This window comes from Mchenga conophoros, linkage group LG22 (genome assembly GCF_057382185.1).
Source record: "Mchenga conophoros isolate Kocher_MC1m ecotype Shallow Benthic linkage group LG22, M_conophoros_male_GT1.1, whole genome shotgun sequence".
NCBI lineage: Eukaryota > Metazoa > Chordata > Actinopteri > Cichliformes > Cichlidae > Mchenga > Mchenga conophoros.
Window position 1 is genome coordinate 1,552,328 of NC_140546.1, and position 60,948 is coordinate 1,613,275.

Consider the following 60,948-nt stretch of genomic DNA (forward strand, 5'->3'; position numbering starts at 1 on the left):
TCCAACAACAACTACAGCTGCTCCAACAACAACCACAGCTCCTCCAACAACAACCACAGCTGCCGCGACAACAACTACAACTGCTCCAACAACAACTACAGCTGCTCCAACAACAACCACAGCTCCTCCAACAACAACCACAGTTGCAGCGACAAAAACTACAACTGCTCCAACAACAACCACAGTTGCTCCAACAACAACCACAACTGCTCCAACAACAACTACAGCTGCTCCAACAACAACCACAGCTCCTCCAACAACAACCACAGCTGCCGCGACAACAACCACAGCTCCTCCAACAACAACCACAACTGCAGCGACAACAACTACAGCTGCTCCAACAACAACCACAGTTGCAGCGACAACAACCACAGCTGCTCCAACAACAACCACAACTGCAGCGACAACAACTACAGCTGCTCCAACAACAACCACAGCTCCTCCAACAACAACCACAGCTGCCGCGACAACAACTACAACTGCTCCAACAACAACCACAGCTGCTCCAACAACAACCACAGCTGCAGCGACAACAACCACAGCTGCTCCAACAACAACCACCGTTGCTCCAACAACAACCACAGTTGCTCCAACAACAACCACAACTGCAGCGACAACAACCACAGCTGCTCCAACAACAACCACAGTTGCAGCGACAACAACCACAGTTGCAGCGACAACAACCACAGCTGCTCCAACAACAACCACAGTTGCAGCGACAACAACCACAGCTGCTCCAACAACAACCACAACTGCAGCGACAACAACTACAGCTGCTCCAACAACAACCACAGTTGCAGCGACAACAACTACAGCTCCTCCAACAACAACCACAGCTGCTCCAACAACAACCACAGTTGCAGCGACAACAACCACAGCTGCTCCAACAACAACCACAACTGCAGCGACAACAACTACAGCTGCTCCAACAACAACCACAGTTGCAGCGACAACAACTACAACTGCTCCAACAACAACTACAGCTGCTCCAACAACAACCACAGCTCCTCCAACAACAACCACAGCTCCTCCAACAACAACCACAGTTGCAGCGACAACAACTACAGCTGCTCCAACAACAACCACAACTGCTGCTCCAACAACCACAACTGCAGTTCCAACAACAACAACTACAGCTGCTCCAACAACAACCACAGTTGCAGCGACAACAACCACAGTTGCAGCGACAACAACTACAGCTGCTCCAACAACAACCACAGTTGCAGCGACAACAACCACAACTGCAGCGACAACAACCACAGCTGCTCCAACAACAACCACAGTTGCAGCGACAACAACCACAGCTGCTCCAACAACAACCACAACTGCAGCGACAACAACCACAGCTGCTCCAACAACAACCACAACTGCAGCGACAACAACTACAGCTGCTCCAACAACAACCACAGCTGCTCCAACAACAACCACAACTGCAGCGACAACAACTACAGCTGCTCCAACAACAACCACAGTTGCAGCGACAACAACTACATCTGCCCCAACAACAACCACAACTGCTGCTCCAACAACCACAACTGCAGTTCCAACAACAACAACTACAGCTGCTCCAACAACAACCATAACTGCTCCAACAACAACCACAATTGAGGCCACAACAACCACAGCTTCGCCAACAACAACCACAACTGTCTCCCCAACAACTACCACAATTGCACCCACAACAAACACAGCTGCTCCAACACCAACCACAGCTTCCCCAACAACAACCACAACTGCTGCCCAAACAACAACCACTACAGCTGCCCCAACAACAACCACCACAGCCGCCCCAACAACAACCACCACAGCCGCTCCAACAACAACCACAACTGCTGCTCCAACAACCACAACTGCAGCTGCCCCAACAACAACCACAACTGCTGCGCGAACAACTACAACGCCTCCAACAACAACCACAGCTTCTCCAACAACAACCACAGTTGCAGCGACAACAACCACAGCTGCTCCAACAACAACCACAACTGCAGCGACAACAACTACAGCTGCTCCAACAACAACCACAGTTGCAGCGACAACAACCACAGCTGCCCCAACAACAACTACAGCTGCTCCAACAACAACCACAGCTGCCGCGACAACAACTACAACTGCTCCAACAACAACCACAGCTGCTCCAACAACAACCACAACTGCTGCTCCAACAACAACCACAGTTGCAGCGACAACAACTACAACTGCTCCAACAACAACCACACCTGCTCCAACAACAACCACAACTGCAGCGACAACAACTACAGCTGCTCCAACAACAACCACAGTTGCTCCAACAACAACCACAGTTGCAGCGACAACAACTACAACTGCTCCGACAACAACTACAGCTGCTCCAACAACAACCACAGCTCCTCCAACAACAACCACAGTTGCAGCGACAACAACTACAACTGCTCCAACAACAACCACAGCTTCTCCAACAACAACCACAGTTGCAGCGACAACAACCACAGCTGCTCCAACAACAACCACAACTGCAGCGACAACAACTACAGCTGCTCCAACAACAACCACAGTTGCAGCGACAACAACCACAGCTGCCCCAACAACAACTACAGCTGCCCCAACAACAACAACAACTGCCGCCCCAACAACAACCACAACTGCCGCCCCATCAACAACCACAACAGCTGCCCCAACAACAACAACAACTACAGCTGCACAAACAACAACCACAACTGCTGCTCCAACAACCACAGCTGCTCCAACAACAACTACAGCTGCTCCAACAACAACCACAGCTGCTCCAACAACTACCACAACTGCACCCACAACAACCACAGCTGCTCCAACAACAACTACAACTGCTCCAACAACAACCACAATTGAGGCCACAACAACCACAGCTTCGCCAACAACAACCACAACTGTCTCCCCAACAACTACCACAATTGCACCCACAACAAACACAGCTGCTCCAACACCAACCACAGCTTCCCCAACAACAACCACAACTGCTGCCCAAACAACAACCACTACAGCTGCCCCAACAACAACCACCACAGCCGCCCCAACAACAACCACCACAGCCGCTCCAACAACAACCACAACTGCTGCTCCAACAACCACAACTGCAGCTGCCCCAACAACAACCACAACTGCTGCGCGAACAACTACAACGCCAGGCCCAACAACAACCACAACAGCCGCCCCAACAACAACAACAACTGTTGCCCCAACAACAACAACTACAGCTGCCCCAACAACAACCACAACAGCCATCCCAACAACAACAACTACAGCTGCCCCAACAACAACCACAACAGCCACCCCAACAACAACAAGTACAGCTGCCCCAACAACAACCACAACTGCTGCGCCAACAACAACAACTACAGCTGTGGTGACAACAACCTCAACCACAACTACAACAGATGCCCCAACAACAACCACAGCTGCTCCAACAGCAACCTCAACTACCCCAACAACAACCACAGCCAGTACAACTACTTCTATAACTACCCCTACAACAACCTCAAGTATCCCAACAACAAGTACAACCACTACAAAAACCTCAGCAACTACCCCAACAACAAGCACAACTACCCCAACAACTACAACCACTACAACGACATCAGCAACGACCCCAACAACAACCTCAACTACCCCAACAACAAGCACAACTACCCCAACAACTACAACCACTACAACGACATCAGCAACGACCCCAACAACAACCTCAACTACCCCAACAACAAGTACAACCACGACAAAAACCTCAGCAACTACCCCAACAACAAGCACAACTACCCCAACAACTACAACCACTACAACGACATCAGCAACTACCCCAACAACAACCACAACCACAGCAACTACAACAACATCAACAACTACCCCTACAACAACCTCAAGTATCCCAACCACAAGTACAACTACTACAAAAACCTCAGCAACTACCCCAACAACAAGCACAACTACCCCAACAACTACAACCACTACAACGACATCAGCAACGACCCCAACAACAACCTCAACTTCCCCAACAACAAGTACAACCACTACAACAACCTCAGCAACCACCCCAACAACAACCTCAACTACCCCAACAACAAGTACAACCACCAGAACAACCTCAGCAACCACCCCAACAACAACCTCAACTACCCCAACAACAAGTACAACCACCAGAACAACCTCAGCAACCACCCCAACAACAACCCCAACAACAACCAGAACTACTGCAAGAACCACTTCCTCTGCCATGGTGAACAACATCAGCTTCCTTACATTAGTTCTGGTTCTGATGTCACATGTACTCAGCTCATATTTGTAACATTTTTAAGTTCACATCCTGAAAATGAAGTAATAAACCAAAGTACATGTGAAGTTTTGAAATTATTAAGTAACCAGGTTGTAAAGCATATTTGAATTCTTATTTATTGTAGTTTTAGGGGGGGGTTCAGATCAGACATGTTTGATGTTTTCTTCCCTGAGATATTGTTTGTATGTGTATCATCCAAGCGTGTGATCAGGGGACTAATATTAACAATATTGTGATGTCTACAATCTCAACACTGATCTTATCATTGCACTTTTCAAAACTATCATAAATAAAGTCTCTTTGGATTGATTAATGAGTGTCCCCTGACTGTTTTATGATGAGAATGGTTTCTCTTAATAATACTTTTTCTACAAACCTGTTCACAGTCACAGCGTAAAATGTAGCAGCAGAAAAATGTCACAGAGCATGTGTGAAACAGCACTGCAACAGTCAGTGTTGTTGGCTGTTTCAGGAGGACAAAAGCAGAGAGACACTTGCATTCAAGCTGTGTCTGCACACACCTTTAACCAGGACAATATCTACCATTACTTCACCTGCACATATTTATATGAATGCTGATGTTATCTCATGTCGCTGGCTTATAAAACATCACACTTGCTTTCACTGTGATGGACAGCTTACAAGTAACAAGTTCTATTAAATTATGATGTAACTTCATATGTCTAAGACTTTAGACTGCAGTGTATATGTGGTACCAAAAGCTCAGTTGATCAAACAGTTTGTCTTCACTACAGCTTCATGCAGCTCTCAGACACAGCTGCTCCAACCGCAGCTGCTCCAACTACAGCTACTGTAACTACAACCACCTCTGCTGCAAAATGAGCTTCATCTCAGTAGCTGTGTCGCCAATGTCACATGTACCTCATTAAGATTATTAATGTTGTCCAGCTCACATCCTGTAAGTGCAGCGATTAAAAACTGAAGGACGTGAAAATGTGAAATGTTTAAATGAACTGAGTTATGTTAGTTTCAGGGACTGGGTGTGTGCAGGGAGGTGAGGACCCAAATGCAAGACTCACAACACGTGTAGATAAACTCAAAACACAGCTTTATTAACAGAAAGGCAAAGGGCGATACAAAACTACACTGGGGAGAACTAAAACTAACTCACCAGGAGGCACAGGGAAATCACAGGGAAATACGCACAAAACTGAAGGATGACGCGACACGAAACAGAGGGAGATTATCACATAAATACACAGAAGGTAATAAGGGACATGGGAATACACAGGGAGCACAGATGAGGACAATTACGCATAAAAAGACAGGGAGGACACAGAACTGAAAATACTCAGAGATATATGAACACAGGTACACAGAGGAAGATAAGGAGCAAAGACATGGGGATATCTAACAACCAAAAGCCAAACATGACAACCTCGGGACCAGGACTAAACTAACAAGGTGGACTCAAATCATAATACAAAATGACAAAACACAAGAAACTGAGACCGCTGGGTCATAAGACCCAGGATTGTGACAGTAAGTGTGTGATCCTGACTGAGAGATCGATAGACAAGTTCATTCAGGTACATTTGACCTTCATCTGCGATGTCTTCTTGAGAAGATATGAACAAAAGTTCCCTTATAAATGTTTAATGTTATTTGGTTAGGAGTGGCATTAATGTGGCAGACCCTTACTCTGAATGGAGCTAGAAAGGTAGGCAGATGGTGGAGTAGCTTCAGGGAACTGAGCCAGTATGTTCCAGGTTAGAGTGCATGCATATACTGCCAGTCTGGGTGTGTCTCCCCAACCAACTAGAGGTGGATGACATAGCTTGACAGGGAGGGGTCCAGATAAGAGGCACAACCCAGACTGGTTTTTCCAAATACAGGTGCAGTGGTTTCATTCAGACCAGAAGCTGCATGTTCTTAAACTCAGGTACACATATAGCTCTTAATGCAGTCCAGTAAACCTGAAATATAAAGTCACCCCCTTTGTGGCTGATAAATCCGTTTTTCTTTCTTTGGATTCACTTCAATGATTTTTTTGTTCAGCTGTCACACAGTTATCAATCAATCAATCAATCAATCTTTATTTATAAAGCACTTTTCATACAAAAAAAAAATGTAGCACAAAGTGCTTTACATAGTTAAAAGCAGCCCACCCCACCCTCCAACTCACTCCCCACACTCTCATTAACATAAATGATGTGAATACACACATATCCCCCCCCCCCCCCCCCCCCCCCCCCACACACACACACACACACACGCGCACACTTAAAGAGTAAAAATTGGGCTGGGCTCGCATGAGCCAAGTGAGGAAACACTATAACAGGGAGCCGTCTGCACCGGGAGTTATGTAACGTCTCAACATGAAGGTTAGCATAGCTGTGCTGCTCCTCACATATAACGGCCCAACTCACTTTTCTCTGCTGTTTTTTTTCCAATAAGTGTGTGGATGTATTTCTCACACCTCAGTAAACTGGGATGCATCGTACTTATTTTCACATTATTTAATGTGAATGAAAGGATTCCAGCCATTCTTAGATTCTGTTTTCCTTTCTTTTTTGTTTTCATGCAGAGGAACTCAGAGTATGACTTGGCAGATATACTGTATTGTAAATGTGATGTATTATACATACATACTTATAGAGAGAAACTCCCAAACTAGCAGGTGTGTCATTTCCTCTATTGTGCTCTCCTTTGTTAACTGTCAGTCCCTACAATGTGAGTGGAAATGCATCAAATGTTTGCCTTTATTCAACAGTCAGCTTTGCTCTCTGGAACCAGCCTGGGTTGATTTCATTATGAAGTCATCAGATAGGATGGTTTCATAAGGAAGGATTATGTAACCATGCAGAAATCAGCCAGATTTTTAAAAAGACACTCTTTTCTGAGTAAATAGATGCATTTTAATGTGGATACAGAGAAACATGTTCAACTCAGTGTCTTGTATGCAGTGTCTTACCGCTCCTCAGTCACATGACAGCCTGTCGTTGGCTCTGATGTGCAGTACAAACACACAGGCATTGCTCTGTATCATTGTTGTGCTGGTCTTCACATTCTGTGCTCCAGACAGCTCACTGTTCTCACACAAACCTTCAATATGCAGCAGGAGAGTAATCCTTTCACTCTGACCACAGTCAAAGGACATTTTGGTTTTCCCAGCTTTAAAACGAAACCTGAGTCCTCATCCATATCAGATCATAACTCATTTGAGAGCCTGCATAAATGATATCTGTCTCATTTAATCCTGACTCTCTTTGACATGATGAGCTCTGAAACCTGACGGAAACTCTTCCAATAAGCCATTCCTCTGCAGATGATCTGTCAGCTGTTTGACAACTTCTCCTTCAAGGATTTGATTTCCGTTTCCATTTCCTTGATTTGAAAGGAAGGTTGGAGATGGCTCTTTACCTTCTGCCATCTTGAAGGCCTCTGGTACATTACTGATAAATACAGGCAGTATAACAGTGTTTCCTGAAAACCCTCTCCTGTCTGATCATTTCCTGATAACATTTACATTTATAATAATTGATTACACAGCAGTGGAGAGTAGACTTGATCACAGTAGATGTCTTTCTGAAAGCGCTGTAACTAAGTTTAAGAATATAATCCACCCACTGTTATCATCTTCAATGCCCTGTGCCAACACAGAGCAGAGCAGCTACCTGAACGCTACTCTAACAGAGGTCGATCATCTTGTTAATAATTTTACTTCTTAATCTACTCATAGTCATCTCCAACACGTTCTCACTCCCAAAGCGTAACATTTTACGCTAGCTGGCAAATCGTCTGTATATTACACTTCCAGGCACCCGACACGTCCCTATATGATGAGATCAGAAAAATGAGGAAACATGAGAACCGTTTGGAATGAATCTACACGTGTATATTTGTTTTACTTAAATCGCTTTGGAAACACTATTTAACATTATTAAAGTGCTGGTTGAGGTTAGGGATAAGGTTATGGTTAGGGCTGGAATACATGGCTGGAACAAGTATTACCGTGGGAGCGTCATTCTACTGGATTTCATGCATAACCCGGCGTGTAGCATAAGAATGCAAACGGTCACTTTTCGCTTTCCTTAGGAACGCCGCGGGACGTGACAAATCAGTATATTATGCCTCGGGAGTGCGAACGGGCTGTAATCCCACAGATGTAACATTATCTACAGCTACTTTCAGTTACATTGATATTCATTTAGAGTCTTTTTCTCCAACTGATCTTTCTGAGTTAACTTCAATAACTACTTCCTCCAAACCATCAACGTGTCTTTTAGACCCCATTCCTACAATACTGCTCAAGACTTACGCTGCTGGGGGATTGTAAGACTACGAACATGAAATTATCCCTTTTTTATTTTCATTAATTGTTTTTTTTATGTACAAACATTTATGTACAAACAAAGACTAATTGTCTTTTGCCATGTGACAAATATGGCACTTTACTGGAAAGCTTTCTTTTTTAAATCATAGAACCAGCCAGTCCTAAGACATTTTTTGATATCTCTATCTGAAACTACAAATCCTGGTTAATTTCACGCATTCATCCCCAACACTACAGTGTGGGTCACATAACTGCCGTATTGACTGACTGAGGTTCAGTAAGGTTCAGTCAACATAAGTTACTTTTACATGAAATGTTTTGTAGGAAGTCTTTGCTAAATATTGCGCAGAGATGTTTAAGATAAGATAACAGATAAGATAACCTTTGTTAGTCCCACGCGTGGGAAATTTGTTTGTTTGATTCATTGCGTGCAGCAGCTGCTGACATCAGTGATCAGAACCAGGAACATGTTTAACAAAAGCATGTCGATTCTTTTTTATTCTCCTGGTAAATACCAACAAGCTGACTGACAGCACAGTCTATTACAGTCTGATGATGTATTTAAGCAGCAACACACCCAATGCAGAGAAATATTCTATACTTTAGGGTGGTGACTGTCTTCATTCACTCTTTTGTTTTGATTGTTCGAGTATCTCTTTATAGCTCCAAGAAATCAAAGTTGTTTGTTATGGTGATTTTCATAATGAAAACATCTATTATGAATGTGTTGTTTATTGTGAGGGTGATTCTGTAGGACTTCAGTGCTTCGTGGTTGCCTGCTTGGTCACTCTGAAGGTCATTGTCGTCACTCTCTATGGTCTCTATTGATTCTTGGTTGGTAAATTAAACCCATTTAGGTATATCAAATTGAGTCCATCTGAGTTACAGTTGAAGTTAAAATCCTGCCATGAACACTGAAGGAGAGCCTGTCACCGAAGTTTAAATATATTTTTAAAAACTGTGGCTAGGCCTCCACCCTTCCCTGAAAGTCGCAGTGAGCTGAAACAGTCGAGAGGAAGGAATTCAGAGAAGGAAGAGAGCTCACCAGAGCGAATCCAGGTTTCTGTCAGGAACAGAACAGGTGCAGGGTAAGGAAAAAGGATAAAGGATAAAAATTGTATTTATCAGCGATCTTGTGTTGAGCAATGCCAACAAATGCAATTTGACAGCTTTTGTGCTGAATTTAGTGTAACGTATGTTCTGAAGAAACTTAAGCTTTAACATTTGTATTTCATTTCTCTAATAATTGTGTTACGTGTGTGTCTATTGCAACTATGTTGGTTAGACAGAAGTTCTAACATGAGTCACTGAAGAGTACCACAATTTTTCAGGATGTAAGTAATTGCAAATTGCAGTTATTGTTGTTGAGTTTATGATTAATTTGAATGCTGAAATAAGTGATAGATCAGAGACTATAAACCTGTTTCTAAATACAGGTCAGGTCTTTTAGTGAGCTTTGAGCTCCACGAGAAAAGACCAGTGATTCCAATTGATGGCGAGCCTCCCAGTGTGATTTCCAGGATCCAGATCTACACAACAAGTCAGACGGCCAATGGTTTATCTGGTTTCTGGTAGGATTCCACCAGTCACCCCGACTGGCAACAGTGAACAGACAAAAAGACTATAAAAACACTAAGTGTGAAACTTCACTGGACCTTTTTGCTGACTGACAGATCCTTACAGATCATTCCCTCATCCGATCTGTGCTTTGACTTGACTGACCCTCTATAAACTCTGAGGAACCAACTGAACTATAAGGTTGCAACCTAACAAATACTTTCAAAGGGACAATTTCAATTATTAAGGACAATGCATTTTATATCTGTTTTTATTTTAAGGGCCCTAGTTGTTGTTTTTTTGCTGTGAAACTGTTACTGTTGAAAGTCACAGTGAACTGAAATTTCTGTGTATTCTGATTAATCGCATATAAAAATATAAAAATTAAAGTTAAAAATAAAATACCTGTACAACAAAATACACAATACACAATATAGAAATATATGAAGAAATATAAGAAACAATAAGAGCAGCTGTACGAGTAATAAATGGTATGAAGAAACATAATGTGCAGGGTTGTGTAATCCACATGTGTAAGTGTCTTGTGCAGTGCTATGGTGCAGGAGTAAAAGTTCCTGAGCATATATGTGTATATATATAAAAAACACCCAGCACGCCCCTGCGGGCGGTTTATCCTTCAAACTCGGTTCCTCTACCAGAGGCCTGGGAGCTTGAGGGTCCTGCGCAGTATCTTAGCTGTTCCCAAGACTGCGCTCTTCTGGACAGAGATCTACGATGGTGTTCCCGGGATCTGCTGGAGCCACTCGCCTAGCTTGGGAGTCACCGCACCTAGTGCTCCGATTACCACGGGGACCACCGTTACCTTAACCCTCCACATCCTTTCGAGCTCTTCTCTGAGCCCTTGGTATTTCTCCAGCTTCTCGTGTTCCTTCTTCCTGATATTGCTGTCATTCGGAACCGCTACATCGATCACTACGGCCAACAACAACCACAACCACAGCCAGTACAACAACATCTACAACTACCCCTACAACAACCTCAAGTATCCCAACAACAAGTACAACCACTACAAAAACCTCAGCAACTACCCCAACAACAAGCACAACTACCCCAACAACTACAACCACTACAACGACATCAGCAACGACCCCAACAACAAGTACAACCACCAGAACAACCTCAGCAACCACCCCAACAACAACCCCAACAACAACCAGAACTACTGCAAGAACCACTTCCTCTGCCATGGTGAACAACATCAGCTTCCTTACATTAGTTCTGGTTCTGATGTCACATGTACTCAGCTCATATTTGTAACATTTTTAAGTTCACATCCTGAAAATGAAGTAATAAACCAAAGTACATGTGAAGTTTTGAAATTATTAAGTAACCAGGTTGTAAAGCATATTTGAATTCTTATTTATTGTAGTTTTAGGGGGGGGGTTCAGATCAGACATGTTTGATGTTTTCCTCCCTGAGATGTTGTTTGTATGTGTATCATCCAAGCGTGTGATCAGGGGACTAATATTAACAATATTGTGATGTCTACAATCTCAACACTGATCTTATCATTGCACTTTTCAAAACTATCATAAATAAAGTCTCTTTGGATTGATTAATGAGTGTCCCCTGACTGTTTTATGATGAGAATGGTTTCTCTTAATAATACTTTTTCTACAAACCTGTTCACAGTCACAGCGGTAAAATGTAGCAGCAGAAAAATGTCACAGAGCATGTGTGAAACAGCACTGCAACAGTCAGTGTTGTTGGCTGTTTCAGGAGGACAAAAGCAGAGAGACACTTGCATTCAAGCTGTGTCTGCACACACCTTTAACCAGGACAATATCTACCATTACTTCACCTGCACATATTTATATGAATGCTGATGTTATCTCATGTCGCTGGCTTATAAAACATCACACTTGCTTTCACTGTGATGGACAGCTTACAAGTAACAAGTTCTATTAAATTATGATGTAACTTCATATGTCTAAGACTTTAGACTGCAGTGTATATGTGGTACCAAAAGCTCAGTTGATCAAACAGTTTCTCTTCACTACAGCTTCATGCAGCTCTCAGACACAGCTGCTCCAACCGCAGCTGCTCCAACTACAGCTACTGTAACTATAACCACCTCTGCTGCAAAATGAGCTTCATCTCAGTAGCTGTGTCGCCAATGTCACATGTACCTCATTAAGATTATTAATGTTGTCCAGCTCACATCCTGTAAGTGCAGCGATTAAAAACTGAAGGACGTGAAAATGTGAAATGTTTAAATGAACTGAGTTATGTTAGTTTCAGGGACTGGGTGTGTGCAGGGAGGTGAGGACCCAAATGCAAGACTCACAACACGTGTAGATAAACTCAAAACACAGCTTTATTAACAGAAAGGCAAAGGGCGATACAAAACTACACTGGGGAGAACTAAAACTAACTCACCAGGAGGCACAGGGAAATCACAGGGAAATACGCACAAAACTGAAGGATGACGCGACACGAAACAGAGGGAGATTATCACATAAATACACAGAAGGTAATAAGGGACATGGGAATACACAGGGAGCACAGATGAGGACAATTACGCATAAAAAGACAGGGAGGACACAGAACTGAAAATACTCAGAGATATATGAACACAGGTACACAGAGGAAGATAAGGAGCAAAGACATGGGGATATCTAACAACCAAAAGCCAAACATGACAACCTCGGGACCAGGACTAAACTAACAAGGTGGACTCAAATCATAATACAAAATGACAAAACACAAGAAACTGAGACCGCTGGGTCATAAGACCCAGGATTGTGACAGTAAGTGTGTGATCCTGACTGAGAGATCGATAGACAAGTTCATTCAGGTACATTTGACCTTCATCTGCGATGTCTTCTTGAGAAGATATGAACAAAAGTTCCCTTATAAATGTTTAATGTTATTTGGTTAGGAGTGGCATTAATGTGGCAGACCCTTACTCTGAATGGAGCTAGAAAGGTAGGCAGATGGTGGAGTAGCTTCAGGGAACTGAGCCAGTATGTTCCAGGTTAGAGTGCATACATATACTGCCAGTCTGGGTGTGTCTCCCCAACCAACTAGAGGTGGATGACATAGCTTGACAGGGAGGGGTCCAGATAAGAGGCACAACCCAGACTGGTTTTTCCAAATACAGGTGCAGTGGTTTCATTCAGACCAGAAGCTGCATGTTCTTAAACTCAGGTACACATATAGCTCTTAATGCAGTCCAGTAAACCTGAAATATAAAGTCACCCCCTTTGTGGCTGATAAATCCGTTTTTCTTTCTTTGGATTCACTTCAATGATTTTTTTGTTCAGCTGTCACACAGTTATCAATCAATCAATCAATCAGTCAATCTTTATTTATAAAGCACTTTTCATACAAAAAAAAAATGTAGCACAAAGTGCTTTACATAGTTAAAAGCAGCCCACCCCACCCTCCAACTCACTCCCCACACTCTCATTAACATAAATGATGTGAATACACACATATCCCCCCCCCCCCCCCCCCACACACACACACACACACACGCGCACACTTAAAGAGTAAAAATTGGGCTGGGCTCGCATGAGCCAAGTGAGGAAACACTATAACAGGGAGCCGTCTGCACCGGGAGTTATGTAACGTCTCAACATGAAGGTTAGCATAGCTGTGCTGCTCCTCACATATAACGGCCCAACTCACTTTTCTCTGCTGTTTTTTTTCCAATAAGTGTGTGGATGTATTTCTCACACCTCAGTAAACTGGGATGCATCGTACTTATTTTCACATTATTTAATGTGAATGAAAGGATTCCAGCCATTCTTAGATTCTGTTTTCCTTTCTTTTTTGTTTTCATGCAGAGGAACTCAGAGTATGACTTGGCAGATATACTGTATTGTAAATGTGATGTATTATACATACATACTTATAGAGAGAAACTCCCAAACTAGCAGGTGTGTCATTTCCTCTATTGTGCTCTCCTTTGTTAACTGTCAGTCCCTACAATGTGAGTGGAAATGCATCAAATGTTTGCCTTTATTCAACAGTCAGCTTTGCTCTCTGGAACCAGCCTGGGTTGATTTCATTATGAAGTCATCAGATAGGATGGTTTCATAAGGAAGGATTATGTAACCATGCAGAAATCAGCCAGATTTTTAAAAAGACACTCTTTTCTGAGTAAATAGATGCATTTTAATGTGGATACAGAGAAACATGTTCAACTCAGTGTCTTGTATGCAGTGTCTTACCGCTCCTCAGTCACATGACAGCCTGTCGTTGGCTCTGATGTGCAGTACAAACACACAGGCATTGCTCTGTATCATTGTTGTGCTGGTCTTCACATTCTGTGCTCCAGACAGCTCACTGTTCTCACACAAACCTTCAATATGCAGCAGGAGAGTAATCCTTTCACTCTGACCACAGTCAAAGGACATTTTGGTTTTCCCAGCTTTAAAACGAAACCTGAGTCCTCATCCATATCAGATCATAACTCATTTGAGAGCCTGCATAAATGATATCTGTCTCATTTAATCCTGACTCTCTTTGACATGATGACCTCTGAAACCTGACGGAAACTCTTCCAATAAGCCATTCCTCTGCAGATGATCTGTCAGCTGTTTGACAACTTCTCCTTCAAGGATTTGATTTCCGTTTCCGTTTCCTTGATTTGAAAGGAAGGTTGGAGATGGCTCTTTACCTTCTGCCATCTTGAAGGCCTCTGGTACATTACTGATAAATACAGGCAGTATAACAGTGTTTCCTGAAAACCCTCTCCTGTCTGATCATTTCCTGATAACATTTACATTTATAATAATTGATTACACAGCAGTGGAGAGTAGACTTGATCACAGTAGATGTCTTTCTGAAAGCGCTGTAACTAAGTTTAAGAATATAATCCACCCACTGTTATCATCTTCAATGCCCTGTGCCAACACAGAGCAGAGCAGCTACCTGAACGCTGCTCCAACAGAGGTCGATCATCTTGTTAATAATTTTACTTCTTAATCTACTCATAGTCATCTCCAACACGTTCTCACTCCCAAAGCGTAACATTTTACGCTAGCTGGCAAATCGTCTGTATATTACACTTCCAGGCACCCGACACGTCCCTATATGATGAGATCAGAAAAATGAGGAAACATGAGAACCGTTTGGAATGAATCTACACGTGTATATTTGTTTTACTTAAATCGCTTTGGAAACACTATTTAACATTATTAAAGTGCTGGTTGAGGTTAGGGATAAGGTTATGGTTAGGGCTGGAATACATGGCTGGAACAAGTATTACCGTGGGAGCGTCATTCTACTGGATTTCATGCATAACCCGGCGTGTAGCATAAGAATGCAAACGGTCACTTTTCGCTTTCCTTAGGAACGCCGCGGGACGTGACAAATCAGTATATTATGCCTCGGGAGTGCGAACGGGCTGTAATCCCACAGATGTAACATTATCTACAGCTACTTTCAGTTACATTGATATTCATTTAGAGTCTTTTTCTCCAACTGATCTTTCTGAGTTAACTTCAATAACTACTTCCTCCAAACCATCAACGTGTCTTTTAGACCCCATTCCTACAATACTGCTCAAGACTTACGCTGCTGGGGGATTGTAAGACTACGAACATGAAATTATCCCTTTTTTATTTTCATTAATTGTTTTTTTTATGTACAAACATTTATGTACAAACAAAGACTAATTGTCTTTTGCCATGTGACAAATATGGCACTTTACTGGAAAGCTTTCTTTTTTAAATCATAGAACCAGCCAGTCCTAAGACATTTTTTGATATCTCTATCTGAAACTACAAATCCTGGTTAATTTCACGCATTCATCCCCAACACTACAGTGTGGGTCACATAACTGCCGTATTGACTGACTGAGGTTCAGTAAGGTTCAGTCAACATAAGTTACTTTTACATGAAATGTTTTGTAGGAAGTCTTTGCTAAATATTGCGCAGAGATGTTTAAGATAAGATAACAGATAAGATAACCTTTGTTAGTCCCACGCGTGGGAAATTTGTTTGTTTGATTCATTGCGTGCAGCAGCTGCTGACATCAGTGATCAGAACCAGGAACATGTTTAACAAAAGCATGTCGATTCTTTTTTATTCTCCTGGTAAACAAGCTGACTGACAGCACAGTCTATTACAGTCTGATGATGTATTTAAGCAGCAACACACCCAATGCAGAGAAATATTCTATACTTTAGGGTGGTGACTGTCTTCATTCACTCTTTTGTTTTGATTGTTCGAGTATCTCTTTATAGCTCCAAGAAATCAAAGTTGTTTGTTATGGTGATTTTCATAATGAAAACATCTATTATGAATGTGTTGTTTATTGTGAGGGTGATTCTGTAGGACTTCAGTGCTTCGTGGTTGCCTGCTTGGTCACTCTGAAGGTCATTGTCGTCACTCTCTATGGTCTCTATTGATTCTTGGTTGTCCTCGTCTGGTCCGTTTTAGTTCTTTGTGATTTTTGTATTATTGTACTTGGTGTGAGTTTCTAGTTTCGATCCCTTGCCCTTCATGTTTCTCTATGTCCCCTCTGTTCTGTGTAAGTCTGTGTCTGCATGTTTGAGTTCCCCTCTGTGTCTCTCGGTTCTTAGAGTCCTCTGCCTTATGGTTTATGTCTCTGTGTTTCTTAGTTGCTGTCTCCACTGTGTCAAGTTCGCGTCTCTGTGTGATCCTTCCTGTTTTACTTTGAAGGTCCGTGTCTTATGTGAATGTGTCCTGCTTTGCTTGTCTCGTCAGTTCTAATTTCCCCCAGCTGTGCTCTCCTTCTGTGTCTCATTCTCCTCGTTACTTCCCAGTGTATTTAGTCCCTGTGTTTCTCTGAGTCAGTGTTGCGTCGTACCCTCAACAAGCTGTGTGTGTTTTGCCTCCGTGTTGCCAGTGTTTTGTTTCCAGTTCCAGTTCAGTGTTTTGTGCTTAAGTTTTTTAGTCCACCAGCGTTTTTGTTTGTCTTTTGGTGAGTTTAGTTAGTAAGAGGTTTTCCAGCATTAAAGCTGCGCTTTAAGTTGAATTTCTGTGTCTGAGTCCTGCATTTTGGATCCACCACTCCTGCTTGCCCACCTGCCACACAGCCAACCATGACAGAAGGAGAGCCTGTCGCCGAAGTTTAAATATATTTTTAAAAACTGTGGCTAGGCCTCCACCCTTCCCTGAAAGTCGCGGTGAGCTGAAACAGTCGAGAGGAAGGAATTCAGAGAAGGAAGAGAGCTCACCAGAGCGAATCCAGGTTTCTGTCAGGAACAGAACAGGTGCAGGGTAAGGAAAAAGGATAAAGGATAAAAATTGTATTTATCAGCGATCTTGTGTTGAGCAATGCCAACAAATGCAATTTGACAGCTTTTGTGCTGAATTTAGTGTAACGTATGTTCTGAAGAAACTTAAGCTTTAACATTTGTATTTCATTTCTCTAATAATTGTGTTACGTGTGTGTCTATTGCAACTATGTTGGTTAGACAGAAGTTCTAACATGAGTCACTGAAGAGTACCACAATTTTTCAGGATGTAAGTAATTGCAAATTGCAGTTATTGTTGTTGAGTTTATGATTAATTTGAATGCTGAAATAAGTGATAGATCAGAGACTATAAACCTGTTTCTAAATACAGGTCAGGTCTTTTAGTGAGCTTTGAGCTCCACGAGAAAAGACCAGTGATTCCAATTGATGGCGAGCCTCCCAGTGTGATTTCCAGGATCCAGATCTACACAACAAGTCAGACGGCCAATGGTTTATCTGGTTTCTGGTAGGATTCCACCAGTCACCCCGACTGGCAACAGTGAACAGACAAAAAGACTATAAAAACACTAAGTGTGAAACTTCACTGGACCTTTTTGCTGACTGACAGATCCTTACAGATCATTCCCTCATCCGATCTGTGCTTTGACTTGACTGACCCTCTATAAACTCTGAGGAACCAACTGAACTATAAGGTTGCAACCTAACAAATACTTTCAAAGGGACAATTTCAATTATTAAGGACAATGCATTTTATATCTGTTTTTATTTTAAGGGCCCTAGTTGTTGTTTTTTTTGCTGTGAAACTGTTACTGTTGAAAGTCACAGTGAACTGAAATTTCTGTGTATTCTGATTAATCGCATATAAAAATATAAAAATTAAAGTTAAAAATAAAATACCTGTACAACAAAATACACAATACACAATATAGAAATATATGAAGAAATATAAGAAACAATAAGAGCAGCTGTACGAGTAATAAATGGTATGAAGAAACATAATGTGCAGGGTTGTGTAATCCACATGTGTAAGTGTCTTGTGCAGTGCAAATATGCTTAAAGTGATTTATTTAAGCGACTTGTGATAAAGTGATCCGATTAGATGACCACGCAGTGTAGTTGTGCAGCAGCTACTGGTGTAAACAAATGTCCAGAATGTCCAGTGTGTGTGTAAGAACCACATGTGTGGGTCAGTGCTGTGTGGTGGTGTGATTGAGAGACCGTATCGCCTGCGGGAAGAAGCTCCTCCTCAGTCTCTCTGTGTTGGTCTTCAGGGAGCGGAATCGCTTTCCTGACCTCAACAGAGAGAACAGTCTGTTGTTGGGATGGCTGAGGTCCTTCACGATCTTCCTGGCCTTGGTCCAGCACCGCCTGCTGTAGATTGAGTGCAGGTCAGGGAACTCGGAGCGGATGGTGCGCTCAGCTGACCGCACAACCCTCTGTAGAGCTCGTCTGTCCTGCATGGTGCTGTTCCCGAACCAGGTTGAGATGTTTCCCGCCAGGATGCTCTCTATGGTGCAGGAGTAAAAGTTCCTGAGCATATATGTGTATATATATATAAAAAACACCCAGCACGCCCCTGCGGGCGGTTTATCCTTCAAACTCGGGTCCTCTACCAGAGGCCTGGGAGCTTGAGGGTCCTGCGCAGTATCTTAGCTGTTCCCAAGACTGCGCTCTTCTGGACAGAGATCTCCGATGGTGTTCCCGGGATCTGCTGGAGCCACTCGCCTAGCTTGGGAGTCACCGCACCTAGTGCTCCGATTACCACGGGGACCACCGTTACCTTCACCCTCCACATCCTCTCGAGCTCTTCTCTGAGCCCTTGGTATTTCTCCAGCTTCTCGTGTTCCTTCTTCCTGATATTGCTGTCATTCGGAACCGCTACATCGATCACTACGGCCGTCTTCTTCTGTTTGTCTACCACCACTATGTCCGGTTGGTTAGCCACCACCATTTTGTCCGTCTGTATCTGGAAGTCCCACAGGATCTTAGCTCGGTCATTCTCCACCACCCTTGGGGGCATCTCCCATTTTGACCTCGGGACTTCCAGATTATACTCGGCACAGATGTTCCTGTACACTATGCCGGCCACTTGGTTATGGCATTCCATGTATGCCTTGCCTGCTAGCATCTTGCACCCTGCTGTTATGTGCTGGATTGTCTCTGGGGCATCTTTACACAGCCTGCACCTGGGGTCTTGCCTGGTGTGATAGACCCCAGCCTCTATGGATCTTGTGCTCAGAGCTTGTTCTTCTGCTGCCATGATTAGTGCCTCTGTGCTGTCTTTCAGTCCAGCTTTGTCCAGCCACTGGTAGGATTTCTGGATATCAGCCACCTCCTCTATCTGCCGGTGGTACATACCGTTCAGGGGCCTGTCCTTCCATGATGGTTCCTCGTCTCCCTCCTCTTTCTTGGGTTTCTGCTGCCTGAGGTATTCACTGAGCACTCGGTCAGTTGGGGCCATCTTCCCAATGTATTCTTGGATGTTCGTTGTCTCATCCTGGACTGTGGTGCTGACACTCACCAGTCCCCGGCCCCCTTCCTTCCACTTAGCGTACAGCCTCAGGGTGCTGGACTTGGGGTGAAACCCTCCATGCATGGTAAGGAGCTTTCTTGTCTTTATGTCAGTGGCTTCTATCTCCTCCTTTGGCCAGCCTATTACCCCAGCAGGGTACCTGATCACGGGCAGGGCGTACGTGTTGATGGCCCGGATCTTGTTCTTACCATTCAGCTGACTCCTCAGGACTTGCCTGACCCTCTGCAGGTACTTGGTGGCTGCAGCTTTTCTAGCGGCCTCTTCATGGTTCCCATTCGCCTGCGGGATCCCCAGGTACTTGTAACTGTCCTCTATGTCTGCAATGTTGCCTTCTGGTAGTTCAATCCCCTCAGTTCTGAGGGGAACATAGGCCTGAACCCCCTCAGTCCCGATGTACGCTCAGTCATATGAGGTGTGGTTATTGAAGCTGCCTCTCGTTGCATAAACTTTCAGCCGCAACTCATAGTTTAGCCTGTTGTGCATTAACAGGCGCTCAGAACGAGAATTTATTGTTTTGTGCATTGAAGTCAACAAACAACTTCAATCATTTTTCTGGAGCCTTAGGAGGTGGCTGAGTCCTCATTGAGGAAAGCCACATATCTGTCAAACAGAAGGGACACATCACTGGCAGCTACGACACCATGAAACCTGTCCTGTCTGACCTTTAATCAGCTATTTCTGTCATTAGGTGTTTCTAAAGTATGATTGAGACATAATAGAATAATCCTTTATCCTTTGTTAATAGCTTAATACTGACGATCTGTCAACAACATGTTCTAAAAAAAAGTCCTCAGGTCTTAAACTGGTGGAGTCCTGTACTGCAGGCGTGTCCGGAAGATTTATCAGCAAAATGTTCTCTAATCAGGCAGCACGGCAGCACGGTGGTTAGCACTGTTGCCGCACAGCAAGAAGGTCCTGAGTTCAGTTCCACCATCAGGCCGGGGTCTTTCTGTGTGGAGTTTGCATGTTCTCCCCGTGTTTGCGTGGGTTCCCTCCGGGTACTCCGGCTTCCTCCCACCGTCCAAAGACATGCAGCTTGTGGGGATAGGTTAATTGGATAATCCAAATTGTCACTAGGTATGAATGTGAGTGTGAATGGTTGTCTGTCCCTGTGTGTTGGCCCTGCGACAGACTGGCGACCTGTCCAGGGTGTACCCCGCCTCTCGCCCTATGACAGTCTTCCTCTACTCACCCAAACCTGTCGTGGCAGATGGCCCTGCCCCTCCCTGAGCTCTCTGCATTTAATCATGAGTTATTTCTTCCCACTGTTGCCAAAGCACCAGGTCATAATGGGATGTGATTGTTGAGATTTTTTGCTATATACATAAAATTGAACTGAATTGAAATCTATCCACCATGGATTATATGATTGCATTAGCACAGTGGTTCCCAGACTTGTTTTGCTAGGTCCCCCTTTGTTTTGCAAGAAAGTCTTGGCGCCCCCCCCCCCAACTCCATTGCAGTTTATTTCACACCTCAAATCTTTTAAACATATAAAAGTAAACTGCAATAAATTACAATAAAATAAACGACCACTTTTACATAACAGAAGAACAAACCATTTTTATTGTGTAATTATTTTATGTGTATTTTCTTTTTTAATTGTGTGACAATATTCAACATTGCTATCGATACATTTTTCAACATGTTCAAAATAAAGATTCAATCAATCAATCAAAATCTCTTTACTCATGGTTAACATATGTATCATAGTCTCTCTTACTCAGTGGGTGAGATGTTAGCCCGTCCAGTTTCAGAACAAAGGCAGAGCCGCCTGCTGGGAAACAGTCAACGATGTTGAGGAATGGTGATGGCGAGAGCTTTGCTTCCTCAGACATACAGGGACTGACAAGGCCCGAGCAGCTGATGCCTCTAATCTGAGGCTGCAAGCCTGGGATTCAGGAAGTCACTTATACATTGCAAATGACTGCAGCAGTGTGAGGCCGCAGGTTATATAAATACAGGCCATTTACCATTTATTTATTTAAAAAGTTGGTGAAAGCGGAATCAGAGTTGTCATCACTTGTTTCATATTACTGTGTGCAATCCTGTATGTTTTTTGTTTATTTGTTGTTTTGCATTTCATTGTATTACTTTGTGTTATAATCTTATGTATTTGTTGACTAGACTACGTTGTTGTACATTGTCTGATGGTGTGCTAAATTCCTTATGTATCATCTTTGTCTGACCTGCCAGGGACTACAGATGAAAAGTGGCCTTCTGGCTAAATCTGGCATATTTACATTGATATATGCGCTGTCCATTTGAAATAAATAAATTCAAATATGTGAGATGTGTGGGGTGAACGGCTGGAGGATTAGGGCAAAGGAACAATAAACATAAAGAAGACTTTGGTGACATCTAGTGGCAGCAGTGAGAGACTACACCCTGAGCAAACTGATCTCTTCAGAACAGTCTTGATTTCCTGTATAGATACAGTCCACACTTTGAATTTGTGGTGCTCAAAGCTCAGTGGTGTTTCTACAATACAGGATTTTATAAAGGGAGACGGTGAGCTGGGAGCCATAACTGTGTACCTCAGTCAAATCCTCTCACACATGCAACTAAAGCTAAAACATCGTATACATGACACCAATGTCTCATCATCCTGAACAATGATGTCCTCTGCTGATGTCACAGTGAGCAAGTTTGTTTGTTTGTTTGTTTATTTGTTTTTTAAATTGAGTGTTAATGGTACACAGATGTCTGGAATCAAGAAAAAGCAGAAACTTTATACAACATTTTGGTCACGGTTGGCTGTTTTAAACTATGTGTTTATTTGTGTCCTAATAAGAACAGAAGTATTGAACATGTCACCAGTTTTCTAAGGAAATGTATTTCTAAAGGTGTGTGAGGGAATTATGCCATCACGGACTGCAGACAGCAGACATGGAAGCATGCACGGGATTCCAGAGCAGTACTGGGGCGGCCAGCGTACACTGCCACTTACCTTTAACGAAAAGCTTTGGGCACAGTCTCCCATTCATCGCCGATTACAAGAGCAGTTGGGCAAGACAAAGGTACAGTGTTTCGGGGATTAAATCGTGGGTTTGCGCGTGCTTGAGGGGTTATGTGGATTGCATTATTTTTCTTTGGGTTTTTCCCTTATTACTAGACACTGTAAGTTGCCTGAAAACAGTCATAAATACAGATATGATTATTATGAAAAATATGTCTGGAAATGAGTAGAGAAAATAATTTTTTGTGAGGAAAGTTGCCTTGATGGATAAAAATTATGTGTAGTGGGAGGGGCAATGGAGTATAAAGGGAGGCTATCGGGGTCTACCTGGGTGACTGTCAGATGGTGATGGTGAAGATGACATGTAGACTTGTTCAGCCACTTGAGCTTTTCAAATAGGCTTTTTTTGTTTTTGATTAAGCTACTTGTTTATTCTTTTTGTAAATGGTCCTTTGTGCACTTCAGTTCAGCATTCAACACAATCATTCATCCTGATTGGAAAACTGAGCTTACTGGGCCCAGAAATTCTTTTTGTGGTAATATGTTAAATATGCATTTCTTTTGTCCTGTCAACTTATTGAGTTATTAACTGATATGCAAATTAGTTGAGTGTTGTTGGATTAGGAACAGATGATTTGATCTCTCAAGTGAACCAGATGTAGCCGAGTCGGTTAGAGTGGAAACATAAACAAAAAACAAAAAACAAAAGTTTCCTGTTGGAATGTATGAGTGAAGCTTGCACTGAGAGAAACATATCTGTGTGAGAAGAATTGCTTAGTAAAATACATGACAGCATGGTACGGGATGATTAAATAAAGTGGGTGGGTCTGTGGCTAAAATGCAGTAGTGCAGACATGGAGAAGAAAGTTATAATTTAGTGATGATACATTGTCATCAAGTGTTTAGGAAGTGCTTAATGGGCAATATTAGTGTTGTGCGAACACTGCGGCTGATAACAAAACCTGCAGGTGAAACAGTGGAACTTTTTGTTTTAGTGATTAATTGTTGGTTAATTCTGCCAGTTAGGTTTGGGTTGTTTTCCTGTTTTCAACAGAGGGAGTTTTTCTATACATGGACATGTCCACAACTGGGCCCATTATTTTTGTAATAGTGCACTTATAGAAAACCTGTCAGGTGTCGCCCTTATGGTGATGATGTTTTGTGTTTTGATGAGTTAATAATCAGCTCTCTTTGTATGCTGTCCTCACTAAAGTTTGTTGCAGGCAACGTAATTTCAGCTATACAGCTAGCTTAACAATCTTTATTCCCAGCACTTCATCCTCCAAGAAACAGGCCGCTTGTTGCGTTTGGCAGGATTTAATGGTGAAAATAAATTCTCTCTCTCTCTTTTTTGTAAAACTGTACAAAGAAAAGGAATACAAAATACACAATGAAGACATGTTCCATTACACTGGGAGAATAACATTGCTCTAGTGAAAAACACACGACCACAGATGAAGCATCTGCTGAAAAAATATAAGCATCTACCTGCCTCCATATGATTTAACTAGTGATGGCCAAATGAAGCTTTCTGAAGCTTGAATTGAAAAACGGTTCATTACTCGAAGCTTTTCAAGACAGTCCTCTCTGGTGACATCTGGTGGCCAGAAATATGAAGAGCAGCTTGAATCCACAAAATAAAACCAACTGCTTCATTATGATTGCTCACTCTACAGAGTGGAATTTTGTCTGATATTGGACGACCGCTGTGTTGCTTTAAACATGTAGTTTTGGGGGTGAAAAAAATGTTGTTTATTTCTTTAATACATAATTTTGACCAGTAAACTCTCCTTGTTTAAACATGCACCATGGTGTGGTCTTTCTTTGCTTGTGACTTCTTGATGTTGGTAAATACAATAATTGAAAAGTACCACGTTACATATAATATACATATAATAATGTACAACACATTATGGAGTATGTTTCTGCTGTGAGGTCCTGCCTCCTTGTACTTATGCAATTAATTGCCGGACAGGCATATTTATAAATAATATTATATTAGGGACATTTTCCTATACATATTTTTGACCTGGGGGTAGAATTGATTGTGAACTGGAAAAGGAAAATGCTCATGAACTTGCAAATTAAAAACATGATGCATTTAAGGTAACCCTTTTTCATTTTTATTTAAGAAGAGAATTTGTTCCACTGTGCGATGGCTGAACCTGTTCCTTTTCGTGGAGATCATTTCTCCTGCATTAAGGAAAATCCCTTCACATGGCACAGAGGAGGCTGCAGTGCAGAGAAACTGGTAGAGATGCAGTTATACAGTCTATGGGCCCCACAAACTATCAGCTAAAGAGAATAAATAAATTAAATTGCTGCACATTTTGCAGACTAACGTTTTAAGATTAATTACAAAATAAGATATATATTTTTATAACATTAAATGTAAAGAGTCAAATGGAAGTTTTTCTAAAGTTATTTAATGATATTTATACTATGAAAATCAGATTTTTGACATTTTAAGTTTTTCCCGTTTTCAGATAAAATAAACAGCCAGAACACAAAGCTGGAAAACCCACCCGATCGACAAAATCAACTCAAAATCCTCCCACACAACAGAACCTCCTCTATTCCTCACTGGCTCCAAATCTCTCTGTAGAATTATCAGTGGTTCGTTATCTGTCACCATCAAAACACTCCACAAATCACTTCCTTATAAACCAGGGAATCAGACACCGAAGCGGTTAGGTTCTAAATGAAGCTTCGGACGTCACTGATCACGTGACTCTGGCCAAACGAATCAAGCTTCGACACAGTGCTTCTGAAGCAGTGTGTCGATTTTTGTGACACACGCACCGGAGCATCAGCTTCAAGCGGGCCATCACTAGATTTAACTCAAAACAGTGTCAAAACTTACTAATACACATTAAATGTATAGGAACTTACGGATGAAGTCGATATTGTGGACTTTAACACCAGGATTGCAGAGATTGCCATCAGATTACAAATGCTACCACTGTAGCAGCTAAAGAGCACACCACTTCCTGTAGACCACTTCCTCTACAAAAAAGACATTCTGCTTAGTTACCACTAGGTGGTAGTAACACTTCTTAAAAAACTATAATATGTCCGTTCCATGACACCTGGCATATTAAAGATATGACACTTTATGCCACTTGCAAAGAAAAGCGTCTGGACTTCTTTAAGTTACTTGAAGACGTTTCACCTCTCATCCGAGAAGCTTCTTCAGTTCTAAGGTCAAATGGTGGAGAGTCCCAGATATAAACCTAGTGGGAGTATTCCACTAAGTCCATCTCTGCTGGGAACAACCTTGACAATAATTCCCATAGGCCACTGATTCCTCTTGGTTTGATCGTCCTTGAGCAGAACAATATCTCCTTCTTTGAGATTAGGTTTCTGAGATTGCCATTTGTGCCGACTCTGTAATGTGCTCAAATATTCACGGTGCCACCTAGCCCAGAAGGTATCTGCCAAGGCCTGAACTCTTTTCCACTGATTCTTGAGAAGATCCCCTCTTGAAAACTCACTTACAGTAGGAGAGGGAACACCCCCTTTCTGGGTCAGCAATATGGAAGGTGTTAGAATGAAAGGCGCCTCAGGATCAGTAGAAACTGGTATTAACGGCCTTGCATTGACAATGGCACTCACTTCAGCTATGAAAGTGGTTAAGACCTCATGAGTGAGTTTTACATGTCCAACCTGACGAAGCATAGAATCTAAAATCCGTCTTGCCACTCCAATCATGTGCTCCCAAGCGCCGCCCATATGAGAGGAGTGAGGTGGGTTGAAAACCCAAGTGCATTTTTGTTGAAGAAGGTAATCCTCTACGCTCTTATTGCCAGGATCCATCTTCAGCTCTTTGAACGCTCCAGTGAAATTGGTCCCACAGTCCGAGCGAAGCTGTTTGGCATGACCCCTGATGGAGAAAAACCTTCGGAGCGCATTTATAAAGCTTGAGGACGTCCTTGTTTCAATAACCTCAATATGTATGGCTCGTTTGGACATACACGTGAAAAGGACAGCCCACCTTTTGTCTTGAGCTTGACCACCTCTGGTACGGCGTATCACCACTTCCCATGGTCCAAAAACATCAAGGCCAACATAGGAAAATGGAGAGTCAGCTTGAAGGCGCTCTGTGGGTAGGTCTGACATTTGTTGCTGCTCGGTTCTTCCTCTTAGTTTCCTGCATGTAACACACTTGTGAATAATACTGCTGATGAGACGTTTCCCTCCAACAATCCACAGACCACTGTTGCGAATTGCACCTTCAGTGAAATGCCTGCCCTGGTGCTTTACAGCCTGATGATGATGACAAACAAGCAAGCTTGCTACATGGCTGCGGCTTGGTATTATTAGCGGATGGACTTCACCACTTTCAAGTTGTCCTCGACCAATGCGTCCACCTATTCTTAACATACCTTCGCTGTCGAGAATGGGTTGGAGTTTGTACAGAGTGCTGGTTTTCAGAAGGTCATGTTTCATTTTGATGCATTTCAGTTCTTCTGAATACATTTCTTCTTGCACACATTTTATGATGATCTGTTCTGCTCTGACAATGTCAACGACTGACAGGCCACTTTTGCACATATGCCATCCAACACACCTTTGGTTCTTTGAGGAGTGAGAGAAACACTGAGCGATATGACACAGACGTGCCACAGTCTTACTGAGTGTGGTCCAGGTAGAAAAACGCTGGAAGCGTTTTGAGCCAAGCTTGTCTCTACTAACTTGTGTGGCGAGCGAGATTACCTCAGGACGTACCTCAGCATCAGCATCTGGGTTCACAAGGTCAAATGTTGATCCTTTATCGCCACTGGCAGCTACCTTTGATTGTTTCGTTAGGAATGCTGGTCCTGTTAGCCACATGGTGTCGGCAAGCTCGGCGGCTGGAACAGAACGTTACCCATGATCAGCCGGATTTAGTTCTGAAGGAATGTAGTTCCACTGATCAGGTCGTGTTGACTGCCGGATGCGCTGCACTCTATTGTTCACATACACATAGAACCTCCTTGTCTCGTTGTGTATGTATCCCAATACAACTCTGCTGTCAGTGTAGAATTTCACTGTCTTGAGATCTAGATCAAGTTCCCTTATTACTAGATCGGCTCTCTCAACGGCCATGACAGCAGCACACAATTCCAGTCTTGGGATTGTGAGGCCTGGGTTGGGAGCGAGCTTGGATTTCCCGAAAACAAAGCCCACCTCTTGGAGACCTTGTTCATTCGTTGTCTTAAGATAAGCAACTGCAGATATTGCTTTGACAGAGGCATCACAGAAGATCAATAATTCGGCATGCTGTGCTTTGGAAACAGAAAGAGGTATATGTTCGTGGAACATCCAGGTTTTTTAGTGCTGACAATGATTCATTCCATCTTCTCCAACTTTCTTTTTTAGCCTCGGGGAGTTCTGCGTCCCAGTCCGCATTCTCGGTTGTTAACTCTCTTAGAATCAGCCTCCCTGTCACTGCAACAGGAGCTATGAACCCCAAAGGATCAAACAGACTGTTTACTGTTGACAGGACACCACGGTGTGTAAATGGCTTTTGATTCTCAGGAATATTGAATCCAAAGGTGTCAGTCATTGTGTTACAGCTGACTCCTAGACTGCGTTGGACTGGTAAGTCATCCACAAAGAGGTTAAGGTCTTTTACATTGTCTGCTCTTTGATCTGCAGGAAATGCGTTCAATACTTCTGCTCGATTTGGAGCTATTTTGTGCAGAGTGATGTTAGATGCTGCCAACATCTGCTGTGTTCAACGCAGAACATCAATGGCCTCTGCTGTTGTAGCAAAAGACCGGAGGCCGTCATCTACATAGAAGTCTCTTTCTACGAAGTGCCTCGCATCACTGCCATATTCAACTTCTTGGTGCTCTGCTGCTTTCCTCAGATCAAAGATTGCCACTGCAGGTGATGGACTGTTTCCGAAAACATGAACACGCATGCGATCCACCACATCCTTACTCAGATCGTTATCCTGGTACCACAGGAACCTAAGGTAATCCCTGCAGTCCTCACGAACAACGAAACAGTAAAACATCTGCTGAATATCTGCAGTTATGGCTACAGGCTCTTTTCTGAATCTGAGGAGGACACCGATGAGACTGTTGTTAAGATCTGGTCCAGACAGCAGCACCTCGTTTAGTGAGATTCCGTCATACTGAGCACTGGAATCAAATACCACTCTAATCTTGTTTGGTTTTTTGGGATGGTAAACACCAAACGTGGGCAAATATCAGCATTCTGCCCCCTCCTGCAGTGGTGGTGCAAGTTCAGCCTGTCCCTTGTCTAACATATTTTGCATGAAGTCTGTGAAATGCATTTTCATTTAAGGCGTCTTATCTAAAGTCTTCCGCAGTGACATCAGACGGTGATGAGCGTAGCATCTGTTATTTGGCAGATGTTTACGTGGGTGCCGAAAAGGAAGAGGGGCAACCCATGATTTTTGTCCATGATCTGTAGGAAGACTGAATCCTCAATGGAGTGTGCTAGCTGGTTGTCATCTTTTGTGGCATTGAAGACTGTTTCTCCAAGATTTGTCACTGTCGATGCATTTTGGATGTCTCTATTGGGTCGGGTTCTCTTTTTCTCATCTTTGCCATTAGGATTTTCTTTCACCTTTATCTTATTCTCACACGTGGCAAAGTGACTTGGTCTGCCATTTTCCAGGATGCAGGTTTTCATAGCACTCACTGTAGTCGTGTTGTGTGCATCTCCTATGCACACCTCTCCAACTATGACCCACCCTAGGTCTAAGCGTTGTGCATGTGGGGCGTTTAGTGGACCATTATACTGGTCTCGAACCTTATGCGCTCTGATAATGTCTCTTCCCAATAGAAGAAGAATGTCTGCATCTGGGTCAAGCAGTGGAATCTTATCTGTCACTCTTTTAAGATGATGGTGGTGACATGCAGCTTCGGGTGTGGGTATCTCTGACCTGTTGTTTGGGATATCATTGCGGGATATAAGTGCAGGCAAGGGCATGGTAACTTTCCCATCCAACGATTCTATCATAAAACTGTGGGCTCTTCTCCCAGATGCTTCTATGACACCTGCACAGGTTTTCAGTGTGTATGGCACGGTTGCTCCCTTGAGACCAAACATGTCAAAAAACTCAGATCTGGCCAGTGAAACATTACTTTGGTCATCTAAAATGACATACATCTTCTGCCATAGCTCTTGGTGGCCATTTGGGTACACATTCACCAGCCAGATCTTTGAGCAGGATTTCCCTTGAAACCCATCCCCACATACCTGGGTACATCTGGATGTGACACTCTGTACCTCTGTGTCTGACCTCTCCCCGCCATTCTCTGTCGAGGAAGTAGGAACTGCATCTGAGCGCGAAGCTGGTCCAGGGTGCAGAGCGGGAATGTGTTTATCGCTATCACATTCCTCGCATTTTACGATGGCCTCACAAGATTTGGCTTGATGAGTCGTAGAGGCGCAGCAGCGAAAACATATGTTGTTTTCTTTTAAGAACCTTTTCCTCTCTTCCAAGAGCAGTTTTTGAAAACCTCTGCATTTTTGAAGAGAATGAGGCTTGTGGTGCATGGGGCATAGCTTCTCTGGATTTCCTATTTTGGGCTCTGAAGCCATAGATCGTTCGTCTTGTGCACGGAGACAGGTCTCACTTGATTTGACCTTTCTTCTCTGTAAGAATTTGTGAAAAGATCTGGATAGTTAAAACTGGGACCATTTCTCTCTTCAGCCTCTCTGCAGATGAATTCTTTGAAGTAGGAAAAAGGAGGAAAGGCAGCATGATGATCTCTTTTGTATTTGCACCCCTGTGACAGCCACTTGTCTTGGAGATATAAAGGGAGCTTTTCCACAATTGGCTGCACACCTCTTGATGTATCAAGATACTACAGCAAATACTACAGCGGTGGTTAAAAAGGCCCAGCAGCGTCTCCACTTTCTGAGAGTGCTCAGGAGGAACAACCTGGAGGAGAGGCTGCTGGTGACATTTTACAGAGCCACCATAGAGAGCATCCTAACGTACGGCATAACAACATGGTATGCAGGGTGCTCAGCTGCAGACAGGAAAGTACTGCAGAGGGTCATCAACACAGCCCAGAAGATCACTGGCTGCTCTCTGCCCAACCTGGAGGTCACTGCAAACTCTCGGTACCTCAGCAGAGCTGGCAATATCATCAAGGACCACTCTCACCCCAGCAACCAACTGTTTGAACTATTACCGTCAGGCCGACGGTACAGGTCACATAAAACCAGGACAAACAGATTCAGGGATAGCTTCTTTCCCAGAGCTATCACCGTAGTAAATAAGCACAAAAACAATTGAACCTATTCCATACCGTCACTGTCATTATATTATGCTGCTATTCATACTGTCATTATATTAATGCTGCTATCCTGTATATATTGTACATACTATTGTTTGAGTACTTACGATTGTTTTTTTGTACTTTTTATATTTTACATTTATATTTATTATTGAAACTTGCACCAAGGGAGTGGCACTCCAATTTCGTTGTACTCTGTACAATGACAATAAAGGCTATTCTATTCTATTCTATTCTAAGATAGGCTAGACCTGGCAGGTAACCCACTTACTTCTACTAAAGTAAGTGGTTATAATTATTTTCACATTGCAATAATGAAGGACTTAGAGTGCTGAGGGGTAAATGCAAACACTCTTACACACATAAATAATAATTAGACTTATCATTCATAACCTGATACATTTTATGATTTTCCTTTACAAAACTTTGGTTGTTTTGATCAGCAGTTTCATTTAAATATACCATATAGCCGACAATCACAATGATATTTGACACATGAAATGAAGTTTATAGGATTTACAGAGAGTCTGCAATAGTTACTTAAACAAAATTAAGCGGGCGCATATATTTGGGCACCCTTGTCATTTTATTGATTTGAATACCTTTAGCACTAATTATTGGAACACAAAATTTGTTTGGTAAGCTTATTGACCCTTGACCTACATACACAGGTGAATCCAATCATGATAAAGGATATTTAAGGTGGCCAATTGCAAGTTTTTCTCCTCTTTGCATCTTCTCTGAAGTGTGGCAAAATGGGAGCCTCAAAGCAACAAAACAACCCTCAAATGACCTGAAAACAAAGATTGTTCAACATCATATAGGGGAAGGATACAAAAAGCTAGTGATGGGCAGATGAAGCTTTCTGAAGCTTGTATTGAAAAACGGTTCATTACTTGAAGCTTTTCAACACAGTCCTCTCTGGTGACATCTGGTGGCCAAAAATATGAAGAGCAGCTTGAATCCACAAAATAAAACCAACTGCTTCGTAATGATTGCCCACTCTACAGAGTGGAGTTCTGTCTGATATTGGGCCACCGCTGTGTTGCTTTAAACGTGTATTTTTTGGGGTGACAAAATTGTGTTTTATTTCTTTTATAAATAATTTTGACCAGGAAACTTTCCTTGTTTAAACATGCACCATGGTTTGGTCTTTCTTTGCTTGTGACTTCTTGATGTTGGTATATTCAATAATTGAAAAACACCACGTTACATATAATATACATATAATAATGCACATTATGGAGTATGCTTCTGCTGTGAGGTCCTGCCTCCATGCACTTATGCAATGGCTTCCCCCACACCCTCTAGCAGACCATTACATGAAGGAACCTTTTAAAAACAAGCGCGTCCATGCTCACAGGTGTACACACGGGTGCTCACACACACAAACTACACCCTTTTTGAGTCCTACCTCAAAGCACACTGTGCGCTGTCGATCCTACGTGCTGCACAATAATGTTTAATATTTAGTATTTACTGTTATATTCCCATAGATCATCGTGATGATGTTTATTATGTTGCTCTTTTTCTTCTGCTTGTTTTCTTTTTTCTTTGTCAACAGGTGATCCAGGTGATTGATATTTGTATTTGTTGTCTGCTTATTTTGTTGGTTTTTGTTTTTTGCCCTTTATCCCCGTCCCTCTTCCCCACTGTTTTTTTCCCTCTTTCTTTTCCCCAGTCAAGTCTGTCCCGTATCAAGTACAGCTGACTCTGACATTATGGTCATGAACTGTTTATCTTCTACAGACATTTCTGCACGCTCATTACACCGGTTCTCCACAAAATCTTGATTATACTGTTTAATCAGCATTTCTTCTAAACTACTTATAGAAGTTGGTTATGGCAGATGCAAAAATGCAAATTTTCACCTCTGCTCAGGATCAGCAGAGCCTTGATTCCAGGGCTGAGGTTGAATCAGAAGCTCCTTCTGGAACATCTACTAAGTTCATACCTGCTGCTACAGCTCAAAAGGCTCCAAGAATAAAGAAAGCCCCTTTAGTTCATTCACCTTTGCCAATGCCCCTAGAGACACATGCACCTGCTAAGGTTAAACCAGAAGGGGAAAGCCCAAGGCCAATCTCTTCTCAGGTTGATGTCCACAGTGCCCTAACAGATATCATGAGAAAGCAAAATGAGATTACTGAGATGCTTGTAAAATAACAGAGGTTGTCACTGCTTCCAGCAATAGAAATTCCTGTTTTTGGTTGTGATCCTTTGCTTTTTAGATCCTTTCTTAAGGCGTTTGAGCAAGGAATAGAAACTAAGACTGATAACATGCAGGATAGACTTTATTATTTAGAACAGTTTACTACAGGACAGCCCAGAATTTTAGTGAGAAGCTGCATGCACATGTTATGTGCATGCAGCTTATACTGAGGCAAAAAAGCAGCTTGAGTGGAACTTTGGTAACAGAGCAAAGATAACATCTGCATTTATAGACAAGGCTCTTAACTGGTCAGTTTTAAAGTCACTCCATTATGCAACATACACCTTTTTTCAATACACACAAAGTAAACACATGAACAACAAAGACTTGAAATCATAGAACATTGACCTTTCCTTTTGTTTGTTTTTTAAGAAGATGTATATGGACTACTGAAGAAAATTAATGGTATTGCTTTTTGTGATGGCCACACAGACAGATATAATTCATGTTACACAGAAATGTTGTGGCCATTTTTGTTGAATGTTTATAAAATGCAATTTGTATCCATTTTTGTTTTTTCTTTAAAGTTGTAAGAATATGCTGACCTAGTCTTGTTATGTAAATTTGTAATTCATTTTCTTGGAAACGTTTTTGGAAAGTGATTGGTTTATTAGCTTATGGACCCTCCCATTAATCAGGGGACTAAGAGCACCCTGGAGGGGTGTGGTAAAGATGTTTTTTTGTTTGCTAAATGTCTGATAGGAAGACGGGAGGGTTAGAAAATGATTTTTTGAACATTTTTGAAGTTGTTAAAGCAAATTAAATTAACTTTCGTTTAATTGTAAGTTTTAAGAAGTTATTTGGTTGATTTTTGTTTGTAATTTTCCACGAAATACACGGCATATGATTTTTAAACAATGGAGTCAGAAGTGCATTCTAAAACACCACCCACGGCCTTTTCTTGGACTTTTTGGGTGTTTGGAACATAAAAGGCCGTGACACCAGGCGATCATAGACTAAGGCAGCCAACACATCAGTGACAAGAAGCGATAACAAAAGGGCACAGAAAAACAGCACAGAAAAATTATGTAGCTATTTTTGAATATTTCTAACATTTTGAGTTATTTTCCAGTGTAAGAAAATCAGCACTGCTAAGTGTTAGTCATTGTTAAACTTCAAAACTGACTAGGTTACTTTTAAAAATACAATACTGTCAAACGTGTTCATTTAACACTCAACAGTGTTATATTTAACACTCAGAGGAGTGGACTCATATAGACACTCTCTAGTGTCAGTTTAACACTGGAGATTTTGCTGTGTACCAAGGTCCAATTCACAATGGGTTCAACATGTGAACATGAAATGTGTTGTGGAGTTTTGAGTCCGTCTGACAGAGTTCTGGCTCCACCACTCACAGACTACGTGGTGCTGAAGTTTTAAATCAGAGTAATGCTTTCTTGTTCTTTCCAGTCTGCCTACATTAGGCTACCTGAATGCAGATTTCACTTCAAGGTTGTGTGGTAAAAGTGTCATGGCTGACTGGTAGTTTCAGCTGCAGAGAGAAACTGTGATGTTTTATGAGCCAGCGACATGTGATAACATCAGCCTCCAGATAAATATGTGCAGGTGGAGTAATGGTAGATATCGTCCTGGTTAAAGGTGTGTGCAGACACAGCTTGAATGCAAGTGTCTCTCTGCTTTTGTCCTCCTGAAACAGCCAACAACACTGACTGTTGCAGTGCTGTTTCACACATGCTCTGTGACATTTTTCAGAAGTGACCTGCTACATTTTACCGCTGTGACTGTGAACAGGTTCAGTCCTCTAATTAGAATTCTCGTACCTGCAGTAAGATTCGTATTGGTCTTCTTTGAGGTCTCGTTTATTTAAGGGGAAAAGTTGTGTCAGTTACCTGTTGCATTAAAGTGTGATGACAACAGGTCCTGACCAAATGTCCATATGTGGCGCAGTGGGAGTGAGACGCAAAGTTTCTGCTTACATCACATTCTTCTGCACCTCTGTGGTTGTAAAAGCAGCTGTATGTGAGTGTCAACTGTTAGTTGTGTTAGATTACCACTGTCAAGTTTAATAATCAAATTGGATATTTGAGTTGATTGTTTACATTACAAGGAGATATCAGACCCCATAAAACCACAGTCATATACTCTGGATTATCAGAATCACTCATTTTTATCCTTATCTACTCTTTTTTGTCTCTGTGTGTTTATATACCACTGCAGCATGTCACTCAATTTTCTCCCACAGTTTGTGTTTACCTGTTTTGTCTTTTTCTGGGGGGAGTTATTTTTATCTCCTTAGCTTTCCTCATGTTGTGCATTTTCCATTGTTATACCTCTCTGACCTGTCTTCCCCATGTGATGTTTTCGTGCAATGTATGTATGGTCAGAGGGTATGATGGCGCCGCCATTGCGTGCAAATGGTCGGCAGCCTTAACATGAAATTTCCCACTCGTGGGACTAATAAAGGCATCTCATCTCGTCTCATCTCATCTTCCAAATACTGCAGGGTCTTTAATTTACAACAGGAAACATGATGAAATAACTATTGTGATTTGCAGAAATATAAACAAAGCTGAATATAACTCAGTATTAACACTGACTATTGTAGAGAAATTATTATTATGAGAAATTATTCTCATCTTTAAAAAGTCAGGAGACACTTATTAATCAGTGCAAAAAGACTTTATTTATGATAAGCTCAGTGTTGAGATTGTAGACATCACTATATTTTTAATATCAGTCCTCTGATCACACAAGTTTGGAACACACAAACATCAGGAAAACATTTAACAACTTCTCTCTGATAGATATAAATAAATAAATAAAACCATAATAAATAAGAATAAATATATGATTAAACATTTGGTTACTTAAACATTTCAAATGGTCACAGGTACTTCAGTTTGTTGCTTCATTTGGAGGATGTGAACTTAAGAAATGTTAAAAACATGATCTGAGTACATGTGACGACAGAGCCAGAACTACTGTAAGGAAGCTGATGTTGTTGAGAATAGCAGAGGAGGTGGTTGTTGCTGTCGCTGCAGTTATGGTTGTTGAAGCAGCTGTAGTTGTTGTCGCTGCAGTTATGGTTGTTGTTGGAACAGTTGTGGTTGTTGTCACTGCAGTTGTGATTGTTGTTGGAACAGCTGTGGTTGTTGTCGCTGCAGTTGTGATTGTTGTTGGAGCAGCTGTGGTTGTTGGAACAGCTGTGGTTGTTGGAGCAGCTGTGGTTGTTGGAACAGCTGTGGTTGTTGGAGCAGCTGTGGTTGTTGGAGCAGCTGTGGTTGTTGGAACAGCTGTGGTTGTTGGAGCAGCTGTGGTTGTTGGAACAGCTGTGGTTGTTGGAGCAGCTGTGATTGTTGTTGGAGCAGCTGTGGTTGTTGTCGCTGCAGTTGTGGTTGTTGTTGTCGCAGCTGTAGTTGTTGTCGGTGCAGCTGTGGTTGTTGTTGGAGCAGCTGTAGTTGTTGTCGGTGCAGTTGTGGTTGTCGTTGGAACAGCTGTGGTTGTTGTTGGGGCAGCTGTGATTGTTGTTGGAGCAGATGTGGTTGTTGTTGGAACAGCTGTAGTTGTTGTCGCTGCAACTGTAGTTGTTGTTGGAGCAGCTGTGGTTGTTGTTGTCGCAGCTGTAGTTGTTGTCGGTGCAGCTGTAGTTGTTGTTGGAGCAGCTGTGGTTGTTGTTGGAACAGCTGTAGTTGTTGTCGCTGCAACTGTAGTTGTTGTTGGAGCAGCTGTGGTTGTTGTTGTCGCAGCTGTAGTTGTTGTCGGTGCAGTTGTGGTTGTTGTTGGAACAGCTGTAGTTGTTGTCGCTGTAGCTGTGGTTGTTGTTGGAACAGCTGTGGTTGTTGTCGCTGCAGATGTGGTTGTTGTCGCTGCAGATGTGGTTGTTGTCGCTGCAGTTGTGGTTGTTGTTGGAGCAGTTGTGGTTGTTGTTGGAGCAGCTGTGGTTGTTGTCGCAGCAGTTGTGGTTGTTGTTGGAGCAGCTGTGGTTGTTGTCGCAGCAGTTGTGGTTGTTGTTGGAGCAGCTGTGGTTGTTGTCGCAGCAGTTGTGGTTGTTGTTGGAGCAGCTGTGGTTGTTGTCGCAGCAGTTGTGGTTGTTGTTGGAGCAGATGTGGTTGTTGTCGCAGCAGTTGTGGTTGTTGTTGGAGCAGCTGTGGTTGTTGGAGCAGCTGTGGTTGTTGGAGCAGCTGTGGTTGTTGGAGCAGCAGTTGTGGTTGTTGTTGGAGCAGCTGTGGTTGTTGTTGCTGCAGATGTGGTTGTTGTCGCTGCAGATGTGGTTGTTGTCGCTGCGTTGCAGCAGGCTGTGTAGAGAATCTTACGTCATTTTCATATTTCATCACATTAACCACATCTTTATGAATAGGAAATTCTCTGACAAATTATTTTTTTTCCTACCAACAACAAGAACGATGACAAACATCTTGGCGATCATGGTGATGCTGTTTTTCTGCTCCTGTCTCTGAAAATAAAAATTCACTGTGGTTATTATGATTTAAAGAAAGCATTATTCCTACAATTGCCTTAATTAAGCTTTCTAAAGTTATCTTGAAAAGAAGTTTGAGATCTAAAACCCATAATATAAAAAAGTTCCTATTCAATTACATAATTTAAAATATAGATTTTTTTTCTATAGTACTGTCTTTGTGATAGTCCACATCTCTCAACGAGGTGCTTGTACACGCAAAAGCAACAAGAAGAAATTAAGAAATCATGAAGGAAAGGCTCTGACTATCATGACCTCATTGTTCCTGACTGTAAATCAGAGCAAAAGTCACCACTTCATGTTTATAGTGTTAATCAACTCCAATATTGACATATAATCACTAACCCATTAAATCTATCTATCTATCTATCTATCTATCTATCTATCTATCTATCTATCTATCTATCTATCTATCTATCTATCTATCTATCTATCTATCTATCTATCTATCTATCTATCTATCTATCTATCTATCTATCTATCTATCTATCTACCTGTGTGTGTGTGTGAATGTGTCATATATTATTTATCAAGGGTAATAGCAAAAAACAAAACAAAAACAGAAGCATAAAAAAACCTTCAGAACTTTAAGATAAACACAACCCAACACAACAAATTGCTGCCTAAATTACACCATATGTTGCCAAAAGATCATTTCCAGAAATAAATCTATCAATTCATCTTAAATTCACATGTAGATGTCAGATATATATTTAATATTAGGGTTACTTACATAGTATTTCTTTGCTTGTAAGTCGTCCACTGCAGTGAAAGAAAGTGATGTTCTCTGACTTCATCTCCTCTTTTTATAATCAGCCAACATGAACCTGAGGACAAATATGTGCAGGTGGAGTAATGGTAGTTATCGTCATGGTTTAAGGTGTGTGCACTAAACTTTTATTTACCTGCATCTCTCTCCTATTGTCCTCCTGAAACAGTCATCACTTTAATTTTAGCACTTACACACACACAGACACACACACACACACACACATATTTGTGACATGTTTTGACGTGAGCTTCGACATTTTCTCTGTGTGACTATGACTACATTTATGTGATTGTATCTTTATGGCTACATTAGGACTCTATGTGGTCCATAAAAGATGACCATTTTGGATAATAAAATCTGACAGAAGAAAACAAATATTCGGTGATTAGTTTTGGATTAACTAAATCTCACAACTGGCTGACTAGATTTAGACGGAGAATCAACATTTACAGGTTGGTGGTGCTCGGTGGGCAGTCAGCGTCCACATCAAAATAACTCTGATTTCTCTCTTTTTTGTCTTTTCTTTTACACACATTCTAAATATTACTGGTTCATTTACTTGAAATGAAGAAGTTTTCATCAATGGAAATAAGAAGTCAGTTTTAAAGGCATTCTTGCGAGTTGGGAGCTTGCTTTCATTTTCTTCTTGCAACACTTAATGCAGGAAGTCATTCCTCAGTTATCAGAGACACAAGGTGAGACCCGACTAAAAGACACTTACACACTTGTGCTGTAATAAATTGAATATAGCCACCGAGTACCGCTGGCCATGATTAAAAATGCAGGTTTAATGCATTTCAGCATTATGTTCACTTTTCAGACCTGACTGGGTTCATCTTTTGCACCTTCAAATCTTCAAATATACACAGGTATCAAAAAGTGAGAGTAAAGGATGCTTACAGTCTTTAAAGGTGTAAACTTTTATTTCTTTGAGCCTAAAACAACACCAGTGTGAATCAGTCACTTTATGTAAATAGTTTATTTGTAAAGACTTTAGATATACACATCCTTCATTGATCGCACGAGGGTTTATTTTTTTCTGTAACAGCAGCATGATAAAGAGTAAAAAAAGTGCAGCTGCAATAAACCACATATTAGCAATGCAGTTAAAATAATAGTACCACAGATGCCCAGTAAGTGTCTTATACTGTAACACAGGTCAGGGATTTATATATATATATATATACACAACATATTTCTGCTTTGTTGAACTTGTTTTATGAATCTTGCTGATCTGGTGCAACTCTGGAAATTAATTGATGCAGATTTGTTCATTAATTTATTCTGAAGTTATTCCAACACATGGATTTTCTTTTAGTTCTTTGGAGATATGCATATGAACAGCAGCACACACAGCAGTTTATAAAATATAGCTGAGCAGGTTTGATCCCGGCCTTTCTCTGTCGCACAATCAGTCATAAGAGGTGTGGTTATTGAAGCTGCTTCTAGTTGCATAAACTTGCAGCCACACCTCATAGTTTAGTCTCCTGTGCGTTAACAGATGTTGAGAATTAACATTCATTGTTTCTGTACTGAGGTCCAAAAACAGCTTAAAGCATTTCCCAGCATGTACTTGAGATGGTTGAGCCTTCACTGAGGAATGCCACATATCCGTCAAACAGGAGACAACACGTCACACGAAAACCTGTCCTGTGTGACCTTCAGTTCTGTGATGATGCATTTCTATGTTGTGATACAACATGATGTAGGAAAATGGAGATTCTGTTAGGCAACAACACAACAAAACTAATATCACAACACACACGTATGTACATTATGAACTGGAAAAAGTCCCTAGATCTTCAACTGAGGCATCTACAACACAAATAATAACACGTCTTGACCCACATCCGGTCTGTCTCTGGGGCTCCTGAGTGCCCGTTGGGCCACAAGGGGGTGAGGGAGGATGGGGTGCAGTTGATACAGTTTGGGTGGATGTTTGCAGGGACTTATCTCAAACTTACACCAGCCTGGGATCTGTGTGTAGTCTTGGGAAGTCCAACAGGTAGCCAGGGAGTGCTCCACTCTCCCTGTGGTAGGATTTAGGAAATAGGGGTGCTTACTAGCGCTCTCTTTCTGAGGGTAGTCCTCTACCTCCTGGCCATCCCATGCCTTCTCCTCTCGAGGCTTCCTGTGACAACACATTATTCACACAGGCAGGGTCTTGGGGGGGGGGGGGGGGGTGCCTTTATATGGCACCTTACAGCATATATAACTTGTATACAAATGTATATAGCTGTGTGTCTTTTATCTTTTATTCTAAAGTAATTTTAATGTAAAGAATCTACATACTGCTAATGGAGAGATGCCAAACTGCCTTTCATTGTTGTTGTAACAGTGACAATAAAGATCTATCTTTTCTATCTGATTTTATCTTAGCTGGCTGTGCTGTGCGGCCATTTGTTGCTCCTTTTTAATTACGCTATAGCCATTACATCTCTTGACATAGCAACATACACGTAGGATCTTGGGGGCAGGTGCGTTACCCAGGATAGGCGGGGATATTGTCCCTGCTGCTCGCTGCTGGTTGTTGTTTCATTTGTTATTTAAGATATCTCAGGGATAAAATGTGTTGTCAAACTTCTGTGCACTAACAGAAAGGAGAGTTTCACTGGTCTGGCCCACATAGACTCAAAATGAGGTGAGTGTGTTTGGAGATGTAAAATGAGTTTGACCTCGCTGCCGTAAACCCAACAACAAGTCAATGTTTGGGTCAAGTGTAATTTTGGTGGTGTTTTCACTATAGTCAAACCTTGTATTCTAATGAACTGCTAGAGACTGAATTGGAGTAGCATGATCTTTGGTGACTTCTTGATGTTAATGCTCAGAGCTTTTCAGTTTTCATGAAAAGTCTTGATTCTTTGCTGGTAGCATTAAATAAGCAACAGGCGATGTACGTGAGATTTCTGTTGTGGATTTCAAAGGACACACAACTACATGACATATCAGACGATGTCTTCCCGGGACAGGAAGTGACCACCAGCCTACTTCAACTGCAGCACACTTCAACGTGCGCTGATGTGCAAGTTCCCCATCATCACTGCTGGCAGCTTTAATTTATTTTACTTTTCAAATGAACTCTACCTTACGTGACTTTAATCTTCAGGACAGGTCGTCATGTTGAGCCTTGTATTGTCTGTGTGACATTGTGAACACACCTCACACACTAGAACAGCCGTTATTAAATCCATATATAAAGACTGAATGGATGCTGGAGTGGATACTAATTGTCATGGTTCTGGGTCAGTTTTGACACAGTATTTTGAGATGTTTTGGTTTGATTTTGTATTATGGATTATTTTCTGATTCTCTTGTTGTGCTTTGTTGATTATTATTACAATTCTATGTTTCAGGTCATTCTGGTTGAGGGGTCAGTTCTTAGGTTCAGTTTCGATGCCCTCATTTTTCTGCATGTTTAGTTCAGTGTCTAGTCTGCGTCTTTGTGTTGTTATTTCCTGTTTCCTGTTTTATTGTGAAGGTCCGTGTTTTATGTGAGTGTATTCAGTTTTGCCTCCCTTGTCTCATCTCGTCAATTACTTCCAGCTGTGTTCCCCACCTGTGTGTAATCTCCTTGTGTTCTTCTGTGTGTATTTAAGTCATGTCTTCTTATGTTGTAGTCGCTGGTCTGTCTGTGAATCTACCGTGTTTCATCCACGTGTTCTCCCTGCTGTCTACCGTCATATGCCTCTGCTCAACCTCCTCCATGTTCGTGTTCATGTCTAGTAGTTTAGTTTTCCCAGTTCAGATTATCTTTAGTTCCGTTTGCCGTTTTCCACTTGTGTTTTATTTTTTACAATAAACGTCCTTCGCACCTCCACGAGTGCCTACAATTGGATCCTCCTTTATTTTTCTCCACACGGCTCATCCCATTTGCCGTGACAGTATTGACCCGCCAGGTTATGGATCCAGCGGCATTCGCCCCACAGAAGGAGCTTCGGGAGCTCATAATCGACTCTGCTTCAAGGTTGAAATTTCCCACTCGTGGGACTAATAAAGGCATCTCATCTCGTCTCATCTCATCTTCCAAATACTGCAGGGTCTTTAATTTACAACAGGAAACATGATGAAATAACTATTGTGATTTGCAGAAATATAAACAAAGCTGAATATAACTCAGTATTAACACTGACTATTGTAGAGAAATGATTATTATGAGAAATTATTCTCATCTTTAAAAAGTCAGGAGACACTTATTAATCAGTGCAAAAAGACTTTATTTATGATAAGCTCAGTGTTGAGATTGTAGACATCACTATATTTTTAATATCAGTCCTCTGATCACACAAGTTTGGAACACACAAACATCAGGAAAACATTTAACAACTTCTCTCTGATAGATATAAATAATAAATAAAACCATAATAAATAAGAATAAATATATGATTAAACATTTGGTTACTTAAACATTTCAAATGGTCACAGGTACTTCAGTTTGTTGCTTCATTTGGAGGATGTGAACTTAAGAAATGTTAAAAACATGATCTGAGTACATGTGACGACAGAGCCAGAACTACTGTAAGGAAGCTGATGTTGTTGAGAATAGCAGAGGAGGTGGTTGTTGCTGTCGCTGCAGTTATGGTTGTTGAAGCAGCTGTAGTTGTTGTCGCGGCAGTTTTGGTTGTTGTTGGAACAGTTGTGGTTGTTGTTGGAGCAGTTGTGGTTGTTGTCGCAGCAGTTGTGGTTGTTGTTGGAACAGCTGTAGTTGTTGTCGCTGCAGATGTGGTTGTTGTTGGAGCAGCTGTGGTTGTTGTCGCAGCAGTTGTGGTTGTTGTTGGAGCAGCTGTGGTTGTTGTCGCAGCAGTTGTGGTTGTTGTTGGAGCAGCTGTGGTTGTTGTCGCAGCAGTTGTGGTTGTTGTTGGAGCAGCTGTGGTTGTTGTCGCGGCAGTTTTGGTTGTTGTTGGAACAGTTGTGGTTGTTGTTGGAGCAGGTGTGGTTGTTGTTGGAACAGCTGTGGTTGTTGTCGCAGCAGTTGTGGTTGTTGTTGGAGCAGCTGTGGTTGTTGTCGCAGCAGTTGTGGTTGTTGTTGGAACAGCTGTGGTTGTTGTCGCAGCAGTTGTGGTTGTTGTTGGAGCAGCTGTGGTTGTTGTCGCAGCAGTTGTGGTTGTTGTTGGAGCAGCTGTGGTTGTTGTCGCAGCAGTTGTGGTTGTTGTTGGAACAGCTGTGGTTGTTGTCGCAGCAGTTGTGGTTGTTGTTGGAGCAGTTTTGGTTGTTGTCGCAGCACTTGTGGTTGTTGTTGGTGCAGCTGTGGTTGTTGTTGCTGCAGCTGTGGTTGTTGTTGCTGCAGCTGTGGTTGTTGTCCCTGTAGCTGTGGTTGTTGTTGGAACAGCTGTGGTTGTTGTCGCTGCAGATGTGGTTGTTGTCGCTGCGTTGCAGCAGGCTGTGTAGAGGATCTTACGTCATTTTCATATTTCATCACATTAACCACATCTTTATGAATAGGAAATTCTTTGACAAATTAATTTTTTTCCTACCAACAACAAGAAGAACGATGACAAACATCTTTGCGATCATGGTGATGCTGATTTTCTGCTCCTGTCTCTGAAAATAAAAATTCACTGTGGTTATTATGATTTAAAGAAAGCATTATTCCTACAATTGCCTTAATTAAGCTTTCTAAAGTTATCTTGAAAAGAAGTTTGAGATCTAAAACCCATAATATAAAAAAGTTCCTATTCAATTACATAATTTAAAATATAGATTTTTTTTCTATAGTACTGTCTTTGTGATAGTCCACATCTCTCAACGAGGTGCTTGTACACGCAAAAGCAACAAGAAGAAATTAAGAAATCATGAAGGAAAGGCTCTGACTATCATGACCTCATTGTTCCTGACTGTAAATCAGAGCAAAAGTCACCACTTCATGTTTATAGTGTTAATCAACTCCAATATTGACATATAATCACTCACCCATTAAATCAATCTATCTATCTATCTATCTATCTATCTATCTATCTATCTATCTATCTATCTATCTACCTGTGTGTGTGTGTGAATGTGTCATATATTATTTATCAAGGGTAATAGCAAAAAACAAAACAAAAACAGAAGCATAAAAAAACCTTCAGAACTTTAAGATAAACACAACCCAACACAACAAATTGCTGCCTAAATTACACCATATGTTGCCAAAGAAACTGATGGACATTATGGACAATGCTGGGCATCCTCTGCACACGGCCGTTAACAACCAGAGGAGTCTGTTCAGTGACAGGTTGCTTCTCCCCAAGACAAGAACTAACAGACTTAAAAACTCCTTTGTCCCACACGCCATCAGACTGTTTAACTCCTCTCTGGAGGGGAGAGGGAGGGGAAACAGGAGGACAAAGGAGGGGGGAACAACTAAGCTGTAGTGCCTCTTCACCTCACTGTGCAATACCTTTTGTGCAATACTTTTGTAAATAGTCAACAGTGCAATAGACCTCAATACTTGAAATGTGCAATTCACTTGTATTTTTATTTTTTATTTTTTATTCCTATTTATTCTATTTATCCCCTTCGTATATTTTATTTATATTGTCTCTGTATTTATATATATATATATATATGTGTGTGTGTATATATATAATATTCTGTAACTCTGTAACTTCTGTCGGTGCTGTGCTTTTTTGGAAATCGAATTTCCCAGAGGAACCCACCCGAGGGATTAATAAAGTTCTATCTTATCTTATATATTGCCAAAAGATCATTTCCAGAAATAAATCTATCAATTCATCTTAAATTCACATGTAGATGTCAGATATATATTTAATATTAGGGTTACTTACATAGTATTTCTTTGCTTGTAAGTCGTCCACTGCAGTGAAAGAAAGTGATGTTCTCTGACTTCATCTCCTCTTTTTATAATCAGCCAACATGAACCTGAGGACAAATATGTGCAGGTGGAGTAATGGTAGTTATCGTCATGGTTTAAGGTGTGTGCACTAAACTTTTATTTACCTGCATCTCTCTCCTATTGTCCTCCTGAAACAGTCATCACTTTAATTTTAGCACTTACACACACACAGACACACACACACACATATTTGTGACATGTTTTGACGTGAGCTTCGACATTTTCTCTGTGTGACTATGACTACATTTATGTGATTGTATCTTTATGGCTACATTAGGACTCTATGTGGTCCATAAAAGATGACCATTTTGGATAATAAAATCTGACAGAAGAAAACAAATATTCGGTGATTAGTTTTGGATTAACTAAATCTCACAACTGGCTGACTAGATTTAGACGGAGAATCAACATTTACAGGTTGGTGGTGCTCACAGTCAGCGTCCACATCAAAATAACTCTGATTTCTCTCTTTTTAGTAGAACCATATTTTAAAATTATTCTTTGATTATTCGTCTTCTTTATTCATAACCAAAAAACATGTTCATATATACATTATCTCACGAAATTGAGTTCACCCCTCACATTTTTGTAAATATTTTTTTACATCATTTCATGGGACAACATTGATGATATGACACTTTGATAAAATGTAAAGTAGTCAGTTTACAGCTTGATTAACATTGCAAATGTGCTGTCACTGTCACGGTCTGACTGGGGCAGACCGTATGTGTTGCAGAGGAGGACTCAAACGCAGACCAAAACGTGGTGTGGATTAACAAAACAAGCCGTTTCATCCTCGACTGTGGTGCCGACACTCACCAGTCCCCTGCCACCTTCTTCCGCTTAGTGTACAGTGTCAGGGTGCTGGACTTGGGGTGAAATCCTCCACGCATAGTCAGGAGCTTCCTCGTCGTGATGTCGGTGGTAACCAGCTATGGAGGGTCCAGGTTGCAAGCTTCGCCAAGATCCTATCTTTCAGGTCAGTTCTTCTCGCACTCAATGATTCTTGGTAGGTACCAAGCCCCAAGTGCACTCTCAACATCTCCCACCTGACCTGTCATCTTGGCTCCCCCATTGTGTTGTAGCTCATCAATCTTGAACCATGAAAGCAGTTAAAAACTTTTTACAGCGTATTTTTATGTATCTGAGGGCTTGTTTTGAATATGCTGTTGGTGTTGATCATTGTTAATATTAAGACTTTTCTCTTTGATTCTTGCTCTCTGAGGAATGCACCACATCCATCAAACAGGAGTCAGCGCATTACTGAATGTTTGGGATTTGCCCATCACACCTAAACATAACCTGTGTGACCTTTTAATAAGCTGCTTCTTGTGGCAAGAATGCCTTTAAAACTGACTTCTTATTTCCATTGATGAAAACTTCTTCATTTCAAGTAAATGAACCAGTAATATTTAGAATGTGTGTAAAAGAAAAGACAAAAAAGAGAGAAATCAGAGTTATTTTGATGTGGACGCTGACTGCCCACCGAGCACCACCAACCTGTAAATGTTGATTCTCCGTCTAAATCTAGTCAGCCAGTTGTGAGATTTAGTTAATCCAAAACTAATCACCGAATATTTGTTTTCTTCTGTCAGATTTTATTATCCAAAATGGTCATCTTTTATGGACCACATAGAGTCCTAATGTAGCCATAAAGATACAATCACATAAATGTAGTCATAGTCACACAGAGAAAATGTCGAAGCTCACGTCAAAACATGTCACAAATATGTGTGTGTGTGTGTGTGTGTGTGTGTTTCTGTGTGTGTGTAAGTGCTAAAATTAAAGTGATGACTGTTTCAGGAGGACAATAGGAGAGAGATGCAGGTAAATAAAAGTTTAGTGCACACACCTTAAACCATGACGATAACTACCATTACTCCACCTGCACATATTTGTCCTCAGGTTCATGTTGGCTGATTATAAAAAGAGGAGATGAAGTCAGAGAACATCACTTTCTTTCACTGCAGTGGACGACTTACAAGCAAAGAAATACTATGCAAGTAACCCTAATATTAAATATATATCTGACATCTACATGTGAATTTAAGATGAATTGATAGATTTATTTCTGGAAATGATCTTTTGGCAACATATGGTGTAATTTAGGCAGCAATTTGTTGTGTTGGGTTGTGTTTATCTTAAAGTTCTGAAGGTTTTTTTATGCTTCTGTTTTTGTTTTGTTTTTTGCTATTACCCTTGATAAATAATATATGACACATTCACACACAGATAGATAGATAGATAGATAGATAGATAGATAGATAGATAGATAGATAGATAGATAGATAGATAGATAGATAGATAGATAGATAGATAGATTTAATGGGTGAGTGATTATATTGGAGTTGATTAACACTATAAATATCAAGTGTTTTCTTATGCTCTGATTTACAGTCAGGAACAATGAGGTCATCATAGTCAGAGCCTTTCCTTCATGATTTCTTAATTTCTTCTTGTTGCTTTTGCGTGTACAAGCACCTCGTTGAGAGATGTGGACTATCACAAAGACAGTACTATAGAAAAAAAATCTATATTTTAAATTATGTAATTGAATAGGAACTTTTTTATATTATGAGTTTTAGATCTCAAACTTCTTTTCAAGATAACTTTAGAAAGCTTAATTAAGGCAATTGTAGGAATAATGCTTTCTTTAAATCATAATAACCACAGTGAATTTTTATTTTCAGAGACAGGAGCAGAAAAACAGCATCACCATGATCGCCAAGATGTTTGTCATCGTTCTTCTTGTTGTTGGTAGGAAAAAAAATAATTTGTCAGAGAATTTCCTATTCATAAAGATGTGGTTAATGTGATGAAATATGAAAATGACGTAAGATTCTCTACACAGCCTGCTGCAACGCAGCGACAACAACCACATCTGCAGCGACAACAACCACAGCTGATCCAACAACAACTACAGCTGTTCCAACAACAACCACAGCTACAGGGACAACAACCACAGCTGCTCCAACAACAACCACAGCTGCTCCAACAACAACCACAGTTGCAGCGACAACAACTACAACTGCTCCAACAACAACCACAGTTGCTCCAACAACAACCACAGTTGCAGCGACAACAACTACAACTGCTCCAACAACAACTACAGCTGCTCCAACAACAACCACAGTTGCTCCAACAACAACCACAGTTGCAGCGACAACAACTACAACTGCTCCAACAACAACCACAGCTGCCGCGACAACAACTACAAATGCTCCAACAACAACCACAGCTTCTCCAACAACAACCACAACTGCAGCGACAACAACTACAGCTACTCCAACAACAACCACAGTTGCAGCGACAACAACCACAGCTGCTCCAACAACAACCACAACTGCAGCGACAACAACTACAGCTGCTCCAACAACAACCACAGTTGCAGCGACAACAACTACAACTGCTCCAACAACAACCACAGCTCCTCCAACAACAACCACAGCTGCTCCAACAACAACCACAGTTGCAGCGACAACAACCACAGCTGCTCCAACAACAACCACAACTGCAGCGACAACAACTACAGCTGCTCCAACAACAACCACAGTTGCAGCGACAACAACCACAGCTGCTCCAACAACAACCACAACTGCAGCGACAACAACTACAGCTGCTCCAACAACAACCACAGTTGCAGCGACAACAACTACAACTGCTCCAACAACAACTACAGCTCCTCCAACAACAACCACAGCTGCTCCAACAACAACCACAGTTGCAGCGACAACAACCACAGTTGCAGCGACAACAACTACAACTGCTCCAACAACAACCACAGTTGCTCCAACAACAACCACAGTTGCTCCAACAACAACTACAACTGCTCCAACAACAACTACAGCTGCTCCAACAACAACCACAGCTCCTCCAACAACAACCACAGCTGCCGCGACAACAACTACAACTGCTCCAACAACAACTACAGCTGCTCCAACAACAACCACAGCTCCTCCAACAACAACCACAGCTGCTCCAACAACAACCACAGTTGCAGCGACAACAACCACAGTTACAGCGACAACAACTACAACTGCTCCAACAACAACCACAGTTGCTCCAACAACAACCACAGTTTCAGCGACAACAACTACAACTGCTCCAACAACAACTACAGCTGCTCCAACAACAACCACAGCTCCTCCAACAACAACCACAGCTGCCGCGACAACAACTACAACTGCTCCAACAACAACCACAGTTGCTCCAACAACAACCACAGTTGCAGCGACAACAACTACAACTGCTCCAACAACAACTACAGCTGCTCCAACAACAACCACAGCTCCTCCAACAACAACCACAGCTGCTCCAACAACAACCACAGTTGCTCCAACAACAACCACAGTTGCAGCGACAACAACTACAACTGCTCCAACAACAACCACAGTTGCTCCAACAACAACCACAGTTGCAGCGACAACAACTACAACTGCTCCAACAACAACTACAGCTGCTCCAACAACAACCACAGCTCCTCCAACAACAACCACAGCTGCCGCGACAACAACTACAACTGCTCCAACAACAACCACAGCTGCTCCAACAACAACCACAGTTGCTCCAACAACAACCACAGTTGCAGCGACAACAACTACAACTGCTCCAACAACAACCACAGCTGCCGCGACTACAACTACAAATGCTCCAACAACAACCACAGCTTCTCCAACAACAACCACAACTGCTCCAACAACAACTACAGCTGCTCCAACAACAACCACAGCTCCTCCAACAACAACCACAGCTGCTCCAACAACAACCACAGTTGCAGCGACAACAACCACAGCTGCTCCAACAACAACCACAACTGCAGCGACAACAACTACAGCTGCTCCAACAACAACCACAGTTGCAGCGACAACAACCACAGCTGCTCCAACAACAACAACAACTGCAGCGACAACAACTACAGCTGCTCCAACAACAACCACAGTTGCAGCGACAACAACTACAACTGCTCCAACAACAACTACAGCTGCTCCAACAACAACCACAGCTCCTCCAACAACAACCACAGCTGCTCCAACAACAACCACAGTTGCAGCGACAACAACCACAGTTGCAGCGACAACAACTACAACTGCTCCAACAACAACCACAGTTGCTCCAACAACAACCACAGTTGCTCCAACAACAACTACAACTGCTCCAGCAACAACTACAGCTGCTCCAACAACAACCACAGCTCCTCCAACAACAACCACAGCTGCCGCGACAACAACTACAACTGCTCCAACAACAACTACAGCTGCTCCAACAACAACCACAGCTCCTCCAACAACAACCACAGCTGCTCCAACAACAACCACAGTTGCAGCGACAACAACCACAGTTGCAGCGACAACAACTACAACTGCTCCAACAACAACCACAGTTGCTCCAACAACAACCACAGTTGCAGCGACAACAACTACAACTGCTCCAACAACAACTACAGCTGCTCCAACAACAACCACAGCTCCTCCAACAACAACCACAGCTGCTCCAACAACAACCACAACTGCAGCGACAACAACTACAGCTGCTCCAACAACAACCACAGCTCCTCCAACAACAACCACAGCTGCTCCAACAACAACCACAACTGCAGCGACAACAACCACAGCTGCTCCAACAACAACCACAACTGCAGCGACAACAACTACAGCTGCTCCAACAACAACCACAGTTGCAGCGACAACAACTACAACTGCTCCAACAACAACTACAGCTGCTCCAACAACAACCACAGCTCCTCCAACAACAACCACAGCTGCTCCAACAACAACCACAGTTGCAGCGACAACAACCACAGTTGCAGCGACAACAACTACAACTGCTCCAACAACAACCACAGTTGCTCCAACAACAACCACAGTTGCAGCGACAACAACTACAACTGCTCCAACAACAACTACAGCTGCTCCAACAACAACCACAGCTCCTCCAACAACAACCACAGCTGCTCCAACAACAACCACAGTTGCTCCAACAACAACCACAGTTGCAGCGACAACAACTACAACTGCTCCAACAACAACCACAGTTGCTCCAACAACAACCACAGTTGCAGCGACAACAACTACAACTGCTCCAACAACAACTACAGCTGCTCCAACAACAACCACAGCTCCTCCAACAACAACCACAGCTGCCGCGACAACAACTACAACTGCTCCAACAACAACCACAGCTGCTCCAACAACAACCACAGCTCCTCCAACAACAACCACAGTTGCAGCGACAACAACTACAACTGCTCCAACAACAACCACAGCTGCCGCGACTACAACTACAAATGCTCCAACAACAACCACAGCTTCTCCAACAACAACCACAACTGCTCCAACAACAACTACAGCTGCTCCAACAACAACAACCACAGTTGCTCCAACAACAACCACAGCTGCTCCAACAACAACCACAACTGCAGCGACAACAACTACAGCTGCTCCAACAACAACCACAGCTCCTCCAACAACAACCACAGCTGCCGCGACAACAACTACAACTGCTCCAACAACAACCACAGTTGCTCCAACAACAACCACAACTGCAGCGACAACAACCACAGCTGCTCCAACAACAACCACAGTTGCTGCGACAACAACCACAACTGCTCCAACAACAACCACAACTGTTCCAACAACAACCACAACTGCAGCGACAACAACTACAGCTGCTCCAACAACAACCACAACTGCTCCAACAACAACTACAACTGCTCCAACAACGACCACAGTTGCAGCGACAACAACCACAGCTGCTCCAACAACAACCACAGCTGCTCCAACAACAACCACAGTTGCAGCGACAACAACCACAGCTGCTCCAACAACAACCACAGCTGCTCCAACAACAACCACAGTTGCAGCGACAACAACCACAGCTGCTCCAACAACAACCACAGTTGCTCCAACAACAACCACAACTGCAGCGACAACAACCACAGCTGCTCCAACAACAACTACAGCTGCTCCAACAACAACCACAGTTGCAGCGACAACAACCACAGCTGCTCCAACAACAACCACAACTGCAGCGACAACAACTACAGCTGCTCCAACAACAACCACAGTTGCAGCGACAACAACCACAGTTGCAGCGACAACAACCACAGCTGCTCCAACAACAACCACAACTGCAGCGACAACAACTACAACTGCTCCAACAACAACCACAGTTGCAGCGACAACAACCACAGCTGCTCCAACAACAACCACAGTTGCTCCAACAACAACCACAACTGCAGCGACAACAACCACAGCTGCTCCAACAACAACCACAGCTGCTCCAACAACAACCACAACTGCAGCGACAACAACTACAGCTGCTCCAACAACAACCACAGTTGCAGCGACAACAACCACAGTTGCAGCGACAACAACCACAGCTGCTCCAACAACAACCACAACTGCAGCGACAACAACTACAACTGCTCCAACAACAACCACAGCTGCTCCAACAACAACCACAGTTGCAGCGACAACAACCACAGCTGCTCCAACAACAACCACAGTTGCTCCAACAACAACCACAACTGCAGCGACAACAACCACAGCTGCTCCAACAACAACCACAGCTGCTCCAACAACAACCACAACTGCAGCGACAACAACTACAGCTGCTACAACAACAACCACAGTTGCAGCAACAACAACCACAGTTGCAGCGACAACAACCACAGCTGCTCCAACAACAACCACAACTGCAGCGACAACAACTACAACTGCTCCAACAACAACTACAACTGCTCCAACAACAACCACAGTTGCTCCAACAACAACCACAGTTGCTCCAACAACAACTACAACTGCTCCAACAACAACTACAACTGCTACAACAACAACTACAGCTGCTCCAACAACAACCACAGCTCCTCCAACAACAACCACAGCTGCTCCAACAACAACCACAGTTGCAGCGACAACAACCACAGTTGCAGCGACAACAACTACAACTGCTCCAACAACAACCACAGTTGCTCCAACAACAACCACAGTTGCAGCGACAACAACTACAACTGCTCCAACAACAACTACAGCTGCTCCAACAACAACCACAGCTCCTCCAACAACAACCACAGCTGCCGCGACAACAACTACAACTGCTCCAACAACAACCACAGCTGCTCCAACAACAACCACAGCTCCTCCAACAACAACCACAGTTGCAGCGAAAACAACTACAACTGCTCCAACAACAACCACAGTTGCAGCGACAACAACTACAACTGCTCCAACAACAACCACAGTTGCTCCAACAACAACCACAGTTGCAGCGACAACAACTACATCTGCCCCAACAACAACCACAACTGCTGCTCCAACAACCACAACTGCTGCGCCAACAACAACAACTACAGCTGCTCCAACAACAACCACAGTTGCAGCGACAACAACCACAGTTGCAGCGACAACAACCACAGCTGCTCCAACAACAACTACATCTGCCCCAACAACAACCACAACTGCTGCTCCAACAACCACAACTGCTCCAACAACAACCACAACTGCAGCGACAACAACTACAGCTGCTCCAACAACAACCACAACTGCAGCGACAACAACTACAACTGCTCCAACAACAACCACAGTTGCTCCAACAACAACCACAGTTGCAGCGACAACAACTACATCTGCCCCAACAACAACCACAACTGCTGCTCCAACAACCACAACTGCTGCTCCAACAACAACAACTACAGCTGCTCCAACAACAACCACAGTTGCAGCGACAACAACCACAGTTGCAGCGACAACAACCACAGTTGCAGCGACAACAACTACATCTGCCCCAACAACAACCACAACTGCTGCTCCAACAACCACAACTGCTCCAACAACAACCACAACTGCAGCGACAACAACTACAGCTGCTCCAACAACAACCACAACTGCAGCGACAACAACTACAACTGCTCCAACAACAACCACAGCTGCTCCAACAACAACCACAGTTGCAGCGACAACAACCACAGCTGCTCCAACAACAACCACAGTTGCTCCAACAACAACCACAACTGCAACGACAACAACTACAGCTGCTACAACAACAACCACAGCTGCAGCAACAACAACCACAGTTGCAGCGACAACAACCACAGCTGCTCCAACAACAACCACAGTTGCTCCAACAACAACCACAGTTCCAGCGACAACAACTACAACTGCTCCAACAACAACCACAGCTGCTCCAACAACAACCACAACTGCAGCGACAACAACTACAGCTGCTCCAACAACAACCACAGTTCCAGCGACAACAACCACAGTTGCTCCAACCACAACTGCAGTTCCAACAACAACAACTACAGCTGCTCCAACAACAACCACAACTGCTGCGCCAACAACAACAACTACAGCTGCCCCAACAACGACTACAGCTGCCCCAACAACAACCACAACTGCTGCCCCAACAACAACAACTACAGCTGCCCCAACAACAACCACAACTGCCGCCCCAACAATAACAACAACTGTTGCCCCAACAACAACTACAGCTCCAACAACCACAACTGCTGCTCCAACAACCACAACTGCAGCTCCAACAACAACCACAACAACCGCCCCAACAACAACAACTACAGCTGCCCCAACAACAACTACAGCTGCCCCAACAACAACAACAACTGCCGCCCCAACAACAACCACAACTGCCGCCCCAACAACAACCACAACTGCCGCCCCAACAACAACCACAACAGCTGCCCCAACAACAACAACAACTACAGCTGCACAAACAACAACCACAACTGCTGCTCCAACAACCACAGCTGCTCCAACAACAACCACAGTTGCAGCGACAACAACCACAGCTGCTCCAACAACAACCACAACTGCAGCGACAACAACTACAGCTGCTCCAACAACAACCACAGTTGCAGCGACAACAACTACAACTGCTCCAACAACAACTACAGCTGCTCCAACAACAACCACAGTTGCAGCGACAACAACTACAACTGCTCCAACAACAACCACAGTTGCTCCAACAACAACCACAGTTGCAGCGACAACAACTACAACTGCTCCAACAACAACCACAGCTTCTCCAACAACAACCACAACTGCAGCGACAACAACTACAGCTGCTCCAACAACAACCACAGTTGCAGCGACAACAACCACAGCTGCTCCAACAACAACCACAACTGCAGCGACAACAACTACAGCTGCTCCAACAACAACCACAGTTGCAGCGACAACAACTACAACTGCTCCAACAACAACTACAGCTGCTCCAACAACAACCACAGCTCCTCCAACAACAACCACAACTGCAGTGACAACAACTACAGCTGCTCCAACAACAACCACAGTTGCAGCGACAACAACTACAGCTGCTCCAACAACAACCACAGCTCCTCCAACAACAACCACAGTTGCAGCGACAACAACCACAGCTATTCCAACAACAACCACAACTGCAGCGACAACAACTACAGCTGCTCCAACAACAACCACAGTTGCTCCAACAACAACCACAGTTGCAGCGACAACAACTACAACTGCTCCAACAACAACCACAGTTGCTCCAACAACAACCACAGTTGCAGCGACAACAACTACAACTGCTCCAACAGCAACTACAGCTGCTCCAACAACAACCACAGCTCCTCCAACAACAACCACAGCTGCCGCGACAACAACTACAACTGCTCCAACAACAACCACAGCTGCTCCAACAACAACCAAAGTTGCAGCGACAACAACCACTGCTGCTCCAACAACAACCACAACTGCTGCTCCAACAACAACCACAGTTGCAGCGACAACAACTACAACTGCTCCAACAACAACCACAGCTGCTCCAACAACAACCACAGCTGCCCCAACAACAACCACAACTGCTGCGCCAACAACAACAACTACAGCTGCCCCAACAACAACCACAACAGCCGCCCCAACAACAACAACAACTACTGCTGCACCAACAACTACTGCTGCACCAACAACAACCGCAACTGCTGCTCCAACAACCACAACTGCAGCTCCAACAACAACCACAACAACCGCCCCAACAACAACAACAACTGTTGCCCCAACAACAACAACTACAGCTGCCCCAACAACAACCACAACAGCCGCCCCAACAACAACAACAACTACTGCTGCACCAACAACTACTGCTGCACCAACAACAACCGCAACTGCTGCTCCAACAACCACAACTGCAGCTCCAACAACAACCACAACAACCGCCCCAACAACAACAACTACAGCTGCCCCAACAACAACTTCAGCTGCCCCAACAACAACAACAACTGCCGCCCCAACAACAACCACAACTGCCGCCCCAACAACAACCACAACAGCTGCCCCAACAACAACAACAACTACAGCCGCACAAACAACAACCACAACTGCTGCTCCAACAACCACAACTGCAGCTCCAACAACAACCACAACAATCGCCCCAACAACAACAACAACTGTTGCCCCAACAACAACCACTACAGCTGCCCCAACAACAACCACAACAGCCATCCCAACAACAACAACTACAGCTGCCCCAACAACAACCACAACAGCCGCTCCAACAACAACAAGTACAGCTGCCCCAACAACAACCACAACTGCTGCGCCAACAACAACAACTACAGCTGTGGTGACAACAACCTCAACCACAACTACAACAGCTGCCCCAACAACAACCACAGCTGCTCCAACAGCAACCTCAACTTCCCCAACAACAACCACAGCCAGTACAACAACATCTATAACTACCCCTACAACAACCTCAAGTATCCCAACAACAAGTACAACCACTACAACGACATCAGCAACGACCCCAACAACAACCTCAACTACCCCAACAACAAGTACAGCCACTACAAAAACATCAGCAACAACCCAAAGAACAAGCACAACTACCCCAACAACTACAACCACTACAACGACATCAGCAACTACCCCAACAACAACCACAACCACAGCAACTACAACAACATCAACAACTACCCCTACAACAACCTCAAGTATCCCAACCACAAGTACAACCACTACAAAAACCTCAGCAACTACCCCAACAACAAGCACAACTACCCCAACAACTACAACCACTACAACGACATCAGCAACGACCCCAACAATAACCTCAACTGCCCCAACAACAAGTACAACCACTACAACAACCTCAGCAACCACCCCAACAACAACCTCAACTACCCCAACAACAAGTACAACCACCAGAACAACCTCAGCAACCACCCCAACAACAACCTCAACTACCCCAACAACAAGTACAACCACCAGAACAACCTCAGCAACCACCCCAACAACAACCCCAACAACAACCAGAACTACTGCAAGAACCACTTCCTCTGCCATGGTGAACAACATCAGCTTCCTTACATTAGTTCTGGTTCTGATGTCACATGTACTCAGCTCATATTTGTAACATTTTTAAGTTCACATCCTGAAAATGAAGTAATAAACCAAAGTACATGTGAAGTTTTGAAATTATTAAGTAACCAGGTTGTAAAGCATATTTGAATTCTTATTTATTGTAGTTTTAGGGGGGGGGTTCAGATCAGACATGTTTGATGTTTTCCTCCCTGAGATGTTGTTTGTATGTGTATCATCTAAGCGTGTGATCAGGGGACTAATATTAACAATATTGTGATGTCTACAATCTCAACACTGATCTTATCATTGCACTTTTCAAAACTATCATAAATAAAGTCTCTTTGGATTGATTAATGAGTGTCCCCTGACTGTTTTATGATGAGAATGGTTTCTCTTAATAATACTTTTTCTACAAACCTGTTCACAGTCACAGCGTAAAATGTAGCAGCAGAAAAATGTCACAGAGCATGTGTGAAACAGCACTGCAACAGTCAGTGTTGTTGGCTGTTTCAGGAGGACAAAAGCAGAGAGACACTTGCATTCAAGCTGTGTCTGCACACACCTTTAACCAGGACAATATCTACCATTACTTCACCTGCACATATTTATATGAATGCTGATGTTATCTCATGTCGCTGGCTTATAAAACATCACACTTGCTTTCACTGTGATGGACAGCTTACAAGTAACAAGTTCTATTAAATTATGATGTAACTTCATATGTCTAAGACTTTAGACTGCAGTGTATATGTGGTACCAAAAGCTCAGTTGATCAAACAGTTTGTCTTCACTACAGCTTCATGCAGCTCTCAGACACAGCTGCTCCAACCGCAGCTGCTCCAACTACAGCTACTGTAACTACAACCACCTCTGCTGCAAAATGAGCTTCATCTCAGTAGCTGTGTCGCCAATGTCACATGTACCTCATTAAGATTATTAATGTTGTCCAGCTCACATCCTGTAAGTGCAGCGATTAAAAACTGAAGGACGTGAAAATGTGAAATGTTTAAATGAACTGAGTTATGTTAGTTTCAGGGACTGGGTGTGTGCAGGGAGGTGAGGACCCAAATGCAAGACTCACAACACGTGTAGATAAACTCAAAACACAGCTTTATTAACAGAAAGGCAAAGGGCGATACAAAACTACACTGGGGAGAACTAAAACTAACTCACCAGGAGGCACAGGGAAATCACAGGGAAATACGCACAAAACTGAAGGATGACGCGACATGAAACAGAGGGAGATTATCACATAAATACACAAAAGGTAATAAGGGACATGGGAATACACAGGGAGCACAGATGAGGACAATTACGCATAAAAAGACAGGGAGGACACAGAACTGAAAATACTCAGAGATATATGAACACAGGTACACAGAGGAAGATAAGGAGCAAAGACATGGGGATATCTAACAACCAAAAGCCAAACATGACAACCTCGGGACCAGGACTAAACTAACAAGGTGGACTCAAATCATAATACAAAATGACAAAACACAAGAAACTGAGACCGCTGGGTCATAAGACCCAGGATTGTGACAGTAAGTGTGTGATCCTGACTGAGAGATCGATAGACAAGTTCATTCAGGTACATTTGACCTTCATCTGCGATGTCTTCTTGAGAAGATATGAACAAAAGTTCCCTTATAAATGTTTAATGTTATTTGGTTAGGAGTGGCATTAATGTGGCAGACCCTTACTCTGAATGGAGCTAGAAAGGTAGGCAGATGGTGGAGTAGCTTCAGGGAACTGAGCCAGTATGTTCCAGGTTAGAGTGCATACATATACTGCCAGTCTGGGTGTGTCTCCCCAACCAACTAGAGGTGGATGACAGATGACATAGCTTGACAGGGAGGGGTCCAGATAAGAGGCACAACCCAGACTGGTTTTTCCAAATACAGGTGCAGTGGTTTCATTCAGACCAGAAGCTGCATGTTCTTAAACTCAGGTACACATATAGCTCTTAATGCAGGCCAGTAAACTTGAAATATAAAGTCACCCCCTTTGTGGCTGATAAATCCGTTTTTCTTTCTTTGGATTCACTTCAATGATTTTTTTGTTCAGCTGTCACACAGTTATCAATCAATCAATCAATCAATCTTTATTTATAAAGCACTTTTCATACAAAAAAAAATGTAGCACAAAGTGCTTTACATAGTTAAAAGCAGCCCACCCCACCCTCCAACTCACTCCCCACACTCTCATTAACATAAATGATGTGAATACACACATATCCCCCCCCCCCCCCCCCCCCCACACACACACACACACACACACACGCGCACACTTAAAGAGTAAAAATTGGGCTGGGCTCGCATGAGCCAAGTGAGGAAACACTATAACAGGGAGCCGTCTGCACCGGGAGTTATGTAACGTCTCAACATGAAGGTTAGCATAGCTGTGCTGCTCCTCACATATAACGGCCCAACTCACTTTTCTCTGCTGTTTTTTTTCCAATAAGTGTGTGGATGTATTTCTCACACCTCAGTAAACTGGGATGCATCGTACTTATTTTCACATTATTTATTATGGTATGTTATAATGTACACGGTATGAAGTATGTTGTGAATATTCTATAACTATAAGTATGTACAGGCTGTAGTGAGTACAAGCTATGTACAGGATATGAACAGGATATAAATATGAAAAACTATACAGAATATGAAATAAATAACTTTACAGAATCTGGGATATACAGCTATACAGAAATGGGAACTATGCAAGTTGTAAACAGTTGTAGGATTAAAGATTATCGAATGTACAGAATGATTATTTACACAGAGCTATACAGTAGTGCAGTTAAGATAAGTGAGGGTGTAGATAGTTTCTACAGAGGCTATATAAAGTGCTAGTGGTTGTGAGTGGTGGTTCAGTCCATGTTATTATTGTGTTTGAGGGTACAGTTGTCCATTGTGGGTGTGTGTATGTTCAGTCCATGAGTTTAACGTGGGTCAGATGTCAGGAGGCAGAGTTCAGGAGTCTGACAGCTGTGGGGAAGAAGCTGTTCCGGTACCTGGTGGTCTTAGTCCGGAGGCTCCTGTGGCGCCTCCCAGAGGGCAGGAGGGTGAAGAGTCCATGTGATGGGTGACTGGGGTCTTTGATGATTTTCCCAGCCCTTTTCAGACACCGCTTCCTGTAGATGTCTTTTATGGCAGGAAGTGGTGCTCCGGCGATGTGCTGGGCAGTTTTCACGACCCTCTGCAACGCCTTCCGGTCCGAGGCAGAGCAGTTCCCGTACCGTTTCAATAACCTCAATATGTATGGCTCGTTT

The 60,948-nt window shown here is 42.8% G+C and overlaps 3 protein-coding genes across 3 annotated transcripts in view; 2 read left to right on the forward strand and 1 right to left on the reverse strand.

Annotated features, from left to right (window-relative positions):
• Window positions 1-4,405, forward strand: part of LOC146548462 (uncharacterized) — a 20,532-nt gene extending 16,127 nt beyond the window's left edge. Inside the window, exon 9 of the mRNA XM_085262920.1 lies at window positions 4,204-4,405. Coding sequence (XP_085119046.1) covers window positions 4,204-4,386 — 183 coding nt within the window. The 3' untranslated portion in view covers window positions 4,387-4,405. The remainder of the gene's footprint in view (window positions 1-4,203) is intronic.
• A 31,552-nt stretch (window positions 4,406-35,957) lies between these two features.
• LOC146548464 (uncharacterized) lies at window positions 35,958-44,091 on the reverse strand. The gene is made up of 4 exons (XM_085263200.1): window positions 43,979-44,091; window positions 43,052-43,884; window positions 40,267-40,288; window positions 35,958-37,538 (listed from the first exon to the last, which is right to left on the reverse strand). The coding sequence occupies exons 1-4, from the start codon at window positions 44,089-44,091 to the stop codon at window positions 36,167-36,169; spliced, it is 2,340 nt and encodes a 779-aa protein (XP_085119326.1). The 3' UTR covers window positions 35,958-36,166.
• Window positions 44,092-47,983: 3,892 nt separating this feature from the next.
• Window positions 47,984-57,842, forward strand: LOC146548465 (uncharacterized). Its single transcript, XM_085263282.1, has 7 exons — window positions 47,984-48,096; window positions 48,191-48,228; window positions 50,644-51,040; window positions 51,803-53,040; window positions 54,166-54,597; window positions 55,348-55,535; window positions 57,639-57,842. Exons 1-7 carry the CDS (start codon window positions 47,984-47,986, stop codon window positions 57,819-57,821), a joined length of 2,589 nt encoding a protein of 862 aa, XP_085119408.1. The 3' UTR covers window positions 57,822-57,842.
• The last annotated feature ends 3,106 nt before the right edge of the window (window positions 57,843-60,948 follow it).

What these genes read in the sequence shown, in the direction of transcription:
- LOC146548465 (XM_085263282.1), top strand. Translation starts at nt 47,984, where the DNA reads ATGCTTTCTTTAAATCATAATAACCACAGTGAATTTTTATTTTCAGAG. An exon ending in CAACAACCACAACTGCAGCG is followed by an intron (nt 53,041 to 54,165) that starts ACAACAACTACA and finishes ACAACTGCTCCA; the next exon opens with ACAACAACCACAACTGCAGC. An exon ending in ACAGTTGCAGCGACAACAAC is followed by an intron (nt 55,536 to 57,638) that starts TACAACTGCTCC and finishes AACTACTGCAAG; the next exon opens with AACCACTTCCTCTGCCATGG.
- LOC146548464 (XM_085263200.1), bottom strand. Translation starts at nt 44,091, where the DNA reads ATGCTTTCTTTAAATCATAATAACCACAGTGAATTTTTATTTTCAGAG. An exon ending in CAGCAACAACCACCTCCTCT is followed by an intron (nt 40,289 to 43,051) that starts GCTATTCTCAAC and finishes GACTTTTTCCAG; the next exon opens with TTCATAATGTACATACGTGT. An exon ending in CATAATGTACATACGTGTGT is followed by an intron (nt 37,539 to 40,266) that starts GTTGTGATATTA and finishes GCTGCAACGCAG; the next exon opens with CGACAACAACCACATCTGCA.